We start from the raw sequence: 72,089 nt of genomic DNA, 5'->3' as shown, positions 1-72,089 counted from the left end.
GTAGTTCCAGCTCCCTATATGTTTTGGATATTAGCCTCTTATCTGATATACGATTTGCAAATATATTTTCTCAAACTCTTGGTTGTCTCTTTACTCTCTTGTTTTCTTTGCTGTGTAGAAGATTTCAGTTTGATGTAGTCCCATTTGTCTATTTCTCCTTTGGTTGCCTGTTTATTTGGGATCTTCTCCAAGAAATCACTGTCCAGACCAATGTCATAGAGCTTTTCAGCAGGGTAAGACTCTTGACAGGACCAAGCATATATCCAACATTATCTTTTTTCTTGGCAATAGAGGTTTGGAAGCAAAGGCAGGAGCTATCTTATAGACATAAAGACAGAACTCAAGCTCTAACTGCTTCTTGCTTCCAGAGCTTGAGAGCTCAGGAGCTCCTGTTCACCCCACCTATGAAGGTGAGGATGTGTGAGAGCTGGAAAAGGGTTGTCTTGGAGCACTTGAAGCTCATCAATATTCAACATCTCATATCTGCTCTTTTGCTTGTATTTTCTGTTAACAGTGGCTCCATTTTCCGTTTTGACCAGGTTGGAAGATTAGAGTTACAGACATTGCCAACTCTTGATTCAATGCCTCTAGTAACTCATGCCCTTCTCATTATTGTGTTATGATGAGTGCCAGGTGTATACCCTAATGGAAAAAATTCTTTCAGCTACAAATAGTCAGTTTTGAACATTAGTGCTACCATTTACTAGCTCTGAAAACTTGAGCAAATTATTTGATTCCTCTGTGTCTCAGTTTTTAAAAAATAATATCATTCTCACACATTTCTACAGAGCATCATTAAATAACAAATATAAATCCTAACACATGTGGCCAGTTTATGCCATTGTGGTAATGTTTATAATGATAAAAGATAAGCAGCAATCTAAATGCTTATCATTAGGGAATTAAGCTAAAATTGTGATATACCCATGCAATTGGAAATTATGCAAATGTTCAAAAACTGCTACAGTTCTTTAATGTACTGATTTAGAACAACCTCCAAGAAATATTATTAAGTGAAAAAAACAAATTGCATAAAATGTATATATGTGTTTATATGTACATGTGTATATTTGAAGATATATACATTTGTGCTTTATACTCATAGATATTTTTCAGTGTGATATGATACAGTGAAGCCAGACTACTTTGGTTTAAATCTCAGCCCACCACTCCCTAGCTGTGATACATAGGAAAAGTCATCTAGCCTCTCCGTAGCTTAGTTTCCTCAGTTGTGAAAGAGTAAAAATAATATTAATTATTATTATTAATTATTCATGATAATAATATTATGGATGTTGTGAGCATTAAATGAGATTAAAATTTTAAAACACTTAAGAATCTTGACAAGCATTAGTAAGGGATTTATAAATGTTAGCTATTGTTATTTCCATTACACAAGAAATGAGTAATAGTAGTTGCCCCTGAGGAAAAAATTTGGAGATGAAGAGAGAAATAAGAAGGAGACTTATTTTGCATTGAATATTGTCTATTGCCTTCTAAGTTTTGTATTTTATAGAACAATTACCTATTTGTTACCAATTAACTTAGTACATTCTTAAAAAGTATCTTACATATAATAGGTCCTTCATAAATGTTAATTACCTCCCTTTTAAATTCATTTTCCTGTAAATAACTGAATTTTTTACTTAAAAAACACTTGTTAATCTTGACTTACATTTAGGTATTTATCTTTTAAGGTATATTTAGCAGTCATGGAGCATTGGTGATATAAAGTGAAAGTATTATATTTATTTGTAATTTAAGAGGAAGAAGTCTGTATATTATGAAGAAATGGCACGATGCCTTGTAATCTGAAGTTTCTTAGTAAATGTAACTTAAGTAGACAGTGATGATGATGACCCACAAATGGTCACATTCTTCCACCTCCTAAGTCACTCCCTGTTTGTTAGTAAGTAGATTAGTGTGGGGAAAATTTCATTATACTGATATTATTTCCTTTCAATATCATGCAATTCAAAGAAACGTTGGTCCTCAAGCCAGTTAAACACCTCATTGTCTTTCATAAAATTACATATCAGTACAAATCTATCAAATTCAAGGTTCTTTTTTGTCTCTTTTGTTTCCATTTTAAAAGGTTTTGATGAACTAAATAATGTTCCAGTTTTTAAAGATTTTGATAAACTAAATAAAATCCAGTTATTTGGATGCCATCTTTGGGCAGCTAAGGTGGTGGTATACTCTAGCTAAGTGACTTGAAGTCTCCACAGTCTGTGAAGACTTGCTTAAAATGGCATAATTTTTAGGAACCACAGAATCTCATAATGCTAGCACTGGAATTCTATGTCCAACTTCACTCAATTAAAAGATGTGGATATTGATGGTGAAAGACACTGAGTTACAAAAATAAGTAGTGCCTTGAGAAAGTTCAGTCTTCCAAATCTTATCTCATAGAATCTACATTTACAGTTAAAAAGTATTCTAGAGATCATGAAGGCCCACCTCTTATTAGAAAGATGACAATGCCAAGAGGGAATAGGAACTTTAATATGATCAAAAAGTTGATTAAAGGCAACTGACACTAGAACTTTGAGGGCTTCATCTCTGGTCAAATGTTCTTTGTCTAAAACCATAAAATTATGATTTTAGAAGGTTCCAGTTTTAACAATGAAAGTGATGAAGATATTTTGAATGTTTCAAAACATTTAAGGAAGGACATTGGTGTTGAAGTTGACATGGTTATCAAGAACAGTAACTACCATGGCTTCCAGTGTTTTGACAAAACCTCAGATGTATGGCCTTCTGGCCAAGGATCTGTGATTTCATATTGTTAGAACATTCATTATATCCCCAAGGGTTGCAGCTCTCTGTAAGTTTGCTGTGGCTGAACCAAGAAAGAAGGCATGTACAGATTTCTACAGAAATTACGGTTCCATGAAAGATTTTGAGGAGGTGGAGGTTGGTACCTTTCAGAGTGCAAAGTGATTTCAGAATATAAAGAATCTATTCAGGTTGAAATATCTAGAAGTTTGTCACTGACCTGTGTTCCTGAATTATGAAACATGTAGACCAAGAAATAGTTTCTCTTGATAAACAATTAACAATGTTTAAAAGTTTATGTAGTATAAAGAATGAGTTTATCTCTCAACTGATAATATTATATATTTAGTATTTATTAAATGCTTACTATCTTCCAGTACTATGCTAAATTTCTGTATATATTTTTCTTTGTCACAACACATGAAAGTAGGCGTACAGTTATCCTTCTATTAAAGGTAAGGAAAACAAGTCATGAACCCAGACTTTTTTCACCTTCCTAAACTTGTTCAATTCTCTCTGATTTTTGCAGACCTGCTCGGAATTAAATCCTCACCATGTAGATGTATTGTTTGATCTTTTGTTTCTTACCTCTTAGACGTCCTCTGCACTAAATAAATCTGCATGATACTTATGGTCCCCTTTCCTAATCACCCATGTCCATTGGTTCCTTCTGTGCTCCTATACTTTCCTGCTTGATTGGCAGTGTCTGGTGGACTCCTGCATAGCCAGAGATCTGATTGTGATCCTTTTGGAAGGCCAAGCCGAGGCCTATAGATGCATTTTAAAATGCTTACAGGAAATAGCCAATACGAACTCCTTGTTATTTGTTCAAAAACAATTAATTGTCTTTCTTGTACAATGAGTTATTCCTTTTCCTATTTCTGTTTCTCTCACCACCATTCTTTCAGAGCTATAAAAAGGAAAACCTTCAGAGTCACCTTTTCTTTCTCTCTTTCCATTCCTTTCTCCCCTCCCTCCTGCATTAAATCAGTTTCAAAGATATAGGCATGCTATCCTACATCCATCTCTTCCTCTCCATTCCAAACTCTATCACATATTCAGGCCTTCATTGTCCCCTGACTACACTTTTGTAAGAGAATACTAATTCATCTCCTTACCTCCTATTATTCTACATTTTTAAAGAGCCCTGTTAGTTCTGCTGTCAATTAACTATCCTAAAGCTCTGATCCAAACATGGCACCTCCTAATTCTAAAACCTTCAAATCTTTTATTGCAAATAAAAGTTTGTATAATATCTTCTCAGTCTTCCTTTCTAAGTATTCACATTTCTCCTATGCACCAGCAAAACTGAACTTTTTCCAGAACAGCTTTGATGCTTTCCTTCATATCTTTGCTTTCATAGTCCACACCACTTGGAACACTCACCTCTCTCAATCTCTCTGTTAAAATTTTATCCATTCACTGAGTCTATCTTAATTGTCACTTTCTCTTGATTTCTTAAACTGATTTGAAAACCCACTGAAGCTTCTCAAAAAGCACGATCTCTTTGCTACAATTATGGCGTTTCTTTTGTGCTTTACCTTATAGTTTGTGGTTGTTCATGAGCTGGCTTCAAATATTTGAAAGCCTGTCATGAGAAACAAGGATTAAACTTTTTCCATAAATCTCCAGAGCAGAACCAAGACTAATGACTAAACTATACAAAAGACAGTTTTTAGGTCAATGTAGCAAAGAATTTTCCGACATCCAAAATTGCCCAAATATCAGGCTGCCTCTGAAGGGACTACATTCTTGTCATTGTAATGTTCAAGTATAGGCTCAAAACACTACTTTTAGGGGATGTGGTAGAAAAGATAGATAAAGTGGACCAGATGGTCAATGATAGTACCTTCAAGCCAGGGATTGTTTTGAAGTTTACATTCCTAAAGGCACTTTAGAAACCCAACTAAATATAACCTTGTCATTGATTAGTATGTGAATCTGCTAAGAAAATCAAGCCTGAGTTTTAAAATCTACTAACTCTCAACTCCCCAACATCAGAATAAAAATAATTTATCCAGAAAACAAAATTACAAAAGTTTGGACTGCAACTATGAAGGGAGAGATAGGTTTTAATTTTAGAAAAGGTTGAGTGTATTCTGTTGCATAAGTGGTATCTTATCCCTTAAATATGTATAACACAAATATATATAAGAGCAAATTTTTGAATATCCATGTCAAAAAATAAATTCTTAAATGGTTTATAAAATCTGTGAATCATGTTTTCTCCTATTATATTATTGTTTATTGTAACATGTAAATAGGGTGCTGAGGACTCCAATAACAAATATAAAGTAGTTTTGTCTTACTTGGCTTTTAATATATTGCATACTGAGGACCTTTAAATACAGTGCCTGTGCATACTTTGACATGTAAAGGAATTCTGTAGCATTTCTTTTTATATAACAGTTGATTTGACAACATTTACAGAAGATTATGATAGTCTTGGAACTTAATGGTGAATTCCCTCCCAGAAATGTGAGTTTCTTTTTAAAACAGAAACATAAAAATAACTTATACCACTGTAGAAAATATTTCTTAAAGAGTGACTATTTTAAGATCTTAATAGATAAATGAACAAAGGCTAAACACAGTCAATTCACACAATAAAAACCTGACACGTAAACAAACACAGAAAAATGTTCAACTATGCTAATAATCAACTAAATGCAAGCTAAAACAATGAGATACCATTTCACACCTATTAAATTGGCAAACAATATTTTTAACAAACAATACTTAGTACTGGTATGGCTACAGTGAATCTGATGCACAGTGTTGGTAGTACTGTAAATTAGCATAGTATTTTTAGGATGCTTTTTGGCAGTACATATTAAGATTCATTACATGCTCTTATTCTTTGACCTAGGAATTCTAAATTTCCGAATGTAGCCTAATGAAGAAAGAAAAGGCTATTTGCATTTATGTTCATTGTAGTATAAGTAACAACTAAAATTTCCAATTGTAGCCAAATGCTTTTACATAACATTTTTATCCAATTAAATATTCCATAGCCTTTAAAATTATACTTTAAAAGATTATATAACAATACAGAGAAAAATGATTGGCATGTGATTGAGAGTAAAAAGCAGGATTTAGAGCTATACCTATATTATTGCTACAACTCTGTAAAACCTGCCATATGGACAAGAACTAGAAAGAAAATTTGACATCTTGCAGGAATGGTATTAAAAGAAACTATGCGCCTTGTGTTTGCTGCATTACCATGCTATTTCTGCATTAAAATAAGAGCAAGGTAATGCTTGGTTTCACTATGTGGAAGGAAGCAGTACAGAGTAGGTGCTTCAGCTAGGCATATCAAACTCTTTGGTGTCAGGTTTTTTGGTGTGCATTATAAAGTTTTGAAGACAGGTTCCATCCAAGTTCTTTCTAACTTTATTGCTCTATGATTCCAAATGATCTAAAGGAAAGATTACATTCAGAAGCATCTGAATTAGTTAAGGAAACTCAGTTTTTCCTAATGTTCAATTGGTCTCCGAGGATAATTGTAAGATCTCAAAAGCACAGTAAAGTGGCAGGTAAACTTTATTTGGGTTCACAAAAATACTTACCATATATTGGGTGCTTTCAATTTACCAAACACTGAACTTGTAACTTGGACCTTTGTTATGGCTTGTATATATATGTATATGCAACCTCCTAAGAGTTTATTTCTTGTCGTTTTCCAAACGTGTAAGTTGATGGTCAAGACAGAATGAGAAATGTACTTAAAGTCACACAGATCTTATTGGCAGGTCCAAAATCAGAAGTCAGATCTACCTCCTCTCCTGTTCATATTTTTTGCATCATAATAGGCTGCCTCTCAGAATGGTATTGTTTTAGGGGAAATATTCCAACTTCAAAGGAAAGATTTTAAAATCACTCAGTGCATCAAGTAACCAAGTACAACACAACAAAGGTATCTGTAGTCACTGTAGCCTATTTGCTGAGCACTGTAATAACATGCTGTTAAGGTCAACATTTCCACAGTCTGGAAGTAATAGATCATGGTCTCCTGTCCTTTAGCATCTACAGAAGGAAACACTTCATAAATTTATAGTTTTTCTAGCTAGGCACAGATATAAAATTTGAGGAAGTTTTTTTTCTCTGCACCCAATCCATTCATTCTGTATGCTCCTCCCCGAGGAATCAAATTTAACAGTGGTCAAACAATAAAGTAGAAGGAATAAGTACTTAACAGTGAAATCTAAGATAGCAGTTAGTTAATTGGCAAAGTACTGGAGAGAAATAAACCTTGCTGGAATTCCTGAGCTCACATAATTTAGGTAGCTTCATACTCTTCCTTAGAGTAACATATGATATCAGGTCTTTCTTTCAAGAGTTGAGAAAATAACTAGAATGCTGTGATCCTGGAGAAAATATAAATTAAGATACAGATACTTTGTTTTATTTTTTAATGAGGGAGGACTTGAACAAAGTGAGAATAAGGTAATTTTGCAGAACACGAGAAAAGGGATTACCCCTGGGAACATTTTAAGGAGATAGTTTTAAGTCATGAAGCTATTATAGCAAGTGTAAGTATTTGAAACTTGTTACATATTGGGAGAAGTATAAAACATAAATAGGTTCAAGAAGATCTCTAATAAGATAGTAGTTAATTATATATCAGGTTGACGGAAAGTAAGAAAACTTTAAGGGAATTTTGAATCTCAGAAGTTGACAGACATATCTTCCCACAAAACATTATTTGATGTTATTGCCAGAAATGTAACTGGGAACAGGGCACTGACCCAATACAGCAGTTCTCAGGCTTATGCGTGCCTATGTGTACACAGATAATAATAGCCCATATGTATATATGAATTTATTTTTACATGCACAATTAAGTCCATATAGATATTGTTTGAAAAGCATGTATAACTGGATAACTAGGATGATTTGCTTATAACCTATAAACCTTTAAATTAACATGTTATGTTTCTTCCTGTATTGCTTGATTTAGCATTCATCATAATGTCTACTGTTCCTTTAAGCCATAACTTTCATCTCCTCTTTGGAAGCATACATACAGATCTAATTAATAAACTTTATATTTAAAGTAGTTTTAGGTTTACGTAAGATTGAACAGGAAGTGCACAGAGTTCCCACTATCCCCTCACACCTCAGCCCCTGGCCTGTAACACACACACAAAATTCCCCTGTTAATATCTTTAACTGGTGTGGTGTATTTGTTGCAATTGATAAACCAATATTGTTACATTATTATTAACTAAAATTCATAGTTTACATTAGATTCATTGTGTTATATATTTCATGAGTTTTGACAAATGTGTAATGACTTGTAGCCACCATTACAGTATCATACAGAATAGTTTCACTGCCCTAAATATTCCTGAAGCCTAAGTATTTTAATAGAGCAGTCTGTCTGTTAGCTGGATATTGGCTTATCATGACTGGTGATGTTGCTTCCAAGCAGATAACATGTTGAACTTTTACAAAGTAATGGAGAAAAGTCCGTAGAGCTCCATATATTGGAAAGGTCAATACCTAGGACCAACTCTTGCTGGGTCAACTGCTGAGCACATATTAATATCATCTTTGGCCTATTCAAGAAGGAAAATATGATGACTGCGTTTAAGATTTCTGGGTATCTAACTGTTTGAATCAGACAGAGGTTCTGCCTACTATAGTTAAGCACGACACCAAGAACTGAACAGATAATCATTTGATAGATTCCAAAGTTTTAAAACCTGGCTAGCAGCACCCAATGCATAATATCATGTTGTCCAAGTTACCTTTATTGTTCAATATCAGTCTTATGAAGGACAAATAATTTTTAATGACATATTGCAACATTATAGCAATATATATAGAAAAGGCCATCAGGGAAGACAATAGTAATATAAAAAGTGAATAGGCAATGTCCCCTCTACCTAGGCAGCCACTAACACTTAGAGATTCATTAGTGAATTTATTTTGATAAAAATATTTATATTAAGAAATTCTTGGCTGGTTGTGGTGGTTCACACCTGTAATCCCAGCATTTTGGGAGGCCGAGGTGGGTGGATTATCTGAGGTCAGGATTTCGAGACCAGCCTGGCCAACATGGTGAAACCCCTCTCTACTGAAAAAAAAAACAAAAATTACCTGGGTGTAGTAGCATGCACCTGTAATCCCAGCTACTAGGGAGGCTGAGAGAGGAGAATCCCTTGAACCAGGGAGGCAGAGGTTGCATTGAGCCAATATTGTGCCACTGCACTCCAGCTTGGGTGACTGAGCAAGACTCCATCTGAAAGAAAGAAAGAAAGAAAGAAAGAAAGAAAGAAAGAAAGAAAGAAAGAAAGAAAGAAAGAAAGAAAGAAAGAAAGAAAGAAAGAAGGAAGGAAGGAAGGAAGGAAGGAAGGAAGGAAGGAAGGAAGGAAGGAAGGAAGGAAGGAAGGAAGGAAGGAAAGAAAGAAAGAAAGAAAGAAAGAAAGAAAGAAAAGAAAGAAAGAAAGAAAGAAAGAAAGAAAGAAAGAAAGAAAGAAAGAAAGAAAGAAAGAAAGAGAGAAAGAGAGAAAGAAAGAGAGAGAAAGAAAGAGAGAAAGAAAGAAAGAATGAAAGAAAGAAAGAAAGAAAGAAAGAAAGAAAGAAAGAAAGAAAGAAAGAAAGAAAGAAAGAAAGAAAGAAAGAAAGAAAGAAAGAAAGAAAGAAAGAAAAGAAAGAAAGAAAGAAAGAAAGAAAGAAAGAAGAAAGAAAGAAAGAAAAAGAAAGAAAGAAAGAAAGAAAGAAAGAAAGAAAGAAAGAAAGAAAGAAAGAAAGAAAGAAAGAAAGAAAGAAAGAAAGAAAGAAAGAAAGAAAGAAAGAAAAGAATATTGCATAAAAGGATTACGTGATCAGGTGGTTGTACCTCATCATGGTTTGTACCCGTTCAAAAAAGAATGCTGCTGAGTTGGTATGTGACAAACTCAGGTGAGATTAAGGTAAAAAAGGAAAGCCCCTTTTCTTGGAGGAAAGTTGTTCTAACCTGAGAGATTGATACTCTAATGGACAAGGCTTTCAATTTTATCATTTTCTCTTTCTGCCCCAACCTGCTTAATGCTACTAGAGAAAGCCACAGAACCATGCTATTGGACCTACTACAAATTATTAACAGACTAACATCAACCAAACTTTCCACACTGCACAGGAATTATTTTAATTGTTATTTGCCTCCCTATTTCATATTACATTCCAGCTGCATTAAACCCTTTTCAATCATCTCAAGCCTCCAACCACAACTACCACACTGGGCTGGTGACATTTTCACTTTACTAAAAAGATGAATACTCTCCAATTAAAGGTTCTCTACATGCTCATCATCCACTACACCAAAGCCCCCATACCAGGGAAACATGGTAATTCTTCACCCCAATACCCTCTATCCTTATCTGTCTATCCTTCCTTGAGACTTGTTTCATTTGCCATCACCCCTTTATTGTATTTTCATGCTCTCCAATGCTATGTATTTTTTATGCTATACTTATACATTTAATCAAGTTTCTTTTGACCAAAAATTTATTTTTCATCTTTCAGCTTTCATTGTAGAGTCATCTGTACTGAATCTTTTAGAGTCCACAAGTAGATGGTCAGGCTAACTATATACTGTAAATTATATATTATATATTGTGCATTATATATTAACTTAGCTTAGAAGTTGCCTCAAAATAGGCTGAAAATTCTCTTACCAAACAGAGGAGGAGATGGATAAAGGTAGAGAACCCTGAGGATGGTCATGCTGCTAAGTATGAGGAGTCAACTAAATTGAAATGAGATTTTCAATTATTTCTCAAGATATCCTAGAGAATACGCATAACTCCCAAAAAAATTCTCCAGTGCCTTAGAACTAAAAATCCCACATCCAGTTTTGACCTTACCCCTCTTAGTGATAGTCTTTAAAATCTGTTTCAGGTCTCTAGAACCAATGAGTGAGGCTAATCAAGGATAATGCCTTTTACCTACTCTAGTAAAATTAATACACACAGAAATTGGTCATAGTATAAGTAAGGTCTCCCACTCCAAATGTACCTAAGCATCTTTCCAAGACAAGTATACTAGCCTACCAGATCTTAGAGGAGAGACAGGGAGCTGAGATTATTGCCCACAGACTGATATTTAAAAAACAACAAATTGCACAAATACTCTATTTCCTTCAATCCCACTTTGAATTCTTCTGCCACGTTTATTACTCACAGAGAGTAACTCATTGGCTGTAAGCCCCACAAAGCAAAAAGCTGTAAAATCAGAGTAATTCTCATCAGCACCACGCAATAAGGTTTCATCCCAGAGAAGATGAAATCTATAGATACAATTTCCCTTAATACTTATGCTGGATGCTAGCAGCTAGTTTCATTGTCTTTGGAAAACTGAACTAAAAGCAACAACAATGTGTTACACACCAGGTTCTTTACATGTATTATCTCATTTAATCCTCACAACAACCCTACAACATGAATATTTTTATCCCCATTTTATACATGAAAATATGAAGGCCACTGGGTAGTTTTACTTGCACAAGACAATAAGTGGCAGCATGAGGATTCAAATGCAGCCACCTCATGTCATATTTGGGCATGCTAAAGTCCAAATATTTTCAGAAACATTGTTCTCAGACTTTATAAAAATGATAATGATTAATGATTATTGAGGACTTATTCCATAATAGACACTGCTAAATTTCATTTAATTTTCACTGGGACCCAGTGGGCAGTTACTATTTTCATTTCCAGTTATAATTAAGTAACTGGCTCAAAGTCTGTATTAGAAGCAAAGCTGTCTGATTCCAGAACCCACATACATAACTACTGTTAAAAGATTTTAAAGGTATTACACTTCCCAAGTTAAGATAATGTTTGACATGGTTTCCTGAGTATCTAATGCAAACACAGAAAAACAAAAAATCCATCATGGCAAAAAGTTTTTCCCTCCCAAAATCCATGTGTTCCCATAGAAGACTAGACATAGCTTGGAACAGGTCTCATAATATGGACATCTTCCCTGTCTTGCTCCTGAATGAGCTCCACCTTAACTACTATTTTCTACTTCATTAAAAAAAAAAAAAAAAAAAAAAAAAAAAGCTAATTTGGTAAAAAGAGGTCCCAAATCATATGTGAATCTATTAATGCCTTTGCCCCTATGTCTTAGACTTCTTATTTTCCCTCACTACAGCTAAATTCTGCCTTTGATTTATCCAAAACCCAATTGAAGTCACAGTTTCATGTGTGTGTCAACCCAAAACCCAGGATCCTCCTCTATGCTATTGACACTTTGTTGCAAGGTCCCGAACACTTCACAGCTAAACCTGGTAGTATCATTCACCAAATATTAATGAATGGATTTAATGGATTTTTAAAATGCATTTACAGTGTTCAATTGCTATCTTTTCCCAGTGTTTCTAATCAATTTAAATAATATTTGAGATATTTCCAATCACCATTCAACATGATTCTGCAACTTATCTTGTTATCCCAAACCTACAGATTTCTATGGAAGGTTTTTCTCTGCTCCTCTTGGGTCTCCTGACATATCTTCATTTAAATGTATGGTTCCATAGTAGTGCTAAGGCTTATATACTCTAGAAAAACTTCAGTATTGGCCGGGCACAGTGGCTTATGCCTGTAATCCCAGCACTTTAGGGGGCTGAGGCGGGTGGATCACGGGGTCAAGAGTTTGAGACCAGTCTAACCAACATGATGGAACTACGTCTCTACTGAAAGTATAAAAACTAGCTGGGCTTGCTGGCACACATGTGTAATCTCAGCTACTCAGGAGGCTGAGGCAGGAGAATCGCTTGAACCCATGAGGCAGAGGTTACAGTGAGCTGAGATTGGACGACTGTACTCCAGCCTGGGTGACAGAGTGAGACTCTGTCTTGAAAAAAAGAAGAAAGAAAGAGAGAAAGAGAGAAAGAAAGAAAGCGAGAAAGAGAGAAAGATTTCAGTATGAAAGATGTTGGGAATGGAAGGAATGTCTATAATCCTGATGGTGCCAATTGCACTTGACTTCTGCTCTTGCCCATGCTGCAGTGGAAACCAGTGGGCAGGAAGCTGTTTTTGTAACTCACATTATAGGCAAATTTCTTGCCAAAGTCCTCTGTAAGTAACCATTCTGCAATGTCATCACATAATATACCGTGGCTACTTTACTATTGAGAATACTCCAAAATTATGATATCAAAATATAATCTAAGGCAATAGCCATAGGTTGCAGTTAAGGAAATACTAAGAAGATATAAGAACTACAACCACAATTTATCATGATATGGTGGCTGGCAGATATTAAAGGGTTTAGTTCATGTAGTAAATTTTTGAAGAACATAAGGATACTCCATAAATAATACAGTTGCTTATGATGAATAAAAACAGTCCTATGAGCTTCTTGTTTCTTCTTGCCAATGGAATAGAACACCACAGTATAAAAACAAATAGTTCAAGTTAGTGTAGGCAGCCACACTTTGAGGTGTGTAAATAGTCCTGAAAATCAGTTGAAAATATGCATTATGTCCTTTGCAACTCTTTCAATTCAGAAGGCTACTGGAGGGTTTATTTATTTGTTTATTAAGCAAACACTCAAAGTATGTTTACTATGTGCCATACAGGTTTTAAATGTTTACAAAGATTAACTTATTTAATCCTTATGACAACCATGTGAGGCATGTACTGTCATTAATATTATTTCCAATTAACAGATGCAGAAACTGAGGCACAGAGAAGTTAAATAACTTGCTCAAGGTCATACAGCTGGCAAATATTGGCAGGAATTCAAATACAGGCTTGGAGGCTCACAGTCCATGCTCCTTCGCACTGTACCATGTCCTTCCCTATTCTGCAGGCTTCTTGTGGTTTAAAATGATGAATGCTTGCGGTCTCTTACTTCAAGTGCTTTTCTGTGTGGTTTTTTTTTCCAACACAGAAGAAGAATAAACATCATTTTTGCCTGTCATCAAATATTTATTCCATGACTGCAATATGAAAGGCACTGTACTAGACATTGGGGATACCATGGAAGATAAGATAAATAAGGTCTTTCCCTTTAAGAATCTCATATTCTAGTGGGAAATATAAGCCAACTGAGATACATAAAAAGTGTCATGAGAGGGGTAGAAGAGTATGCTGGGGTCTACAAAAGGGCACCCAGATTAAAGGCAGTGTGGGAGGCTTTCTGTAAGCAGTCCAATCTAAGTGGAAAGACCAAAAATTGAGTAAGCAAAGGTGGTAAGAAAAGGAGGAGTCAGCCTATTCTAAGGAATGGAGGTAACTTGTTAAGTGGAAAAGTTCAACCTGGCTGGACTGTATAATGTGCAGTGGTGCATGAAGGGAAATAAGACCGGCTAGGCATGGAGGAACCAAATAAAGCAAGATTTCTTAGGTCTTGTGGAGAAACAGCAATTTTTTTTTATCCTGAGAGCAATGGAGTGACTTTAAAATGTTTAAAGCCAGAGAGCAAACATAACCAGATTTGCAGTTAGAAAAATCCTTTGGATGCAGTGAACAAATAAAAATTACATCTGGCCAGGTGCTGTGCCTCATGTCTGTAATCTCATCGTTTTGGGAGGTGAAGGTGGGAGGATCACTTGAGGCCAGGAGTTCAAAACCAGCCTGGCCAACATAGCAGGACCCTATCTCTAACAAAAATTTCAAAAGTTAGCTGCTCATGGTGGAGCATGCCTGTAGTCTCAGCTACTTGAGAGGCTAAGGTGGGAGGATCACTTGAGCCCAAGAGTTCAAGGTTGCAGCGAGCTATAATCACACCACTGCACTCCAGCCTGGGTGACAGAGTAAGACCCTGTCTTTATTAACAAAAAAAAAGTTACAGCAACCCTGAAAACTAGGACCAATGGTCTGGCCATTAATACAGCAACAAATAAAACAATATTAAGAAGCCCATGTGCTCACCAAACCACCCTGGACCACTATGAAAGAGCATAGGAGGATGACTTCCTCACAACCCACGACCTGCTTCTGCTCACAAAGCGGGACAATGGTGCAAGCAATCTCTGTTGCATAGCTGCCAGCTTTTGCAGCAGCCAGAGTAGTATCTGCCTCATTCCCTGATCATCATCAGCACTTTTCCACTTATACCCATGAAGGGAGTACATCAGGAAGCAAATGACAAGAAGTAAAGGAGGGACTAAGATTTAGAACCTTCACTACTAAAGAACTAAAGTGCTGAAACAAGGGAATCAATAAAAAATGGTTTTTAGGCTCCTTAGATATTCAGCAAGTCAGAAAATTCAGTAGTGGACATAAGACAAAAACTCCTCTTAGTCCAGCTAAGCTATCCTTTTTCATATTACAACCATAGATTGAAATGCTATGCAGATATTTAAAAGTGGGATACACGCCACACACACAGACACATTTCCTTACACATACGGATGTGTAAAGAAATATAATTCAAGATGTATGATTGGAGTACAGTGCTTTGAGCACAATCTCTTAGGACAGAAATGTTAATGAGAACAGGAAAAAGTTTCTAAAACAGAATTAAACCAACCGACAAAACAAACAAAAAAGGCATTACATAAAAATAAAGAGATAATCTGTACTCAAAAAGTGCTTATTTATGAAACAAATATGATATGAGTATCCACTCTGTGCCAGACACCATTCTAGGTGCTACGAATGTAACAGTGAACAAAACAGACAAATTGCATAAGAATTTTAACTTCTAGTGGCTCACATTCCATTGGGAGAAGGCAAACAAGAAACAGAACAAATAAATTACATAGTATGTTAGAATATGATAAATGCTATAAATAAAAATAAGGCAGGCCGGGCGCAGTGGCTCACACCTGTAATCCCAGCACTTTGGGAGGCCAAGGCAGGTGGATCACAAGGTCAGGAGTTTGAGACCAGCCTGACCAACATGGTGAAATCCGTCTCTACAAAAAATACAAAAATTAGCCAGGCATGCTGGCATGCACCTGTAATCCCAGCTACTCAGGAGGCTGAGGCAGAAGAAATGCTTGAACCTGGGAGGCGGAGGTTGCAGTGAGCCAAGATCGTGCCACTGCACTCCAGATCTGTAAGGAGATCTGGGTGACAGAATGAGACTTTGTCTCAAAAGAACACACACACACACACACACACACACACACACACACACACACACGGTATGGAGGAACTGAATTTGGGGGTTGTGATTACAAATGGGTGGTTAGGGTAGGTCTTATTGAGAAGTTAACAATTGAGGAGGCCAGTAGATCTAACTCCTCCACCCCACACTTCAATGAGAAGCTTAAACGGTGGTTATTTCTTAAAAAAAAGAAATAGGTAATTTATAGGTGATTCTTAAGGTTTCAATCCCTTTTTTTATTTTCCACAAAGAAGAGATGTTACATTTACTTTACAAATGTAAAGAAACAAAACAAAACAAAACAAAATACTATGATCTATACGATTGACTGTGAAATTTGAAGCTCTGCTCCAGGTCCCAGTTATTGCATAGGCAAGTTTTGCCAACATTTCAGAGAAAAAAAAATTTATCCCAACTGTATACACACTTCCAGAAAATGGAGGGGAAAAGGGAATGCTTTCCAAATCATTCTTCAAAGCAAGTAAATCTTGATTCTAGCATTAGAAAAGAGCTTCCAAAATTATAGGCTCATTTATTCATAAATACAGATGTAAAAATCCCAGCTAAAATATAAGCAAACCAAAACTATACGTAAAAAGGTAATATACCTTGACCATGAGTAGATCCCAGGAACCTAAACATGATTAGATCTTTTAAAATCTGTAAATGTAGCTCATCACATTAACAGATTAAAGGGAAAAATACGATAATTATAATAAATGCAGAATAATTGGAGTGGAAGGTGGAAGGCATATAATGCCTGAAATGGGAGGGGAGCAATGAAGGGGATGATCTGGCTCTGGCGTGCAGGAGTAGGTTGAGTGCCAGGAGCAGATCTCCATGCCTTTCTCCTACCCTCCTCTGCCCTCCAGTCATCTGTCTAGTCCAGGGGGATTCCGCTATCTACTGGAAACAAATAGAAGAATCAAAAAAAAAATCTATATTAATATCCCTTTCTAAATCTAGCACTTAACACCTGTCAGTTTTAAAACCCCAAATTATCTCTAGCACAATGAAATATTTTACTGCATATGCTAAAATGTAGTCTTCTTCATTTTATGTTTCTTCAACTAATAAATTAGTCAGATACATAGATTATTCATAAATGTACTAATATAATATAAATGTTGTTGTAGCATTGACATTATACATTAGGCTCAACAATGTGTTTTATTTATAAACTGTAGACTGGTTTATTTCTTCCCCAAACTCAAATACAGAAATACAAGTGAACTCCAATTCTGTGAAGAAACTCATTGGTAGCTTGATGGGGATGGCATTGAATCTGTAAATAACCTTGGGCAGTATGGCCATTTTCACGATATTGATTCTTCCTATCCATGAGCATGGTATGTTCTTCCATTTGTTTGTGTCCTCTTTTATTTCACTGAGCAGTGGTTTGTAGTTCTCCTTGAAGAGGTCCTTTACATCCCTTGTAAGTTGGATTCCTAGATATTTTATTCTCTTTGAAGTGATTGTGAATGGAAGTTCATTCATGATTTGGCTCTCTGTTTGTCTGTTACTGGTGTATAAGAATGCTTGTGATTTTTGCACATTAATTTTGTATCCTGAGACTTTGCTGAAGTTGCTTATCAGCTTAAGGAGATTGTGGGCTGAGACAATGGGGTTTTCTAAATATACAATCATGTCATCTGCAAAGAGGGACAATATGACTTCTTCTTTTCCTAACTGAATACCCTTGATTTCTTTCTCTTGGCTGATTGCCCTAGCCAGAACTTCCAACACTATGTTGAATAGGAGTGGTCAATGCCATCCCCATCAAGCTACCAATGAGTTTCTTCACAGAATTGGAAAAAACTGCTTTAAAGTTCATATGGAACCAAAAAAGAGCCCGCATCTCCAAGACAATCCTAAGTCAAAAGAACAAAGCTGGAGGCATCACGCTACCTGACTTCAAACTATACTACAAGGCTACAGTAACCAAAACAGCATGGTACTGGTACCAAAACAGAGATATAGACCAATGGAACAGAACAGAGTCCTCAGAAATAATACCACACATCTACAGCCATCTGATCTTTGACAAACCTGAGAAAAACAAGAAGTGGGGAAAGGATTCCCTATTTAATAAATGGTGCTGGGAAACTTGGCTAGCCATAAGTAGAAAGCTGAAACTGGATCCTTTCCTTACACCTTATACGAAAATTAATTCAAGATGGATTAGAGACTTAAATGTTAGACCTAATACCATAAAAATCCTAGAAGAAAACCTAGGTAGTACCATTCAGGACATAGGCATGGGCAAAGACTTCATGTCTAAAACACCAAAAGCAACGGCAGCAAAAGCCAAAATTGACAAATGGGATCTAATTAAACTAAAGAGCTTCTGCACAGCAAAAGAAACTACCATCAGAGTGAACAGGCAACCTACAGAATGGGAGAAAATTTTTGCAATCTACTCATCTGACAAAGGGCTAATATCCAGAACCTACAAAGAACTCAAACAAATTTACAAGAAAAAAACAAACAACCCCATCCAAAAGTGGGCAAAGGATATGAACAGACATTTCTCAAAAGAAGACATTCATACAGCCAACAGACACATGAAAAAATGCTCATCATCACTGGCCATCAGAGAAATGCAAATCAAAACCACAATGAGATACCATCTCACACCAGTTAGAATGGCGATCATTAAAAAGTCAGGAAACAACAGGTGCTGGAGAGGATGTGGAGAAATAGGAACACTTTTACACTGTTGGTGGGATTGTAAACTAGTTCAACCATTATGGAAAACAGTATGGCGGTTCCTCAAAGATCTAGAACTAGATGTACCATATGACCCAGCCATCCCATTACTGGGTATATACCCAAAGGATTATAAATCATGCTGCTCTAAAGACACATGCACACATATGTTTATTGCGGCACTATTCACAATAGCAAAGACTTGGAATCAACCCAAATGTCCATCAGTGACAGACTGGATTAAGAAAATGTGGCACATATACACCATGGAATACTATGCAGCCATAAAAAAGGATGAGTTTGTGTCCTTTGTAGGGACATGGATGCAGCTGGAAACCATCATTCTTAGCAAACTATCACAAGAACAGAAAACCAAACACTGCATGTTCTCACTCATAGGTGGGAACTGAACAATGAGATCACTTGGACTCGGGAAGGGGGACATGACACACCAGGGCCTATCATGGGGGGGGGGGAGGGATTGCATTGGGAGTTATACCTGATGTAAATGACGAGTTGATGGGTGCTGACGAGTTGATGGGTGCAGCACAGCAACATGGCACAAATATACATATGTAACAAACCTGCACGTTATGCACATGTACCCTAGAACTTAAAGTATAATAATAATAATAAAGAAAGAAAGAAAAAAAAACAAGTAAACTCCAGATATTGGATCTACTTAAATGATGAGACCGTTATGTTTGAAAAATCTTTTCTTGGCCGGGTGCGGTGGCTCATACCTGTAATCCCAGCACTTTGGGAGGCAGAGGCAGGCAAATCACAAAGTCAGGAGTTCGAGACCAGCCTGACCAATGTGGTGAAACCCCGTTTCTACTAAAAATACAAAAATTAGCCTGCCATGGTGGGACACGCCTGTAGTCCCAGCTACTTGGGAGGCTAAGGCAGAAGAATCACTTGAACGCCGGAGGCAGAGTTTGCAGTGAACTGAGATTGCAATACCACACTTCAGGCTTGGCAACGGAGTGAGACTCAGAAAGAAAGAGAAAGAAGGAAAGAAAGAAAGAAAGAGAGAGAGAGGAAGGAAGGAAGGAAGGAAGGAAGGAAGGAAGGAAGGAAGGAAGGAAGGAAGGAAGGAAGGAAGGAAGGAAGGAAGGAAGGAAGGAAGGAAAATCTTTTCTTGAAAGAAAAAAGAATTTAGAGATGGGGAAAGAATAATGTTTAGCTAATAAAATCAGAAATATACTACTCTAAGCAGAAGTGTCTCGAATTATTCCAACAAGTGAGTGGATATGTCATGTCCATGTAGCAGGAAAAAATTGTGATCTCAGGTGAACAGAAAAAGGAATAAAGGAAATTTTCCTCTCAGTGTCATATTTTTAAAAAGATCTAGCCTTTGGGGAAGGTTGATAAAATGCTTAACCTGACATCTCAATAGTAATAACAGTAACAACAAGTAATATCCTAACATTAAAAGGTGACAATGGGGGTGGGAAAATCAACCCACCACCTAAATTAACTCCTCCAGGGACTGGTAGGCATCTTGTATGGTTGGCTTCATAGTGGATGCCACTTTGGAGAAGAGGCTGGAAAGGCATGTTAGGGCCCTGAGGTTTGCCATGCTAAGGAGATTTTACTGTATCCTCACCCAAACCTGTGTCAGTTTACAGGAAGGCAAGCAATTTCCTGTTGCTGTTTATAAACAACCAGTGCTTTGGAAAAAGTTTGACACATGTGTCTCTCCACAGATGTTAAAAGTCAACATCTCACACCTGAAGATAGTTTCAAGCATAGCGGATTCTCTTAAATCAACTCATTCAGGAGACCATGCATAAATATGAACAGATATGTCTTTACATTTTGAATTCACAACTTCTTAGCACTTTATTGGTTTTTGAACTTGCTTATTTTTTTCCTCTTAGCCTTTTATGTTCTCTTTTCTCTAATCATTCAAAATCAAAAGAACATTTTAAAAGGAGTGAGATCCTGTTGACCACCTCAATGAAAAAGAACTAGTTTTCCATGGGTCACTGGCTGCTTATCTGTGTGCATAGCTGAACAAAAGTGGTCTCAGGTTAACTTTCAAATTATCTGACCCACTGCAGCTTCCTTATCCCAATGCTTGGGTTCATTACCGATAACACCGTAAGAAGTTAGCACACAGCTGAACAAAAGTGGGCTCAGGTTAGCTTTCAAATTATCTGAACCCACTGCAGCTTCATTTTTCCAAATGTTTTCTTTAATTACCAATAACACTTTAAGAAGTTAGTGTGGAGGAGAAAAATAAGTCGGGAATCAGTTTAAGCCCCACCTTTATCTTTAACTAGATAGGTGATATTGGGAAACTTACTTGTCTAATTTGAAGCATCTATAAAATAGGGATAAAGATAATATTTGACTTATGGACCTCGTGGGGTTTTACATGAAGATCAGAGCAAACAATGTGGTATATAAAAGCACACTGTAACATCCATGCTGTTATTATAATTATTAGATATTATAAATGAATTAGCTGTCATCTATGATGAGGATCCTGAAGAAAAACATACACTTTGAGATCTTTTTCTGGTGGCAGTGTTTTGCTTTGTTTGTTTGTTAAATAATTTCAACTTTTATTTCAGATTCAGTTGCAGGTTTGTTACATGGGTTGATTATGTGATGCTAAGATTTGGGGCACGAATGATCTCATCACCAGGTAATGAGCTTAGTACGTAGTTTTTCAGTCGTGTCTCTCTCTCCCTTCACTAGTTAGTAATCTCCAGTGTCTACTGTTGCCATCTTTATGTCCATGAGTATCTGGTAGCAGTGCTGTTTTCATCAGGGTCGCTTACGTTGTCTAGACTCCCTTATGGCTGGCCACGGTTAGAAGTGTGATCCACAGTGTGGACCAGTCTCCCTGGGAAGCCATGTAGCCCAGAGGGAGATCTACATAGTAGTAGCTTCAGCAAGATGATCCCCAGCTATTGACAGCTGGAGGACATTCCGGTACTGAAAAGCACAGTGCTTCAGGCTATCCCAATCTAACAGGAGATGCCAATGGTGTTGTTACCCCTGGCTAAGTCAGGGGTGGTAAGACGATAAACTTCACCGTCACAAATGTCCATCAATGATAGACTGGATTAAGAAAATGTGGCATATATACACCATGGAATACTATGCAGCCATAAAAAACAATGAGTTCGTGGCCTTTATAGGGACATGGATGAAGCTGGAAACCATCATTCGGAGCAAGCTACCACAAGGACAGAAAACTAAACACCACATGTTCTCACTCATAGGTGGGAACTGAACAATGAGAACACTTGGACACAGGGAGGGGAGCATCACACACTGGGGCCTGTCGTGGGGTGGGGGAGAGGGGGGAGGGATAGCATTAGGAGATATACCTCATGTAAATGACAAGTTAATGGGTGCAGAACACCAATATGGCACATGTATACATATGTAACAAACCTGCACATTGTGCACATGCATCCTAGAACTTAAAGTAAAATTTTTAAAAAAAGATGATAAACTTCACATGAATGTAGCACAGACCAGTTTCCAGCAACTTTAACATCTCATTTGGATCTAAAACAATTCTGTGAAGAAATCAGCCTATTAGTATTGTTCCCACTTTATACATTTAAATTAGATATGTGACTTGCCCGAATTTGTACAGCTTGTTAAGTAGGAGAGCTAATAACCATACCCAGATTTAGATCCCAGGTCCCTATTTCTATATTTTAGGAATTTCCACAACTCTGTAAGAAAAAGGGAAGATGTAAAAAAAAAAACATAGGAGTTTTGGATAAATACTATTTGGCAAAACCATAGATTAGAGTGAATATATTAAGTTTATAACAATCACATGTTATAAAAAGTTATTGGAGGGTGTCTTTATCTCAGGATATAAGAAAATTATGAAAACTAGGAAGAAATGCCTTATTTCTTCCACATGAAACAATAACAATATGCATTTGAAAAGCAATAGGGGCCTTGTTAGCATATTACAATGCCAAAGCTTCACAACTTGCCTTGCAATCTGGAATCCAGGGTCTCTGAAAGTAACTGGAAAATGACTCCCTGGTTATAACCACTCTCAACTCTGCAGGAGTGTCTTCAATAGATTGGTCTTACTGGAAAAAAATAAAATTAGTTCTTATTAAGCATGGCTCATTGCCACACATCTTATTTATGTGATACTCACAATAAGAAAATGTAAGTGCACAGAGATAAATAATTTGCCCAGAGTCACGCTTCTGGTAAGAGGCATACCCAGAATTCAAAACCAAGCCTTTCAGACTCCAGATTCCTTGATCTTTCTACTATAGCTTTCTCCCAAACTTATGAAGCAACAGTTTGGACATTAACTCTGGGAGCTTTCTTCAGATCTTTCTCAATTATAGATTCATTATGAACCTGGTGATTAGGTATATGAGTCATAAAAATGAGTGTTCTTTATTGATTATCAAATAGTTGTATGTATGGTTTCTAACCCCTTCAACAATTCTCTATATTAGACATTACTATCAATCCATTTTTTGTGTGTGGAAAAACCAGGGGTCAGAAGTCGTATATTTCAACATACCACAACTCTGCATGCCCACAGCTTTAACCATAATCCTCCACAATCTATTTGAATGTCTCTTTCTTTCTGCCCACTTGCTTGTTTTTCATATCAAAAACAAACAAAAACGAATAATTTTATAGTATTAAAATATGGTATTCTTAATAGATTCCATTTTTGGTTCAGCTAATACTTTCAGTGTTTAGCTAATAGAATGTTTTACTTTTGCACTGTGCTTCTAGGCAATTTTGTAGAAAAAAAAATGCTTTTATAAAATGAAAGTAAGTTAATACATATTTAAGATCATGTTTTTGACAAAATAAAAATCTAAGGGTTGACCCTAACCCTTATGAGAAGAAGAGTAACAGCTGAGCTCATCAATAGTTCAGTCAATAAAAGATTGGACTTCCCAAAGGAAAAAAATATATAATTAGGTACACTTTTTTTTTTGTATGGGTTCCTGCTTAAACAAATCACCCTTTTACAAAAACCTAAACAATTAAATAAATTTATTAGTTTCTCATTGATCTATTTAGATTTGTAAATTATGTTCAGGTTGACTTTCTTTTGCTTTGTTTTATTGGGGTGGAGGGAGGTGGTTTATTTTAAGCAAACTGTAAATCCTGAATGAAGAAGACCTGAAGAGATAGATACTTAGATTATGCCCAAATCTCATACAAGACCAAACTTTTTAGTAATTTGAGTGCTTTACAAATGAAAGAGACTTCACAAGTACACTCCATCCCCCAGAGATATCTAGATAGAGGTTAGATGGTCACTTGGATATCCTAATGGATAATCAAGCATCTGATAGAGGAGTGAGGTCCCATTCCAATCTGACAGTCCATAAAATTCTACGAAATAAGTATAATTTCAACTGGTAAAAATATGCCTCCCCAAATTTTACTAACGTTATTAAATAAATTGTCTATCTTTAGATAAACTCTTTGATTTTAAATAACTATACTGAGGACCTCGCAGCTGTGGCCACATATGGTACCAGCACAGGATGTGGAGTAGCTGTGAATTATAGGCTTATTATATTTTGAGAGGATCAATTTGATCCTAGCCTGCATACACGTACAGCTATCCTACAAAGCATCATATTTATGAACACTGAACCTTTTTGGGTCCATGCCTCAAAGTAGCTCCTTTTGCTTTATTTTTCCCCCTTACTTGTCAACACATTCACTGCTGCCAGCGTTGAAGACAATTTAGCAGCAGGTTCAAGACGGCAGCATTTGTGACAGTAAATGTTGGTCAATATCAGAAAAGAGACAAGAAAAGGTGATGGAATTTTCTCATCTAGAGAGGTCATCTACGAAGAGTATGATGTGGCCTAAACTTACAGAAGTGGCCTGAATGTCCTCCCCCAACCATCCTCTCTCCTAGGTCTCCGTGATATTCTCTGTTTTTAACAAGCAAAAGCAGCTAATCCTAGACAAAACTGTACACGGGCATTACTCATTCTTTTCAAAAAAGGCAATGCATTCCATGTGAAAGAAAAAAAAAGGCAGAAAGAAGAGAGAAAAGTAGGCGGAAAGGAGTGAAAAAGTGAAGAGAAAAGAGAAAGGGTGGAAAGACAGAAATATAGGTGTATCACCTAATGGGCAAAAATTATTGATTCTGACTACCAGAGCAGTACCAGAGACCTGCATTACCCCGATTTCATTTAATTTTTGCCTGAGTACACTTATGTGAGCCCTGTTGAGATGTCAGGGTCTGCTACTCAGCATACGTGACACACTAAAAGATATTTGGCATGAAGACGATGAATTTTCAAACTAGTTCAAGAGTAATTGAAAACGGAATTCTGCGAAAAGCTAACGTGTATCCTTATCTCCACGTAAACACATCAATACTCATTTTAAGCCTGCCAGCTATCTATCTGCTAGGAAACACTCAATACTGCTCCTTGTACACTGAACAGATCATTGAGTTTTCTCTCAAAACTAATACTACAATCATTTGCAACAAGAAATTCTTCTTTGTCTGATGAAATAGTACCAGCCCTGACCTGCTCCCTTATAGTTCAGGAGATATGGGAGTTCAGTCTATGAATTTCATACTATAAGAAGAGCTCAGACTCAGGGCCAGAAAATCACAGATTCCTGAAGCTGCAAAAGAGATCATCCTGTCAAACCCCATTATTTTGTAGGTCAAACAGATGAGCTCTTAAAAGTCATGTTAATACTCAAGTTGCCAGTTACTTTTATTTTCAAAATTTGCTGCTCTCATCTTTCTTAACAAGTGAGGTTCCACAGTTGTCTAGGGGAAAAATCCCCCTGGGATGGCAGCAATCTTCTGTTCTACCCTGATTGTTTTAGTCATAAATATGTTTACACCTTTTGTAGTTAGAATATGATGCTTGGGGCGATTCTGGTCCCAGGTAGGGCAAAGGTTAATGATTTGGGACGAAAAATACAATTCTGCTTCAAAATGCTAAGACCTGTCACCACAAATAAGCAGTCAGAAAGATACATGAGAATCCACTATCTCATTTGATCCTTCAAAAATCAAATGAGATGATAATATTTTCCTGTTTTACAGATGAGAAAACAGAGCCTCAAAGTTCAAAGACCTACTCAAAAATCACACAGCAAACAAGTGATAGGTCTGGGAACTTAAACTCACAAGAAACAAACAGATCCCTGAAGGAATCAGGTGGCCATAAGATCAATCACAAGCTGCTGGAATTAATCATGGAAAAAAGGGATAGCAGTGAAGAAGATAATGGGTGGAAGTACAAGAGATATTCTGAATTGAAGAGAAAGAAGTTGACAGGATTATTGCCACAGATGTTCTCAGTAAATCAGGAAAGCTTATCTGTTAAGTGTAAAAGAAGTAAGAACAAGGCAGAGGACAGAAGGAGTAGGGAAATGAATTGGAACTGCTGCATCCAAATGTGATGTAAAGTCACAGAGAACAGGAAAGGTCTAGCTAAGGACAGATTGCATATATTTCTATAGGACTCAATTAGTATGCTTTTATGACCTCCTACGACTGGCAAGACAAGAGCTGGGAACTCGGACAATCAGGCTTCATTAGATGCCAGGACTGGCACACCAAATCCACTGCAAAATCAAGAAGATGCAAGATTATTGCACTCTCAAAATGTCAGAGTTTAATCACGGGACCCAGAGGAGACAGGAATTCAAAAGAATTCAAAGGTAAATAGATAGTGCTAGGGAGAAGAGAGTTTTAAAAACAAAACTAGAATACCAGTTTATTTGGTGTGAGAGAATGCTAATGGTTCAACTTATAAAAATGGATGAGGAAAAAAGCACTGAAAATACTACTACTGATGATGATAATGGTGGTGGTGGTGGTGGCGGTATTATTATTATTACATCTTAAGATATAGAAGACAAACCATTCTAGATAAGGATGAGATTCCACAGGAATAACTATATATTGGCAAAGTGAAGGTGAAGACATGGGGATGTTAAGAAAAAAAATCAAGTATCTAAAAATCAAGTCAAAATTTTTATGTATGTTTGTAGGTGTTAAAGAAGAAAGGCAAACTACAAGCTAAGTGCTGAAACTATCAAGATGGACAAAAGTATGTCATAGAACTGGGTCAATGAATAATGCAGGACAGAAAGAAGATGGTGAAAAGGATAAGAAGGTGTTCAAAATATAGGAAAAGGTGATTTATATATAAATCATATGACAAGGCAAGTCTCATGGCAGAACCTTTTTCAAATCCAACATGTATGCAAGTAAAACAGACACAGCCTCTTTTAGAAAGAGAACTTGATGGTGTCAGGAAAAAAACAGATCGTGATTAAGCCTGAAGAGAGGGACAGTGGCACTCAAGCACAGGGTATTCCACAACTGTCCAGATCCACAAGATAGATATGCCAGGCTCTCAGGGCACAATAGAGGCAGCTTCTAAAAGCCTTTCATATTATTTTACTCCTTCATTAATTGAACACATATGCCAGGAATATATGGGAAGAAACCAAGGACTGTATACAGATATGTGGTTCTCAGTAAAGTCTTCTTTGGAAATCTGTAAAAATCTAGATAATCTTCATAACATCACATTTAAGGATAAACTAATCAGTCTCTCATTTAAAAATTAGGAAACTAAGATACAACCAATTAGTCTCAGAGCCACAGCTAGAGGCCCGGTTTCTGGGTTACTAGCCCAGCACTTTTAGACTAAATTATGCCGTATCACTCTAGCACCACACCAGGTTTAAAGGGCATGCCAAAACAAACAAACAACAAACAAATACTGTGTGTATTGTTTTCTCAATTCTAAGACACCTTCTTTACAATCATTGCTTTACTCTCTCCTGCCAGCTCTGCTTTTCCCCATAAGCCATTTCACTTGGAAAAGGCAAAGAGTGAACTGATTTGAGATTTACCTATTATTTCCTTCAATTACTATCCTGTAATGAGGAATCACCACTCAATGGGTGGTAAAAATAGAAGCTAGAAAGAGCAAGTTAAGAACCTGACAAATTCCAGACATCCTTTTCATTCCTTTATGGTATGTAATATAGTGGTTTTTTGAAGAGTAGGTAACTAATAAGAATTGACTTTTTTAAGTTATAAGTGTCTCTTTAGTAAGAATCTGTAAGTTAAAAATTAAATGCCTAAAATTTAGTCCATAAAATATTTTAGTAATATATATTTAACTTTTAGATTAAAGAGTTGTTTTCATGACTTTTAGCTTTCAAAAATCTTTAAGGCCCATATGGCATATATGTAATATGTGTTTCTGAATCACTACTATTGGAATTAATATATCAGCATACCACATGCTGACATTTCTATAGTTTCGGGTACTTACTGTGCCTGGCTTTTTCACCATAGGGCAACTGTTAAAAATGGTATACTACCTAGAAATGTTCTGTATTATCTCTTAGATCTCTTAGATCTATCTCTTAGATCACAGAAGATAATTTGAAGGCCAAAGATTTATCTCTGGAAGCAACTGTCTCATTTGTGTGTGTGTGCATATATACATTTAATTATATATATAATTTAATATATATTAATTATATATAATAATATATTATATATAATAATGTATATATTATATACATTGTATTATATAACTATATAATATATAATATATAAGTACCATATATAATATATAATTATATGTCAATTATATTATATAATATATAATGTTATAGTGTGTTATTATACAATATATTAATTATATATTAATATGTGTTATATATAATTATATATTAATTGCATATATATATATACCCCAGAATATCTTCCCATACAATGTTCTCTTTTCTCAGTGAGGTGGATCTGGCAAAGGCCAGATCCCTGCAAAGGCCATCTGCTGAAAGCCAGGACAGCACAGTCTTCCTACAGAGATCTGAACAGAAACTGACAAAAGAAGTCCAAAGGCAAGTAGAAGGAGTCACAGCCTCTTCCCAGGATCCTGGAATTGCTCCATGTCTACCTCCTATACCTCTCCCTATGCAGACACACACATTCACACACACCACATTTGACCCTCTCATCTACCAGAGACATACAGAATTCTCTCCAACAATCACTGCAAAAGTTAGAGCTCCAAGAGTTTACCTCTATGCTTTGTCTGTAGACATAGATATTCACAACAAAATGCACTTCTACAACCAAGAAACTCATCGCTAAAAACTTAAGTGTCACAGGAGCTGGGCAATTGCTTACATCAGATCATTTTTATGATAACTGAAGGAGATGGTTGAGTGTACAGTTTGAGTGCTTCTTCCTGGTTGGACAGATTACAGTTCTATTCCTAGAACTTTTCTGCAAAAGAACAAAGGTACAGAATTCTCATTCTTGTTCCTGGTATTTAATAATACTATTCTCTGCTTTAAACAAAGCTCATCCTTCAAGGTCTCTCAAATATTCCATCTTCAATGCAGTTTTCCTTAAAGCCATCAAAAGAATTAATTATTCCCTGCTAATGTTACATAGCACATTACTTGTTATACCAAAACACAGTTTCGTATATGGGTTTGGTGTGTTTCTATTCAAAGTTAGTCAAGACTCCTATTTTACTTCCAAAGTGCCTCCTATGTATATGTATGTATTATATATAATTCACTATACTATCTGTAATTTATCTGCTTACACATCTGTCTCTTTCCCTACCCTCCCTATCTCCCTTCTCAACGTGATCTTTTTGAGAAAAGGACAGGGACTGTAGCCAATTTGTCTTGGAGTCTGCTATTTGGCCAGCAAGGCTTCCTGGAGATTAAATGTTGTCACTGCCAGTAGGTTGAAAAACATGTCAATAGCACCTGACTTCCGCTAACTAGTCTTAGATCAAGCTTCAGTATTTATTGCCATTTCTCTGCTAGGGTCTTTGAAGAAAAATGCTTTATGGAGCAGGATATATAACCACTTTATAAGTATCATCCTTCATATCTCCTTAAGAATCTTGATTGGCATATGTTCTCTGACTTGAGTTACACTCTACCAATCAAAACAACCTGTGTATTTTGTTGCCTCTCTGTCTTGTTTCCTTGTTCCCTTGACTGCTCCACCAGGGTCAGTTTCCAAGCTTGGTTTTAGGATCTGCCCCCTATAATATGTTCTGTTTTGTTTACTGTCTTCTCTTATTTTCTTAATCAACAATAGGACTCAAGGAATCTTCAGTATACCCTCATTTCTTTCCTTTCAACTTCTATCTTTATTATTCTTACAAGCTTTTTCAGCTTTAAGAGTCAATAAAATTTTCACAATTTTATCCCATCTTATCCTCTCACTGGAGCACCTTCCCTCACCTCCAAGCAAACTTTCTATCTTCATTATAGCCTCACGCATACATTTGTAATGTAAATTTGCATATTAGAGAAAAAATATCTTACTGCTATTTTAAAACATTTTAAAACACTTTAGATTCTACATTGACATTTCCACCATTCTACCTAAGGCCTTCTTGTGGTAGGAGCAGGGACTTCGGAGTCAAAGAAATTCAGCTGGAACACCAGTTTTATGATTTGGGTTATTCAACATGGCTGCATCTTAATTACTCCTCAGTAAAGTGGGAGCAAACACATCCAACTATTGAGTTGTCCTATAGTCTCAAGATTATATGATTATAAGCACTCAATACATGATAGCTATTTTTGGTAAAAAGAAAGAAAGAAAGAAAGAGAAAGAGAGAGAAAGAGAGAAAGAGAGAAAGAGAGAAAGAGAGAAAGAAAGAAAGAAAGAAAGAAAGAAAGAAAGAAAGAAAGAAAGAAAGAAAGAAAGAAAGAAAGAAGAAGAAGAAAGAAAGAAAGAAAAAGAAAAAAAAGAAAGCAAATCTCTACCTCTTGGATAGGCTCATTTAGTATGTAGTAGCCATAGCAAATCCAACTGAAGAGACAATGACAGTCATTTTCATCATTATGGCTTCTAAATCCAACACCTTATATATTATTAGATGAAATGTGATCTACTTTCTTATTCACTTTTATAAAAACCATTCACATATAAAGAGATGAGTAGGAACATTTTACAAAATATTAGGAAGTCTAGAATGAACTATTTCCTGGAACTCTCTGCATTTCCCATCCCTGCACATTGCTGTGTCTCTGCAGATAGTGGTCTTGCCATCACTTCTGCCTAGAGCAAAGATTTAACTACTCTATAAAGATGGCAGAGCCAAATAAAAGCAATTTCATTAATTCAGATAATAGATTATTTTCAGCACATCTCCACCATCCTGATGAGAGACTTGAGCTTGAAAAGATATCTACAAATCTACTGCAAGCTCAAAGTACTTGCTCCCCAACTATGGACACAGAGAAAACACCATTGATTGTATAAATCAATAAAATGAACACTGTGAATCAATAAAATTAGAACAATGAAAAAGGTTACATTCTGGGTTCTCTAACTTTTTGTTTGATTCTACTATGTTCAAGAACTCAAACTCAATAGTTCCCATGAGTAGCACTAAAGGGAAGATGACTGAAGAGATCCGCTACTGAAAGAAGGGCTTTGACAGTCTTAAGTCTTACTGGGTATACTCCAAGACAAAGGATTTCCATAATATTACCCCTTAAAGAGCACCTATTTGGTGTGATATAGATAGATAGATAGATAGATAGATAGATAGATAGATAGATAGATATGAGACAGTCTCGCACCATTACCCAGGCTGGAGTACAGTGGTGCAGTCTCAGTTCACTGCATCCTCCACCTCCCAGGTTCAAGCAATTCTCCTGCCTCAGCCTCCCAAGAAGTTAAGACTACAGGCACGCACCACCACACCCAGCTAATTTTTGTATTTGTAGTAGAGACAGCTTTTTGCCATGTTGGCCAGGTTGGTCTCAAACTCCTGACCTCAGGTGATCTGCCCGCCTCAGCTTCCCAAAGTGCTGGGATTACAGGCATGAGCCACCACGCCTGGCCCAGAGTTTTTTATATTTTAGACCTACTACCTGCACACCTCTCATACTACATTTATGATAGAACATAAACCTTGAACAGAGACTTTCAAAAACCCTCCCCCAGCAAGAAGTCTCATCCATTCATTTATTCACTCACTCATCAACATTTATTAAGCAGTTTCTCTGGGCCAGATACTAAACTAATTATGTGGATATAGTTAAGAATAAGAAAGACACTGTCCCTGCTCTTCAATAGGGGCAACAACATCACTTTGCACTAGAGGACTCACCTTGCAGTATGAGGTTAGAGGGCTCATAGATGAAAATATCTGAGAAGACCTCCTAATGTTTCCACTGAGGACATGAAGAATGAACAGAAGGTAATCATGCGAACAGGGAGTGTTAAGAGATTAAGCAAGAGATAAGCAGAAACCAGGATTTTTCCAACTCATGTTAAGATGTTTAAACTTTACAATAGCTGGAAGATTTAGTGCGGGGTGGGGGATTTGATGAGAATATTGTTCTACTTTCCAATTGTCTATATTTTCTGATTTTATGGTCATAAACATGCATATTGATTTTACAATAAAAAGACAATAAGGTTTACATTTTAGTTTTTAATTAAGAAAAGTAGGAGAGAGAAAGTAACAGCAGAAAAGGAAAGCTGAGCCAGAAGTAATAATGGTAATTTTTAAAAATATACATTATTATAAGCTTACTAGAGATAGACCATAAATTTAGCTCTAAACTTATTAGAAACCAATTTGAAAAGGGAAAAATTTCAATAGTTTCATAATATACAAAATCCTTGAACAAGAAAGCCAGAGTGGCTGAAGTGGGTAAGAGAAAGAAGGAAAGCAACTGAAGGGGTAGGTTGTAGGTAGATCATGGAAGACTTCCAGTGTCATTGCAAGGACTCTGGATTTCATTCTGAGTGTGACAGAAACCTTAGTACATTTTTGAGCAGTGGAGTGATTTGATTTGATTTACATTTTAATAGCTCACTCTGTCAGCTCTGTAGAAGAGGAGCAGGAGAGTCAAGAGTAGAAATAAGGAGACCAATTTAAAGACTGTTGCAATAGATCAAGGAGAAATGGTGGTGGTTCCATCCAAGATAATAGTGGTGAAAATAGAAAAAGGTGATCAGATTTAGGAAATAATTTGAAGGTAAATCTGATAGGGTTTGCTGAAGGATGAATAGAGGGTGACAGAGAAAAAGGAATCAAGTGCATCTTTTGATGTTTTCAGGCTAAGCCATTATTTTGCAGATCTGAGAAGGTTCTGCAGGACCTCCCAGGAGGTTCCTTCTCTTCCCACTCCTCCACTTCTCTTCTCTTGGGTCATTCTAAGAATGTTTTCTCTACCTTACTTACTGCAGCCTTCTTGTACCACCTTAGGATCAGCCTTGGAAACATTCTTTCCGGAGTAGGGGGTTAGCAGTGAATCTCAGGGTAACCTTGGTCCTAAGACTTTAGTTCCTCCTATCAGAAAGATCAGACCTTTGAGAAGTAGTACTGAAACAGTTATCTCTGAGCCCTAGCCTGCTGTCACCTAGCCAAGTAAGTTGCCTATCAGAAATTCTAAGACAATAAATCAAGCCCTTTTCATAGATTATAATTATAGGGTTGGGGTTTATGAGAATTAAATAAGAAAATGGATTAGAAAAACAATTTTAATGAACTATGATGCTCTTCATTGCAGCAGGGCATTAAATGCTACTAATAATGATAATAATGATGGTAATAGCTACTATTATGAGAGTACTTAATGCCAGGCACTACATGAGGTGCTTTACATGTCATAATACTGAATGCTCAGAACAGCTCTATAACCTGGGAATTATCCCCATTGTATACAAAAGAAAATTAAGGTTACACTGGTTAAGATGTTCACTCAAACTCACACAAGTAGTAGATAATGGAATCATCATGAGAAACTAGATTTTCTTGACTCTACTCTCTATGCTTTGAAATTTTAAATCTGTTTTTATCAACCTGGTTAGTTATATCCTGCTCTCAATATAGCAGCTAGAGAAAGGTATGCACTGGCTTACAAGTTAACAAAGGCACAATGCTTTGAGATGCCATTAGGTTGGTGCAAAAGTAATTGCAGTTTTTGCCATTAAAAGTAATGCCATTACCCAGAATTCCACTACTGCAATTACTTTTACAACAACCTAATAGAATTCTGGGTAAGACCAAGCTACAAAACTTATTTAACAATATAGGATTGGTCCTTCTTCACAGAGAAATATTATCAGGGCAGAAGAAATGAAATGTTGGAAATAAAAATTCTATCTAGCCTTTTGTTGTTGGCCAAGATGGCTGTCACAGAAAGAAAAAGGAGTCTTTATGTTTCCTCTCCTGAAACCAGGAAATAGCTCAGGCTCCCCAAATTCTTTATTCCTTCAGCAATCCTTAACAATGTGGCCTCACTGATATGATTCAAAGATGTTTTATTATGCAAAACTCACAAACCAATAGAAGCAACATGCATAAAATACATTTGCTAACAGACATGTATATCAAAGTGCACACATGCCTACAGAATGGAGCAGCTCCCTCTGTGTGGGAACTGGGTGGCAAAGAGGCAATGCTCCATGTAGGATGTCAAGAGGACCTGTTGAGGAATTTTAAACACAGTCAGCTTGAGTGTTAGGAAATTCACTCTGGCAGCAAGAAAAAAGAAAATATTAGAAAAGGATAAAAAGAAAGACCACTGAGGAGGCTATTACAGCATTCCACAAGAGAGATAATTAATGTCTGAACTAAGACAATTATGCCAGGGACAGGGAGGACAAGATGCATTACTGAGGTATTTGCATGGCAGAATTACAAAAAGAAAGAAAAGAAAAACTACTTCATGCCCATTTAAATATTCAGATAAGGGGAGGAACCATGGATGATGAGGAAGGAGATTCTCCCACGAACATGATCTTGCCTATAGCTTTTCAAGATACAATTTGTACATTCAGTGCATTAGCTTGAGGTGTGGGTGGATAGTTAGCCCTGTTTTCTTCCAATGCAAACCTATTTGCATTTATTGAGTTTCTTCAAGTTACATCATAAGGGAGGCTCCAAACAAGGCCAGCAGAAAAGACTTCCTGAGAAGAATGGCCAGTAATACCACAATGTCAAAGCTCTCCAGGAGGATTTAGATGTGTTTCCCAGATGGTTGCTTAAATAAGATATCTTATGTAAACTGCAAATAGAGTGCCTGTCACATTAGAGGTACTCAATAAATTTTAACTATTTTACTATTAAGGTTCAGTCATCCACATTGATCACAGGCTTTCTGTAGATGGCTAATTAATCATGAAGCATTTCAAGCAACATTTATTGAATATGTGCATGGCTCTCTGCAGGCAATACTCCCTGGCATGTAGTTTGCCCAGAGCTGACTTGTGCAGAAGCACTCAAAAATGGTAGGGTAAAACAATAGGGAGAGAAGGAGCCTGGAAATTTAGAGATTTGGGTTATAGTACTAGGGACACAAAATGTTAATCCAGTGCACTCTTCTTACAGTTGAGGAAACTGTCACTTTTCATTGCCTCATTCAATTTGTCAGAGGTGAAGTCAAGCCTAGAAACAGGGGCTCCTGACTCCTGGCCCTGCACCTTTTCCATGATAGCACATACATGTGAGGCCCATCTGCTCTGGAAGGTCATACATGATCTAACTTACATTCCTGTGCAGATGACACTATCATGACAAATTAATTCCCAAAAACCTGAAACAATTCCTTAAATTTAGGTTAAGCAGATCATGCCGTTAATGCCTAGGCGGATGTTACCATGCCTTGAGGCACTGCATACAAACTAGAAACTGGAGACAAGCACTAGTTTGGATTCATGGTGATTAAGAGGTTTATTTTGCTAAATATATTTCTCTACACTTCTACCTAAAATGCAAAAGAGACCGTGTATATAAGCATGTTCTCACACACACACACACACACACACACACACACACACACATCTTAAGCCTCAGAGATGAAACCAGTAGAATTCAGTGTTTTCTATCAAAAGTTACATTCAGAGCTGAGTAGTTTGAAACCACTATGAAGCTCTCCAGGAAATGTATCTGTGACTCATCTGAGTCTGCTAGGTATGCATTTGAACAACCCAAACATTGGGATACATTATGTATTAACATACAGCTTCCATATTGTAAGCATGTCTGTGTTTGTAGCCTTAAAACATGAATTAAGAAAATGGAATATATCAGCAGTGCTCAGACCCATTAATTAATTAGTATTCACTATCCTTTTGCAAGTAAGCAATTTTATCTCCATTTTGGGATTAAGAAATTAAGTCAAAGTCAAAGAGCTATAATGGCTCACCAGAGGTTTGGCTTTTAATAAATCTCAGATTATTGGTCTCATATTTTGGTCACTAATATTATAGTACTTTTCTGAAAGATTTAAAATGAGTATATGCCCTTATTGTTTCTTTTGTTCTCCACAGTAACACTATATCACACTGCTCCAAATCAGCCTTCAATGCCTGATTTGGAACAGTACTACAAGCAATAACTTATATCCAAAAACATAAGTTCCGAGGTTATCTGTATTTTTGAAATAAATACTTAGTGTGCTCTCCAATGTTAATTCCCATCCAAAAACTGCTATATTAAATTTTAATATTCTCTTTCATTATTTACTAAATTATTTTAATCACCAAAATACTGTACTTTTAAGCTACAATTTTTTAACCTTAGATTACCTCTGAGTTTTTAGCTCAATAGAAGGAATACTTAGATTCCCTACGGTAAGGTGATTCATTTTTCAGAAATAGACATATATAAGTAATATTCATTTAAAGATTTGAGTGTAAGAATCTTACATAAATATTTCAATGGAAACCATAAGAAGAAAAATAGAAAAATTCATTTAATATTCGGAACGAAATAGTAAATATAATTTTGATTTTAAATGTTTTCTAATCTAGTATTTATATTTTGATTTTTCTACTTTATATTATTTATCATTCTCAAGGTGTTCTGCCAGTATTAATAAACTTTCATAATTTTCCTTAAAGTGAGGATTACTATTCTCATAAGAAAACTAAAACATAATCATATTCAATATACTAGATGTATACCCATATTTAGAAAACTTCATAGAATATGTTAGATGTTATTAACATACTCTCATTTTTCCTTTCTTTGAGAATTAACACTAAGTATTAGGCATTCGATAAGTAGAATAGTGAGTTAAGAGTTTTAAAGAGTTAATTATGCTACTAAATGATGCTTAACCTCAGTAAAGAACTAGCTCAAGGCCTCGAAGTTTCAGACTCATGATTTAATTGGCTAAATTATGTGTTAGGAAGTGAAATAGGGTAGCAAAAAAGCTTTCTTAAAATAAATATTGAAAAACTGGAAAAAGAAGAAAAAAGAATCATTACATCCCAAAATTAAATCTCTGAAAAGTAAAATTGCTACTGCCTTTGCCCAATTTCTCTGTTTCACAGTTTAATGCAACATAAAATTCCAATTCATGTATGTGTGTGTGTGTGTGTGTGTGTGTGTGTGTGTGTGTGTTGTGTGTGTGTATGTTTGGCTTCAAGCCCATGAGCTCATACACCCATGTGAATAAAAGGCAACCCAAGTTAATGTCCTGGTGAAGGCATTGCAGGAAAACTGAACGGTTTGAGCCAAAGAACAGAGAGAGCTTTTGGATAGGAATGTTTGAAAAAGCATAAGGCATCTGCCCAATGACAGAAGTAGAAAATAACTGCCGAGAGGAGAGTATAGAGAAAAATGAGTCTGGGAAGATACGTGGTGATTAAATACCTACTTCTGTCATGAGTGATTATGAGAAAAATAAATCATGTGAGATATTTGTGTTGAAGAAAAATACAGATTTTAGAGAAAAACTTATTTAAATTCTAGTCTTAATTCAAAAATTTGTTAGCTGTGTGACCCTAGCCAGGTTATATAACCCTCCAAAGCTTCAGCATTCTCATTTGTAAAATAAAGAAAAATTAATACCTATCTTATAGGGCTGAGGTGAGAATATATGAAATAATGTGTCTGTGATAGAGCCTGGTAGAGCATTTTCACATAGAGTATACCCAACGAAATGCCAGTTCTTTTTTCTTCCCATCATCCCTTGGTCTTATTTAAAGATCAGTGAACACACCAGACAATTTTCCTTGCAACCCAGCGATTCTACTATCTCCCAGGCAATTCAGACTTTTTAGTTCCCCCTAATTCCTTGATCCATCTATAGAAGTAAATTTTCAAACAATAGGCATTGTAAAACTCCATGATTATTCGTCCTACTCGGTTTGACTTGTTTTAATGTTCTGAAAAGTCCTTGATAACAATTTTTAGAGTTATGTTTGCATCCCAACTCTAAATTAGAGCCATTCTGTTATCTCAACAACTATATTTACCATTATCTGTTCTCTCTCTCTCTCTCCACACACACTTATACACACACAAATGCAAACTCGCACAGACACACACACACATGCCACACACTAGAAGGGGATGAGGACACAATTAACATAGAATTATCCAGAAAGAGCAATCCCATTCTCTGTCTTCCAGATCCAGAACTTCTAAAATCAGGAGAATTCTTCCTCAATCTTTGAGACTGTTGTTCCTGAGCAGTCCCAGAGATAGGTCTCAGATCACTAACCCTTAGGTTACTCTAAGCCCACCCTAGAAGAAAATCACACTTACAATGTAGTCTTCTCCATGCCTCTGGCCAGATCACCAAACTCCACAAAGTGAGTCTCGTACTCAATAAGTACATTAGTCAAAAAACAAACAAACAAACAAACAAAACAGAACTTCAAGCCCCTCACCTGTCTAGTTTTAAAGCATAATTTACAGAGAAAGCAAATCAACAGCATAGTGCTTCTGCCCATTGGGCTGATTCAATGCCACTGCAGTCTGAGAAGAGAAGGAAGAGAAGAGAAGGAAAAAGAAGAGAAATAAAAAAGAGAAGAAAGAAGAAGAGAGAAAGATGAGGAGGTACAGGAGGGAATGGGAAAGCTTGATCATGAAGCTTATATTCTTCACAACTGGAATTATTAGGATTGATGCTAGCAAACCCAGGATTGCACCAAAGCATGAAATTGGCATTACTCTACCACTTTGGAGAAACTGTGGCTCTGCTTTCAGTTTCACAAGGCTTTCACAAAGGCCCCAGGAACCTGTCATGTCAAGCTTAGCAGCCTTTCCGATCAGGCCTCACAGCCCCACTCTCAACTCTTCCCAGGTGGCGCTGGAATGACTTGCCCTGGCTGGGCTCTGTGGTGATGCACATGCACAAACAAACCTGTTTATCTTTAGGTCTCAGAAGACCAATAAGTCACCCTGGGATAAAAAGTAGTTGAGATAGAATGGGGTCTCAGATGGCTGGTTTTACAAAAGCTGCCTTTCATAAGAAACTGCAGTATCCAGAAAATCTCTTAGGATATTCATAAACTTAAGTTATAAATAGTTATGAATAAGTTACTTAAACTTCAGTTAACTGTGGTCTTCAGAAAACTGGAGTTTGATTAAAGCTAGTTGCAATGCAATTTAATTATATATTTTCATGGATAAGTATTTTTTTTCTTTCCCCATAGCTAAGACCTTTTCCCCTCTAATGTCTTTTTCTTACAAAATATGTTCAAGTGAATGTTCCTGTTTTTAGGGTTTTAATTTTAAATATGGTCTTCATGCATCTGCAATGCACATGTAACTACTGGGTAATAAAACATCGTGCACATCCATAAAACATAACATTATGTTGCTGCAGACTAGCATGAACTCCAAAGTGCCAGTCCTGATGTGAAACCGGAGTCATTCTCCTGCCTCTTAATACCTTTCTCATCAGGTACAGAACAAATGATTTTTACCAGAGCTTAATTTTCATAGGATCTCTTGGGCACCTTGAGTGGAGAGACAGAAGAACTATCGAGAAAGAAAAGGTTGGTAAATGAATCCTTTCCTGGCACAAGGAGACTGGTTCAATATTATTAGCATTACCACCCAAACTCTACTTGATCCATAGACTCTATTGCCTAACTCCCTCCTCTCCAACACCCCTGCTCCCATTAGTATTTCCCAAAAAGCAATAAAACACATAAGGGGCACTAAAAGAGTTCAAGCACATTGAGCTACATTTTAATCCATAAAAACACAAGAAAAAAAAATAAACAAAAATACCTTAATTCTTTGCCATAATCTCAACACAGCTAGTTTCTTACAGTATTTCTAAACAGCTTCCTTAAGTGAAAGAGAAGCTCGTGTCACCCTAAAACACTCAATCACTGATTACCAAGATTAAAAATCCAAATAGAGATGTGTTTTATTGTGTATATTTTATGTTTTAGGCGTTTCTAAAACTTAACCTTCATTTTAAAAAAAAGCTACCATATTGGCAGTACCGAATACTTCCTTTTCAACTTATAACCAACATCCAGAAACCTCTGGGATTTAAATAGTTTAACACACACACACACACACACACACACACACACACATATCTTTGGAGCTTTTGTGAAATTGCCTAGAATACTCTGCTTTGTCACAAGTGGTTATATAAGCAGATAGGCTTTCTGGGTGAAAAACTGATGTCTAAGCCAAAATGGATTTCACAACATATGTACCAAAATGCAATTAGTTAAAGGAAATATTGAACTAAGAAGAACTATAGGAAATAATTTTGAGGGAAAAGTTTCATTCAGAAGTTTGATTTTCTTTTGTTTCCAAAAACTGAGACTTTTTATTATGGTAGATACAGAAATACATTAGGGGAGTTTAAATGCAATGTTTGTTAAACCTAATGAAAATTTTTCATTAAATATTACTTTTAGTATACTCATGAAGTATTTAAATGGAAGAATCAAATAAATGTATACCATGTGAGGTTCTAGTTTTCTAAATATAACTTTGAGTCTCTAGTGAGCTGAAAGTTTATAAATAAATAAGTGCCAGGCTGAGTCGCTCCACAGAAGTCTTAGATCTATACAACTAACCAGAATTCTCTGGCAATAGGCAGATCACAGGGGGCAAGTCAAATTTCTATCAGTTTCTTTTTACCTTCATTCCATCATGAAAAACACTAGTTTACTTTTAGACAAGACAGAAAGTAGTATGTATTAAGGCAACATTCAGCAGAGTTTACATTTATACTTCATAATAACCTATTGCTACTGTATTTTGTCAGATCATGTTCATATAAATTCAAACTGAATTTGACAAATTCTGTCAAGAGGGAAAAAAGGTCTGAATTATATGTATCTGCCAGGAAGAAACATAAATGCAAAAACTGAAATGTTTCCAGATAAATTCCCCAGACTATATATACTTTTCATTTTGTAATCATATGTTTTCTAATCTAAACTTCATTTGGATAAAGATGCACAAGTTTTAGCAAGATATTTGTTTCCTTTTGTAGTGGAGATTTATTAAAATGTGTCTTTAAAAAAAAAAAAAAAGAATAAATCTGTCCAGGTGGCTTTTTTAAGGTAAAAAAATAAAAAGAAATCCAGAATATACATGACTTGCATACTTATTAAGTAATCTTTGTGATGTGCTAAATCTGTCGTAAAATTTTTAGGTTTTTGTTAGGGATGTAAGTATTTTCTTTAAAAATACAAGTATGTATGTATTGTCCCAGAAAAAAAGTACTTGGGAATAACAATGATTTCATAAAGATATACTAAATTTAACAAATATTGCTTCCATGGTAAATAATATCAACAAATAACATTTCTCTATTTTAAACATTTGCTGAATATGATGTTTATGTATTATTCTTTCTCCTTTGACAATGTGGAAGGTATTCCAATTTCCATACAAATTTACTGGAATATTCAAGGAAATGTTACAATGTTATTTACTTAGTTTCTTAGCAAAAGAAAGAGAGAGAGAGAGAGAGAGAGAGAGAAGCAGCAGAAGAGGAGGAGAAGGAAGAAAAAGAAAGTATTTAGAGTCTTTAAATGTGTTGAAATGGTGTGCTATGCAATGATATATGTACACATTCAATGCATTATATATTATTTTTAAAACTTTTCTATGTGTATTTGATAAAACTTACTCATAGATAATCTGTGAAAGACAAGTCCCATTTAGTAGGTACCTTTAGTTTACAAATAAACATGCATATACAAATGAAATATTGCCTCCTTTAAGCAAATTAGGAAGTCAACCAAAACAGCAAAAGGAAAAACATGACGTAAAATTGTCATGTCCCCCAAATGAATTTGTTGAATGAATACATTGTGTGTATCCACACCCTAAATTCTTTTCTGAAACAGTAGAGCTTTCCATAGCAAATATGTTTTTTAAAGCATAATCTTGTGAAACAGTGCATTTTAGGTGACACACAGGTATGTATTAAACAGATAACAACTTGTTTTCCGATTAATCTTACTTGTTCATTTGGGAAACAATTCATAGAAGAAATATTCATTGTTCTTATGCATAAACTTTAAAAATAATTTACCACAATTGGCCAAATTATTTTCAAAGTATAAACAGAAAGATAAGAATACCAAACTTTCCCCTGCTCACATTTGAGAGTTTGTCAGTAGTCAACTCCAAGGTCTTTAATCCCAGGCTTTAAATAATTCAGATAACACTTGATTACTCCATTGCAAGAACCCGTGAGCTCTGCAAAATCTGAGTAACACAATATTTTCCACATTTAAAAAAAGGCCAATCTTAAATAGTAGGCATCAGACCAAAGTATGCAACTCGTTTTTGCATTGACTACATAAACTCTGGTAAATATCAGTGTAGTTTGCTACCAAGTAATTCTGCATTCTTGCTTTCATTACCAAGCCCTCTAGTTCTACAGCTTAATTTGCTCAACTCAGAATCCCCCATCCATACATTTTCTGGGTTTAAAAGCTTCTTTGAATCATAACAAGTGAAATGGTTAGTTATGTAACTCAAAAATCCAAAAGTGTACACAAACGAAATTTTAAACTTAAAAGAATACTGTTTTGACATTCATTCCTATTTCTTTAGGAAAATCATTGTTTTATATCTTTTGACAACCAAGATTCAATATTTGCTGCCTCTGTTACTTGTAAACATCAGCCATTACAAAAGAGCTTTGCTCACTTGGCTAAATTACAACCTGAGTAATGTGAAACAGACAGAATAACCAAGAAATATTGGCTTCCAACCCCAAATCAAAAAGCGACAAAATTTTGCCATCAAAAATGTCTAGCTGAGTTCTAAATGGATTAAACTCATCCATAAAACTGACGTATGTAGCACTTCACTTTGATGTATAGTAGGGTCCTTATATGTCTGAGCTTGTGTTCATAATTATCATGTAACCAGATAAATAAAAGACACAAAATTAAGTTACAAACATCAAATAAGCTCTGTAAAAATTACCAAAGTTGAGCAAAGAACCCACTGACTTTAGTGGTATGGAACATTTTTAATCATTTTCTTCTCTCTAACTAAACTCTAACTAAACTCTCTCTAAATGAGTTTAGTTAGAGAGAACAAGGAGCATATTCCTATGCTCCTTGTCTGAGCATAGGAATAATCAGTTCCTCTTCACTCTAGCAAGCAAGTTTAGTCTTTTCATATATCTGGCCTGAAACAACATGAAGCAGAAAATCTACAGATTGCATTCAGTATCACCAATAAGTACCGCATTTGACTACTGCTCATACCATTTGGAAACCAGTCCTCACATGACGACTGGCCTGACACCTCATCCATCAGCAGGGTGCCCAGAGCAGAGTTGGACAGTCTTCCTTGCTCCATCTCCAGAGGGCAGGCCCAGTTGGGAAACAGGATTCTCTTCCAATAGCAATTAGATCTTTAAGATCAGGCCTCAGCAATATGACCTAAAGCCATCCTTTCTTGCAACAAAGTCTCCAGCATCTTCAGAGGAAGAGACCGGGAGTGAGGCAAATGAGGAGAAATCCAGGTCTCCGTGGCCTGATTAGAAACTTTGTTGTGTCAAATAAACTTTGGCCACTGGAGGAAAGTACCCCATGGTTGCTCTGGCTTTAGAAAGATCTGTCCAGGGCTTCTCAATCTTCTTTTCACCCCTCTCTCTCTCACTCTCTCTCTCTCTCTCTCCCCTCTTCTCTTGTTTCAAAAGGGGCCTCTGGTCAGCGCTGATTAATAAGTGTTTTTTGTTGTGAAGTGTTGAATAATAGAGGATGGCCGGTGACCCAGTAAGGACTAAACCTTGCGCTGGTTTATTGTGGCAAGCTGAGAAAGGGGCTTTAGGCCCGGGACCCCAGGCACTGACCCGCACACATCCCGCGGATCGCCTATTCATTCGCACAGCCCTCCAGTCGCCCAGGCTCCCATTGTTTGCTGAGCAACAATGGAGATTTCGCAGGGAAAGTAAAGCTCTTTTCAGATTCCTCTCTGATGTTTTGCATTTAGGGAAACACCGACGTCCACTTTTTCCCCCGACATTTTCCCTCCCGGCATTTAAAGCTGTTCGTTTTCGGGGAAACTTGTGTGAGTTTGGCGCTTGATCGACCAACACCAGTGTTAGGAGGAAGCGAGACGGGTAGAAAAAGGATAACCCCAGAGATTTCCTTTTTTCTTCTTCTTCTTCTTCTTCTTTTTTTTTTTTAAATTCATTTAGAGGACGGGAGCTGCCTCTAGGGAGAAAGGGGAAGGGGGGAGGGGAGAAGAAAAAGGAAGGAGCGCGTTTCTTCGCCAGCGTTGCCGGGGTGGCGCGGGCTTCGCGGCCAAGGGACAGTCGGCCCGGCCCGCAGCTACTCGCGGCCGGCTGGGAAGTGGCGGGTCCGGCTAGTCCACAGGCGGGCAGAGCGCGCCGTCGCTGCCAGTGTCCCCCTTTCACCTTCCTCCCCCGAGCCTTTCCCTGCTCCTCCGCTCCCCGAGCCCTGGGCGGCCCCGCAGACACCAGCGCCTCTACCCTGCGCTCCCGGGCGGACGCAGCCGGGCAAGATCGCGGCGGGAATGGTCGCCGAGGCCCTGCCCGCCAGGGCCGCATCTCAGTCCCGAGACTTACTTATGCTTTGCTTTCCTGCACCTGGCCCGGGGCAAGCTTTCTAATTTGTGCCTCGGCCCGAGGAGCCGACTTCAGCAGGACTGGCTTGGGGCAGGGGGTGCCGGTGGGGGCAGCAGGGCGAGGCGGGGTCGCGGGGAGACAACCAGGCCTGCTTGGGCCTGGGCCGCTCCAGCCGCTTCGCCTTGGCAGGTACCTTGCTCCAGGACCACCCGAACCGACCTACAGCTCCCGAGGAAACAGTTGCCTCGGGCTTAAGGGTCTTTACTTCCCCCCAACGCATGCAAGCGTGGGTCGCCAGCCCAGCAGGTCTGGCGTGGAGGCCGGAGAAGGGTGGGGAGCTGGCTGTGCCCTTGGGCAGACCACCGCAAATCGGTTAGTGTTTTGCGCACCTGGGGGAGGCGAAGGGCGCCGGCTTGCGGGGCCCGGGCCGCAAGTATTGAGAGGGGGCGCCTCGTGGGACAGTGCGAGGCCGCCCTCCCAGGCAGGCCTTGTCCACGCCCTGTGGCCGCCCAGACCCGCTGCGCTTTGGCTCGGCGTCCCTACGCGCCTCCACCTTCTCCAGGTGCACGCCTGGGCGCGGAGCTAGGCTGAGCCCCCAGCTAGGGGCGTGGAGCGAGGGGCGAGGGCGTGGACGTGGGCGCCGCGCAGGCCGCGGAGACTGGTGGGCGGCGGGAAGCGTGCACTGCGCCTGCCCGTTCGGTCCCAGCCCGCCGCCCAGAGCTCTCCGACCAAGCCTTGACAGCTCTCAGAGCAGCGAGAGGAAGAAGAAGAGGAGGAAGGACACAAAGAGGAGGAGGCGGCGGCAGGCGGCGAACTGAAGGCAGCTCAGGGGGAGGAGGCTCATTGTCCGGTCCCCCCAGTCCAATTGATATGCTAATCCCTTTTCTGATGCCATAACAAAGAACACCTTTGCACTTTTAAAAGACTTTTGTGCCCTGGCTACAGAAGTTTATTATCCACTAATTAGCAACAACTTCTGGCAATGAGTTGGGTTACATTTTCATAAGTTCCAGGCCTGAGCGACGAGGTGCGCAGGGCAGGAGGAGGTTTGAGAGCAGGGCAAACCCGAAACTTGGCGCTAGAAAGGAATCACCCGCTCACTTTCCTAGGCATAGGGCGCCAGGCGGGGATCGAAAGCGAAAAGTGTCCGGAAAAAGGTTCTTAAGGCTGGGGGTGGGGTGAGGTGGGGTGGAGTTGAGCGATTTGGGCCCAGGGTGGCCGGTGACCTTATTGGACCCGAGTCTGTGATCCCCATCCCGAGAGCTGCGCGGAGGCGGCGGCTGTGGCTGCCGTGCAGGTGTTACGGCCCAGCCATCTGTTTGAGGTGGGGGGAGTGAAAGTCTTGGACTAATGTTGGGGTGCTCGCCTGTGATCTCTCTCAAGTTTTCCTTTGAGGCCTCGACTGAGAATAAGCCGCTGGCGAGGGAGAGGCCCATTCGTGGGAAGCGCGCCCACCGCTTGAGTTCTTTCCTAAGGCCTCCCCACCAACAAGGTTGAAATTCCAAGGCCCTTGAAGAGGAGGCAAAACTAGCATTGTCAGAATCGGGGGAGAGGGGAGGATGCTGGGTAAAGTGCCCACCCGGGGTGGTCTGAAGTCGTCACCCCACAGAGCAGATTCTGCTGCTAACCAGAGCAGAGAGCCGCACCTTCCCAGAGGCTGGACCCAGTGCGCGCGGCGGGACCCAGTGCGCACCGCGTGACTTTGCCTCCCCTAGGCTCAGCAAGTCGTTGACGATCTTTAGCAGTCCCGCATCCCAGGTCAATAAACTGGAAACGGATAGAATGAGAATCATGGATGGGAGATAAAGGGCAGCGGGGTGATGCGCATTTCTTGTAGTGCCTCCTAAAAACCGTGGTCTCTTGCCGCTAATAAAACACCCTTGCGGTGAGGCCTTTGGTCTGGGCTCAACCGCAGAGATGTTTTGTCTTAGGTAATTGGAGCCCCCAACCCCAACACCTTGGGATTATATTATACACACACTTATATTATTTCTGTATTTTTTAAAATTCTTCTTTCATTTTTGGTTTTCTGCTTTTTGCAAACGACCCCGTTGGAAATATTGTTGGATATTTCAAGCAGATGTCAGGTGGGTGTTGGCGGCCTGTGCGTCCTCCTGCAGTAGCAGCAACAGCCAAGTACGGTTTGATAAATGCTCAAGGTGAAATGTGGCCTTACTCAAAACCCCAGGGCGATTTAGGGTAGAAGAGCGAATATTCAGAGGCGGGAAGTGGTGAGTTATATTGTTACATTCCCTTTCGATGAAACTAAATGCGGTTATCTGCGGTCCTAACCTCTCTCGCATCCGAGTGCAATGTTTCTGAACAAGCGCTGTGAGAACTGGAAAATGGGAGGGGGTGAGGGAGCCCACTGACGACTTAACGGAATGTTACTGAAGAAAATACAAAGATAACCGAGATATTCATGATATTACATCTCATGATCTTCCAGACAAGCGTCTCTCCTGAAACAGGAAATATTCCCAAATTTCTCCCCAGCAGTGGCCTTGAGTGGAGTGAGGGAGGAGGTGGATGGTGAGTGTAGAGAAGAGAAGGTCTCTCTCTGTTGTCACCCTCGGCCCCCTTCATTGAGGAGGAACAATGGCCAGGCCTGGAGTTCTTCCTGAAAGAGAAACTGCAGGAAGGCAGAGTTGCTCTTTGTACCCCAGCCCCTTTAGAGGAGGGGGAGTCATACACAGGATCCCCCTGACCATTGGGCGGTGTCCGGGAGATCAGAACCCCTCAGATACTCTGGGAGCTAAAAAGGCGCCGGCCTTGTCCTCCCAGAAGGCCTACGCAGCCGCTGAAAGAAACCCAAGCAAAACCCAGCGACCTCAAAATTCGCCAGGGGATAAGGGGGAGAGGAAAACCACTCACTCTCACATGCCCTGTCAGTCCCCCCACGCCACCATCCCAATGTCTGATCAGGCTTGATTCTGCTGACGTGTGTATTTCAGATTAAGGATGTATTTATTTATTTATTTATTAATCCTTCAGATCTTCCCACCCCATAAAAGAGACTTAATTCCTTTCCAGGGCGACGGGTTGATAAAAAGACTCCATTTTAAAGCAATGGGGGATCATATGACTGTGACCTTGACGTGCGAAAGGGGGGAGGGGCAGGTAGTTTGGGGCCCAGACCTTAGGCTTCTGCAATTCTGGGGCGTTCTAGGCCCTTGATAAGAACATCAACAAGAGGGATTTATTTTCAAAGGTTACCATTAGCAGTTCATTCACTAAAGTTGAGAATTCGGTATTTTTATATTACGTGAAATACATGATTTAATTATACTCCAAAAACAAATTAAGGACAGGCCTTCTACACAAATTGGAGGCAGCTAAATGCTCTTTTGTGCCTGCAGCCCTCGGGTTGTTAAAGAGGCTGCTGATGCATGAGAAGTAAGTGACTGATTTAACTCATTGGGATGCAGGAAGCGACCTGCCCTCTTTTGAAAAAAAGCGAGAGAGAGAGAGAAAGAGAGAGAGTTCGAGCTTGAGAAGAGAGAGGGAGGGGAGAGGAGAGGAGGGAGAAGGAAATGACAGAGGGGGGGCAGAGACAGAGAGAGAGAGAGAGAGAGAAAGGAGAGAGAGAACGCAGAGGGAGGGAGGCAGGGAGGGAGACCAAACCCCCGCTTTACTGCGTTGAAAGCTTCTGAATTTCAAGCAGAAAGTAGAAGGAGCTCCAAAGGCAGTGAGCATCTTTCCTTGGGCTGCGTGTGCCGAGCGTAGACAATGAAAATCTCCATCCCCCTCCCCCATTCCCACTAGGCTACAAGATTCTTGTTTTCGTTCCTTCTCACCGGTGGAAAATGTGTAAAATCAAAGATGTAGAGGTGTGTAGTGATTTTTTCAAAAGCCAACTAACCCACCGCACGGGCTGCGACGCGGATTACCCGAGCGCACGCCGGCTGTAAGTACCATCCTTTCCTGCTGTAGCCGGGGTCTGCGTCCCGGGCTGGGCTGGGAGTGTTCGCTTTGTGAGTCGGGTTGTTGCTTGTGTTTTGGTTCACAGGGGCTTCTTCGAAGCTTGCACTTTTCGCATGTGAGCGGGAGAAGCATTTCGCCGGTTGTGGGCGTGCAGAACACGATCCTGGTTGACTTTGATGCGGTGACTTGGGGTGGCGGGCGGGGGGCGGCGGGAGGCGCTGAGTGGAGGAGTTGCCGCGTCGCAAGCATCCTTGAGAGCCGCCGGCTCAGCTCGGGGCTGTAAGGTTGGTTCCTGGCAATGGATGGAAATCAGGTCACAGAGATCCCTAAGCTCGCCGGGCTCCCAGACGCACTTGGGGGACAGAATGGAATTGGAAGGAGGGATCTGAAGAGGAGGAAGGGTACCCGTGTTCCCCCATCCCGGGCCTAGAATGGAGCCCCGGCCAGCCGCGGGTCGGGCCCCTCGGTTTTCAGGACTTATTCTTGCCGAGGTTGGCTCGCACGCCAGCATCGCGCCTTCGGTGCGTCTTTTATCTCCATCTCAAATAAGGGATCTTCTTGGGACCAGGACTGAATGAAGGTGGGAGAGAGGGTGTGTCTCACGGCGCCCAGGAGGGAGAAATTGTGGTTCTGAGAAGGTATTTTTTGGCCTCTTGAAAATGTGCAAGAATTCCGCGGGCCCAGGCTTTCTTTGTGTGGCGGGCAGCGCCAAGCGCTTTGTGCTTCACAAGGAGAAAATGGCGAGTCCTATTGTGTTTAGGCCATTTTCTTCCGGTACCAGAATTTTCCCAAGTTCGAAATACTTCTTCAGAAAGTAGCCTTCTCACGCCCAGGAAAGTGTGAATCGCTGAGGCTCGGCCCCATGGCCTGGCGTGGGTGCCGACCTCAGTTTAAAACCAAGGGCCTGTTTTCTTACCGTTGGGATACTTGTATCAAAGCACAGATATGACCGGTTTGTGCTGATCGGTGTCCTCCAAAGATCAACAGCGGCTCTTGGGGTTTGGGAAAATAAGTGTCTATTTAAATATGCATATATACATACATATATAAAACATATTTTTCCTGATAATGTGAAGGAGAAAATAAAAAACGAAAGACAATTACATTTTTGAAAGAGGCAATATTTCTTTCCCTTTCTCCTTTCTCCCCCTCAAGGAAACCCCAAGAGATGTTAAATGTTACTCTGCCGGGTCAGTCTTTTGTTTTTTAAACTGAAGATGAAATGCTATTTTGGATGGAAGAATTATTCCTCATCTTAGCTACTGGAACATATGCTTTGCTAGAAAAAAAAAATGTAAGGCGTTAGAGATGGATTTAGTTTAATGCTCTTAGCCTGTGTGTGTGTGTGTGTGTGTGTGTGCTATCTATATGCCTCTATATAGCGATGTAAATATGGAGAGAGAAATGATTGAAAAGGTTGTTTGGCTTTTGCCCCTGAATTTGTCATTTTTGTAATTTTCCCGCACTTGTTAAACCATATGTAAAAGTGGAAAAAGATGCCTATACAAGAATGTCTATGTCTCTTTTGAAAACCGCCAAAAGAATATTGCAGGTTGAAAGATATTATTTCCTATTTACTACAATTATTTGGATCTTTCAATGGAGTGGTGGTTTTGTCAACTCAAAAATAATGAAATGCAAACTTTCCCTATCTGCTTCCTGTACCTTCAATTTGGTGGCAAATATAGAAAAATGAAAACAACTGGGATGGGGAAGAGAACTTAAAGCCTATAGCGTTTCCCCCTTTTGATATCATTTTAAAATGCTAGGGAGTCTAATTTGTGCAGAAGCGTTGTGACTTTCATTTTTCAAAAGGTAACACTAGCATATCCTTTCATGTGGATCAAGACCATGGACAGCGAACTAATATTAAATCACTGAGCAAAAAGGACTCTAATAAAATGTTGAGACCTGAGTGGAAGTTTACATTCAAAACATGTTAGAAGTCAAACATAATCTTTTTGGTCTTTAAAAGGAATTTTAGACTGGTAAAATGTGGCATTTCAAACTTATTCTACCAAGTTTCAAAGAAACAATGATTATGTGTTCAGTTTTTATCCTGCCTTGAATAGTATATATTATTTATCCAATTAAAATAAGATAAAGCCCACCTTTTGGTACTGGTACATATAAAATTTAAATCTATCATTTTTAGATGTAGAATGTTTTTCATAAGGCCTTGAAACAGAATGGGGATAGAGAAATTTTACTATTTCAGACTGGCATTGGCTGAATGACACTACAGAAAATTAAATTGATTTTTATCAGTGACTGAATTTCTAAATGCATAAAATTGGGAAAATTAAATGCCACTTTGATAGACAGGAATAATATGAATGGAGATATAATCCAGCTATTCCTTTTACCCCTGTGTAGGCATTGTACTCTATAACTGACAGTGCAATGTTGTGAGCAAGCATTTATTTTTTTTCCAAGAAAGTCACAGATTTTTTCATATATACTGCTTAGATTTGGGGCACAGGATTGGTTCAGTGTGGCTCTGTGCTGGAGATCAGCTTATTTTGTTTTATACATTGTTTGAATAGTCTTTACTCCTTTACAGAATTAAAATTCATTTAAAACAATTTCATTTGTGGATTACATAACTTATTCAAAATTGCTCATTTAAATTTCCAGTTTGATGTGTCTTTTGGCTTATTTCATAACCTGACTTTAGTGTGACCTGTAAAGGCCTGGAAAATCATATAAAGCAAAAACAGAATGCAGGTTAGAAAAATTAAAATAGTTTATAATTAAGTTAAAATTACGTCAATTTAAAAGGACCTTGGAGTTTATAAATAAAGTAATTTTTGATCTTTATTCATCAGCTTTGGCTATAAAATGAAACTGCAGTTCTTTGAATGTGCAGGTTGCTAGAATTAGATGCTACATATATTTTGAACACACACACTTATTTTAATATTTTATTTTTAGACAACGTATTCAAAGTACTTGAGAAGAATATGCAATGACATTTTTTCCGTGTCCTAATCAGGACCATGGTGAGGTCCCCGTGGTTTACCTAGTGGTGGTCCAGGGCTCTGGTTGGGACGCTGAGTTATGTTGGCAAAGAGTCATTGTTTTGAAAGGCACATTCGTCCGGCATGGCATTCGTGATAAGATTAAGCATAAACCTAAACCTTGGCCTGGGGGGAAGGAAGGCTGCGGGGTTGAGAAGAGGAGATGCAGATTAGCTCTGCTTTTGCTGCTTGCGCACGTAATTAAGAGGCGGTCCCTCAGCTGGAGCGTGGGCTCTGTCCGGCCTAAGGTGCTTATTTTCCTGTTACTTGGCCAACCAAGTGTGAGTGAACAGGAGCCCGAGAGCTTAAATGCGGGATCTAGATAAGGTGTCGACGGGTTATGGGCGCTTGTCTCCATGTTAGGTAGAGGCAACTGAGAACGGTGACTTTGGCTTGTTTTGAGAGAGCTTGGGTTTTGACAGCAGGACGGCGAAGGGAGCGCTTGGAGAGGCTGGAAGCTCGACGTCTTAGGGAGCTGCCTACGGGCACTGGGTTGACGCCAAGGGGTTGTCGGCAAGGGCAGGGCTCTTGCCCTCTGCTGTACCCAGGCTCTGCAATTGGGGGCTGCAAGCCTTCTGCGGCTCTTTGGTTTCAAGGACACAGCGAGCTGCTCAGGACTTTGGGAGCCAACATCTGTCTGACTGGTGACGTCAGCAGCCCGTGTAATCCTCTTGTGCTGAAGGCAGATGCCTTATTTGTTTGGCTGGAGCGAGCCATTAATCCCTAATTCTGGATCAGCAAGCGAGGGGGAAAGACCGGACTGCTCCGACCCACCCCCTCCCTACCCCCACCTCCCACCTTAAAGCACCTTATACCACGGAAGCCTCTCAGCCTCTTCTTTCCTCTGCGAACGCGCTGAGCAGCGATTGAAAACGTTTTGGTCCTCTCCAGGTTTGAGCAGGGCTAGCAGGTCTCACTCTGGATTTCTAGGGCTATGGGTGCATGTAATTCTTTCTCTCATCGATCCTTTCGATTTTCTTGCCGTTCTTGCAGTTTGCAGGGTCCTAAACCAAGAGGGGTGGAGACTGGAGAGTGCGGGTCTGGCGTGTGGTCTAAGGGAGGGGGTGAGGCTGGGGAAAGGGGGTGCAGAATGCGGGAACGGCTGGAACTGCACAGAAGGACCATCTGCGGGCGCGTTTTCACGGCTCCAGCTCCCGAAATCGTTTCTCTGGACTCGGAGGTGTCCGCAGCGCGTGCACCCTCTTTGGGACTTCCGCAGACCGGACCTACGCTCACAGCCACCGCACCACTCCCCTCCCCCCGGCCTGCGGGCCCCGCACTCCGTGGGCTCAGGATCCCCTCCGCGTCCCCCTGAAGCCTGGGGACGGAGGTCGCGACCGGCCGACTGGGGTCCTGTCCTCTCGTCACCTTGTGTCCCTCGCGTGCTCCCTCCCGCCTCGTGTCCCTGCTCCCCACCCTCCCCCTCCTCTCTCCCACCTCCCTAACACTGCGCTTTGATTCTGTTTTTCAGGGGCGCATTCTGGGGTCTCTGCGCAAGACCAGCTCTCAGCTCTCTCTCCTTTCCTCGGACTCTGGAGCGGGAGCGGGCCTTTCCCTCGGGCCGACCACGCCGTAGGGGACGCCATGAAAAGAGCCGTCGCGCCCGCTGCCTCCTGCCCGCTGCGCAGAGGGCTCCGCCCGTAGAGGTCAACTTCCCTCACCCTTTCCTCTCTCCTGCTCGCCCTCCCTCCGCTCGGCCCAGGCGCTTCCAGCCGCAGACTCTGGCCACAGGCTGAGGAGTGCGAGTCGGCTGCGCTGCCCTGAGCCGAATCGCCCTTCCGGGCCCAGACCCGAGTTCCGCGCTCCCGGGCAGTGGGAAAGCTTTAGTGAGCAGCCTTTTCTCTCCGCAGCAAACTCGTGGCCAGACCAGATGGGCCGCCCAGCTCTCTCGGGACTAGGCAGGTGCGGTTGAGTTAATTTTTCCGCATTACAAAGAAAGATGACCCAGCCCGCCCTCGGACTCCCTTTTCCCAAAATCTCCCAACCAAACCCGCGGTAACGTTATCAGAGGACACAGAGACCAGGCATATCTGTGTGTTTATCTTACAGGCACACAGGCATGTTTGTTTTCTCTTTTATGTGCTAGATTTCATCCCTGACAGCAGAAAATGATTGGCAACGATTCTGACGGAGAACATGCAATGGCGTGGTCCTTAAAAACCTGCCATTCCTTACAAGCGCCTTAGAAAGGATTCAGGGCGGACCAACTGGGTTAATTGCATTCAGTAAAATAACACTATTACAAAATTAGATCTGTACCAGAGGGGTAATTAACTTGGATCCACGCCGTCATTTGAAAACTAGATTTATAGGCGTATGTATGTTTTTAGGCGTGTGCTGTAAATGGCATGGAGATATATGCATATGCATACGCAGACACACGCACTCGTCTACACTTCCACGGAACAGACTAATTAACAGTGGCTCTGGCAGATGTGTCAGAGATGAGCAGAGACAGGAGCTGGGCTTATGAGTTATGACTCTGGGAGTAGAGACTCAGAGCCGGGGGCGGGGGGGCGGGGGGATGGGCAGGGAGAGAAGAGTGGTAGTCGCAGTGGGTCTGATACTTTCCGGATCAAGATCAGAGGCTCTGCCCTCCGTGTTCACAGCGGACCTTGATTTAATGTCATACAATTAAGGCACGCGGTGAATGCCAAGAGCGGAGCCTACGGCTGCACTTGAAAGACACCAAAGCATCTCAGGGTCAGAAAGGGGAAAAGGCAATTGCAAGGAATTTAGGGGGTGGTAGGATGAACCCATCACTTGCCGCATAAATGTCCCCCTACCCCCACCCCGGACTGATTCTCGAAGCAAACTAGTGTTCGAAAGGGAAAGGCTCTTACTTTTCCATTAGAGCCGCGGAAATCCGCAGGCAAATCTCCAAGGAGAATTTTAGGGAAGCTTCATTGACAGCTGTCAGGAGAGCAGTAGTTCCCGTCCGTGCAAATATTCCAGAGAGTTAAAGCATTTAGAAAGCACTGGTTCTTTTAAGAACGGAGTGTGATTGTCTGCAGTCCTGGGCCAAGCTGGGAAAACAAAACGGAAGAGAGAGGTGTAACATTTAACAGGGTCCTGACCACACTGCGCAAGAAACCGCAAATGAAAGGTCCAAACTTTGGAAAGATCTGAAGAACACCTGCCGCCCGCATTTCCCCTTGACTTCTCCCTTTCTCTTCCCAATCTCGAGGCGTCCATGCTTGGCTTTAAAAGGCCAAGATAACTCTCTTGTTTTGGCATTGTCGTAATGTCCAAATCGGCCAAAGGAGTGGGATAAGGGGAAAGGATCAGGTCAGAAACTTTAGAAGGACTAGGTAAATTAATTTATTTGGAAGCCAGTGAGGTGGACTATGTTTAGGTAGTAGTTCCACACCACGACTTTGGAGCCAAAGAAAAGCCCAGGCCGAAAAAGCAAGCCTTGATGTCTTTGTTCTGCCTTGGCCTGCAGGGGCTGGGAACAAAGGACAGGGGCTAAGAGGATGCACCAAAGTAGCCGCGCCCTCCTTGCCTGGCGCTGTCCGCGGTGCTGACCGTGACCCTTTTCTCTCTCCGTAATCAAACTGGAAAAGCAATAGGACCGTCCGGTCCCTACTCAAAAGAAGAGTAAGATATTAGGTAATTTGAAAAATAACATTTAAAAAGAGAGAAAGGCCACATACAGCAAAACAATATTTTGCTGAAATCGTTCCCTCAAGCTGTTGCTACCCTTGCCTGATACTTTTTGGTCTTCACGTAGGAATGCACACATACATTCAGTATACGTATATGGGGAAACAATTTCCACTTTAGGCTGAAACGTAAATCCTTCAGTGAGCAGGATTGCAAGAAGGAAATTGAGGAGAATGAAGGCTTTATTATTATCCTTTTCTTTCTTAAGTCATCTTCCTTAAAACAGAAACATAAGGTTGTCAGCCGCGGATTTTAGTGCTGACTTGGTCACCAAAGGGACGTGCAATGGACTCAAGTGTGGGCCTCGAGGCTTAACTAGAAAGGGGTGGGTCGGGGACCCACCAGGTGAAACAGGGCAGGAACCCACGCAGGCTGCCACTTTCGTTCAGGTTTGGTAACTGGGCAGCCTTAGTAGACGGGTACAGATGGCTGAGCTCTGCAGACCGCTCCGGTGCGCAGGAGCCTGCTCGACTCATCCTTGCCGGCGGGAGGCACTGGAGGGCCAGGAGGCCTGAAACCCGCACTGCGGAAAAACCGACCACAGCCGCATCCTCATAGCTCCCGCGACAGAAAGAGGCAGGGCAGTTTACTAAATCCTATGCAATGAAAATTCGCCTTAGGACTCGAAGGTTGGATGGGTCAGTATTGATATATTTTTTAAAAATCTAAATTTCTTAGCATATTTCATCGTTCTTAGATATTGAAAATATTAATACCAACAATACAAATTTAAATTCCCTAAGTAATGAATCAAAATGGCAAGGGAGAGAGAGAGACGGAAAATCTACTAATTCGTAGCCAGCCTGGCTGGCTATTTCTTAAAAGAAATTTCTATACATTTGCTTAAGTTTGTCTATAAATTCACAAATATAAAAGCTGTTAAAATTAGTAACAGACAAAATAATTCAGGTTGGACAATAGCGGCAGCAACACCGATTTTGATCCAGGTATAACAATGGGCCATGCATTGACAATGATCTAAAAGATATGTGTTCATTCAGTTTTTTTTTTTTTTTTTACACGGGACATAAATATATCTTAAAATTCATGAAATAAAGTGGCCAGGTGCAGTATCCTCAGAGAGCTGCCTTCTCACCCCGTGCCTCAGGACGGATTTTATTTGTCCTCAAATTTTAGAACTCTGCAAGTCAGGTCTTTCACATTCATCGATTACTTTGGTTTATATTTAATTTTATCCAATTTGGGAGTGGGTAGGTAAAGCACACTGGAAAATAGGGGCTGCTTGAATTACAAAATTAAAGGGTTGGGAATATTCCTCTTGTGCCAATTAAAAGCAGTCGTTGGAAGCGGAAATGAATTTAAAGCATTACACGTTATCATGGCGGCCTTGCTTTCCTTCCAGTATTCATCCAATTGCGCTGATATCCTGCATCCACATCTTGCGTAATCCGCAAAGCTGGTCCAGGGCTGCAAAATCGTCCTGCCTGATTCCGTTAGAGTTCATACTACCTCACAGGAGCAAACCTAATCCCCTCAGCCTAATTCTACCTGTTTAGGAAAATCTAAACTCGTCCTTCAGAAGGCTTGATCAGTTTAAAATTACTTTCTAAATAGAAATGAAATACGTGATATGAGAGAGGTTAAAATACTGCTTAAAAAGGGAAACAATGTAGTAATTCGGTTGCCTAGATGAAACCGAATGGCTATTGATCTGTGATGTTTCTAGATTTTTAAAACTATGTACTTTCTATTTCTTTGGAAAATAATCATCCAGTTTGATGCCCATTACAAATTTTCCTGCTATGAAAGAAATTCTATGTGCGGCAGTTTTGCAATAAAACAACCCAGGCTTCGCAATTGGAGAACTTCGGTGCGGCGTGCCGTGGGAGTCCTTTGACAATCTCAACTTTCATCTAGGTATGAAATTAAAGCTTCTCGGAATAATTTAGGAACAGCTTGACCCGTTGAGATACTCAAGGACAACCCTCCAGGGAAATAGTATATTTCCTTCCTGGGAACAAGATGCTAGCGCGGTGCACCGGGAGGTATCCGGTGTCAACAATGCCAGAACGCCCTCTGCTGCCTCAAAGAGGTAGGACATCAGTTACAAAAGCCAGATGGCACAGTGGCAATAAGCGGAGGAAACATTAAGCTCTTAGAAACGTTTATCTGTGAAATGTAAAAGCGCTCATCACATTCTACTTTTGAAAGGGCCACCTGATTTTGATTTTGAGCACTCCTTGGATGATATCTTCTATTCTGGAGGATAATGAAAAATCCGTGTTTTGAAATTTTCAGATTATTTCTGTAGTTATATTTCTCCACCCTTTCTCGAATTTTATATGGAAATACGAAGTTGCAAGTCGAAGTGAAAAACCTTTGTGTAAACAGGTGAGTGGAGAAGACGACCTGACTTCTCTAGATAACTAAGATCTAATAAAGAGAGAAATCTTAATTAAAATAAAGATACCGAGCACATGTTGTTGCATTAGTTTAAAAAGATAATAATAAAAAGAAATTAAGTCTCGATGTAAATAATTGTTTTGTTGTTTTGTTTCAGTGATTAATCCAAATTTTGACCAGGCTTTAAGTTTTGAAATAAGAAAGTGAATTATTTTAAAGAAGAAGAAAAATTTGCTTCATTTTAATGTGTACACTATTTTTGCCCTTAAAACCTTTACAATATACTTATACACACACACTCAGCTTGCAAACCCTCCTTTAGAAAATAACCCACTCTGAGTAGAAGTAATCAGATATGGTAGCAGCATGGGCAAAGTCAGAAGAAACGTTATTTGCATTAAAAATGAGTTTTTCAGTATGGAAAATCAATTACCAAATGAAACAGAGATTTTTGTTAAAGGTTCAAACCTTTTTAAATTTTTATGTTATAGGGTTTATATTGATTAAAATAAATGTACGTTTGTAGTTATTCAACATTATGAATTTCAAGATTGCTGCCTATTTTGAAACACACACCTTTGCCATGAAGTCTGTTGTTGCATATATCAATGCTGATGTAATAAAATGCTTCTATTAACTGGTTGTTAAATAAATCTTGTAAAAATAAAGTTCTGTTTATTTTATGGTGTCAGAACAAAATAGCTATTTTTTTTATTTTATGCTGTCAGAACAAAATAGCTATTTTAAATCACTTATTTTAATCTTAGCTTTTAAATGAAAATGCCTATGAGAATATTAAGCTCTAAGATTGTTGAGGATACTAAGATAAAATTAAAAATTGTATGATTTTATAATTTGCTATAATTAAAAAATCTTGCATTGATTAAATGTTAAATCAGGTTAAATATTTGACCAATGTGTCAAGTTCCATATAAATATGGGTACATTTGTCTTCTGAAAGCTATTTCTCCAAAGAATGCACTTACAAATTTATGGCATAATAAGTGAAAAAATGCTAGAACTTTTATGTTTTTATTTTAAGCATCCTTTTAAAAATTAAAAATATTATTTTTTTCTTTTACTGAATTTTAATTTCTTCCTAAATAAATGCACATTTTATCCAGGAGAAAATAAATAGTGACATAAATTTGCTATACTTCTTATAGTTATTATAATCAGTTTAAAAACAGCTTCTAGGTAAATAAAATATATAATAAAATGTAAATTTAAAATGTAAATAAAATGCAGCAAATTCGTGGGTGGAAGACATGAACATGACTTTTTTCTATTTTAAAAACTATTTGATGTATTCTAAAAATATGAAAAAGAAAAAGAAAAGAAAAACAGAAGAGAACCAACTAAAAGAGCTTCCCATATGTCCAATAGATGCTGCCCAAAGTAAAACCATGCTCTAATATTTGTTATTCAAATTTGCATGTAAAGGTTTTTAACCTCCCTTTGTTTTATATTTCTACAGGGTAACATATTGTAACGGAAACACTCCTCCTAGTTTATTCTGGCTATGAAAAAACCTATAGAAACATTCATTTCCATAGGAGTAATATTTATCTAAACAGTATATTTAGAAAAAGCACTAATAGAACACAAGCAACTAATTACTGATGCTTTTAAGGAGTAACTGCAACAATAATTGTGCACTGTCTCAGATGAAATCAATATAGAATTTAATATTTGTAGACCACAAAAAAGCCCTAATGGTGAACCTCAGATTAGAAAGAACAGGCTTTAGCATACTGTGTATCTTTGTAGTATTCAGACTCAGCTGTCATTACAATTTCCATCAGCTGCTGTTAAGTAACTAACATACTATAGAAATATGAGTAGGAATTGAAAATAAAATGCTTTAAGAAGGAATAAAATTGGGATGTCAAGAAATCAAAAGTGATTGTCTTTAAGATAGAAAGTTAGTAGTTACAAACTGCAGGGAAAATATTTATATTGATGAGCAAATCTCCAGGAAAGTAAAAAAGTTCAGATGTTGGATACTACTAAGGCAAAATAGAGTGAAATGGGAAGAAACTAAGTCTTTGAGACACATGTAGAAAGAATGAAGAAGACTCTTGACTTCAATTTTGTTTTTAATTTTCCAGTAGAAGATATTTATGCAGAGAAACCTTAAGGAATTTTTCGTTGTCATATGTCACAATTTTGATCTTGTTGAATTAAGAAAGACAGGGAAAAGTTGAAAAACAAATAAGCAAAATATGAATTTACTATTGAACTCTTATGGGTTTGCAACACAGAATTGTGTTTTTCCTTTCCTACTTGTTGGACAAGTACTTTTTAATCATTAAAAAAAGGAAAATATTGAAAATATAATTGTATACATGGTATGGTTGTCTCCCCTTAGCTTTGGCTCGCTTTCTGTGGTTTTAGTTACCCGCAGTCAACTGTGGTCTGAAAATATTAAATGGAAAATTCCAGAAATAGACTATTCTAAGTTTTAAATTTCGTGCTGTTTTGAGCAGCATAATAAAATCTCGCACCACCCTACTTCATCCCACCCAGGATGTGAATCACCCTTTGTCCAGCATCTCCATGCTATATGTAGCTACCCCTTAGTCACTTAGTAGCCATCTTTATGATCACATCTACTGTTGCAGTAATATCACACAGCATCACTTACGTTCAAGCAAAACTTGTTTTGCTTAAAATGACTGCAAAGCTCAAAAGTAGTGATGCTGGGAATTCAGATACGCCAAAGAGAAGCCATAGGTACATCCTTTAAGATAAAAGGTGAAAGTTCTCAAATTAATAGGGAAAGAAAAAATATTGCATACTGAGGTTGCTAAGATCTAATGTAAGAATGGATCATCTATTCCTAAATTTGTAAAGAATGAAAGGTAAATTTATGCTAGTTTTGTTGTCTCACTTCAAACCGTAAATGTTACAGCCACAGTACATAAGTGCTACTTAAAATGCAAAAGGCACTAAATTTGCTGTTGGAAGACATGAGCAGAAATGTGTTCCGATTGATGACAATCAGATTCAGTGCTATCCGCAATTTCAGGCATCCACTAGGGGTCATGGAATGCATCCTCTGCAGAGAAGTGGGGACTACTGTCTAAATAATAGAATGAATATAACATAGCATATTCTGGGTGAAATATCTTTCTTCTGATAATTTGTTTGAACAGAAAACAGTGACAAGTGAAAAAGAAACTTGGTTCAGGAGAGTGTTTCTTACTGATTTGAATGTTCTAAGTAGTAGTGACAATGTACTTACATTGGCAGGATTCTTAACTTGAAGTCAGTCACAGTGCTTCTCAGGAATTCCCTATACTCAGTGTTAACTGTGAAGAGTGGGAGTTCCAGGCTAAGATGATAAGGACTATGTACCTCAGGCAAGGTCAATTTAAAGGTTACAAAGTTTGGATTGCTATGAAAACATTAAATACAGAAAGGTGTTCCCTTGCCCAGAGCTATGTAGTGCCAGTTTTCCAAATCAGAGGAACTTCTCTCTTCCCTGGACATTCTTGACCTGACTCTACTCTCTCGATTCCCAGAATTCAGGTATAATAGTTATGTTTTTTCATTGTCCTGATGATGTCAGATAAATAGAGATTGGTTACAAGTACTCCAAGGATGCATTCTTCAATATGTGATTTTTGCAACCTGGTATATTTAAAGAAAGGGGCTTTGATTCTATGACAGGGTTATTTTTGTCTAGCTCTTCAACTCAGAAAGCACAGATACTTAAAAATGGCCACTAAGCATCAGGAAGTTGTGTTAGTTGGATGAGGGAAGGAGGGGTGTGGTGTGTGTGTATATAAATACATGTATGTGGAAAGGAATATCTATATTATAGTTAACATTTAAAACATGGTTGTGACAAAAAATAAAACCAACTGTAGCTATGGCTTGGACCTATCTCTTTTGCAGTTATCTTCCTATTAGTAGATAATCTACTTGGTGAAATTGCATGGTACAAGAGGATTATTAATAAAGAATCATTTAAAAAATGTCTAGTTCATTCAGAGTATTTTCCATACTCCTGCTGTTGTTATTGCAATAACTTTCCAAAGTAATTTTCTAAATCCATGAATGCTCTTTCAATGAATATAATTTTTCTACATTATCTTCCTACCTCTCTTTCTCTCTGCTTTTATTATCTTAATTGATAATGAAACCCAGTAAGGTAAGTGATTATTTAGACCAATAACATGGAACATACCAATCACTCTTAAATATAGGACTCAAACTTATACCACAGAATTGTGTGTGTGTGTGTGTGTGTGTGTGTGTGTGTGTATGGACTTGAATTGATTTTTATTTTAAATTCCACTTCTTTGCATGGTAGACAACTTCTCTTAGATTTCCAAAGATAAAAACATAGATTCATTCATTCATTTATTCACTGTTTGAGTGCTTAGTAAGTGCCAGGCTCTGTTCTTTGTGTTAAATATTCAATGGTGAATGAAATTCATGTGATTTCTATTCTTATGGAGCTTACTCTTTCTCAGTGTTAAATTTTCTACTCTCCTGAACTTACTTTCTATAATTCATGTCTTTTTATCTTTAAGTGCTTCCATGTCACTAATAAGAGTTTTCCTCATGAGAAGAACAGATTTGTATTTTGCTATTCTGGGATAAACAAGACCAATATCTTTACATTTTTCTTGCAGATCCACATCCTTATCTCTTTGGAAACAATGAATGCTTTTTGCTATTCTCTTTCAAATTTAAAGTTCAATTGAGTAAAATATTAATATATGCTGATGTAATGTTGACTATAAAGTATTAACTCCTGTCTCGATTGTGGTTTATTAGTCATGCTTGAATTTTGTGTTTATTGATTATAAACATTTACTTTAATTTTCTCATAGATTTTGATTTCAAATGTAATTTTTGCCACATAAATGCCCATTCAAACTCTGTAATTTGGTCCTTATCCTTAATGTACACATTCTAATAAGCTGTAGCTTTGTCCTTGTTATATTTTTAATGTTTGTTTACTTTCTTTTATTTTAATGAGTGATTTTTTCCAATTATCAAGATTCTTTTCAATTTACCATCATATTTTTCTATAGGACCTGAAATTTAACTAACTTAGATCAATGAAATCATCAATTGGTTTTATTGGATTGATTAGTTGTACACAACAAATCTAATTTAGTTCTTAAACCGGTCCTAATAACTAGACTCACTTCTTCATAACCTCATTATTTCAAATGGTTAAAATAAACATTAAATCAACTGAACACTCAAAAGCCTATCCCAAAATATGCCCACAGATGTAATTTCAAGTTCTTTTTTAATTCATTTCATTAGCTGTGAAGGTTTTAGAGATTTATGTTTTTACAAAAACAGTTTTAAATATCTCCCTCATTTATTGCTCATGACTGTTGGTCACCATCTTAGCCAAGTCTTTGAAAGTGGCTAGATGACTCTGTCAGACTTCATTAGGCAATGACAGGTGTCATGTGTGCCAAAGAAGTTAAATATCTTTCCTGTAAGTTTTGATTACTTAACTTATCAAAAGCTCTGAGGGTGAGGACTTCTCTAGCTTTGCAATGTAATTGGTGTAATATACAAATAATGTACTAACATTAGAGGCTGGAGATGTATAGACCAAATTTGACTTTAATTTACTGAGTAATTTGGATTACTTTATTCCTTTCACTAGATTTTAATTCTATGTGAATTCAATTAGTGACTTTCCATAATGTGCATTAAGAATCACCTGGGGGAGCCAGTTTATAAATTTAGGTTTTCAGGTCCTATTCAGCAGGTCTCAACACATTTAAACAAGCATCCCAGCTGGTTTGGATGCAATTGATATACATTTGGAGAAACTTGGACCAGCTCTCTAAGCATTTTCTAGCTCTAAACATTTTGGCTTTAAAGTAAAGAAAATTAGTAATTCAAAGATAGTGAATCAGCGATAGGCAGCCCCATAAAGAATTGGTATTTTGGAGAAGTCTTAGTTACAACATACAGAATGTGTAACTCCATATTCTCAAAGAGGTCAATGTCAAGATAGGGTTAAGCATACATTCAGTTTATTAGGAAAAATGCCTATGTGAGAAAAAACGGGATGAAGCAGAATAATCTAGGAGAGTAGTCAGACTGCAATGCAGAGTCTGATCTCTAATGAAAGAGACAGGCAGGGAAGGTGTGGTCTGAGGGTCTTAGGCTAACATGCAGTCTCAGGAAGATTTGTCAAGGTCATCAGGAAGTTCTTGAGCCTGAGTTGGCTGTCAGAGGAGTACTGGGTCTTCCAAGAACATGCCTGCTCTAGTATCTCTAACATAGGTAGTCACAGGTTAGAAGTAGTTCATAAGAAACATTTCCTTGGAACAAATATAAGGTTGGATTTTTAGAGCGTAGGGGTTAAGGCCCTTGGTTAATTACATGCCTCCTATATACAGATCTATGAGGTGTGTTCTCACAGTTACCACAGAGAGGCAAATCATTTTTAATATCAGCATCAGTTGCTGGGAAATTTAACAGCTATTTAGACACTATCACATAAAAAAATCCAGATTTTATCCGAACAAGATCAACAATCAATAAAAGATGAGAGTGATTCAAGAAGTATAAAATAATTACCTTGCTCTCAAAATGTATTAGTTGTAATAGGCTGTTATCCTATGACATGAACAACTGATATGATAGGATAACAGCTATTATCCTATGATATCCTATGAACAGCCCCCAAATTTCACTGGTTTAAAACAACAAAAGCCAGTATCTTGATCATACTACATCCTCTGTACAGACTGGAAGGGAGGTTCTGTTTTGGTGTTTCAAGAAGTCCAGTTGAGTGAGGCTTCACCTATTTATAGAGGCCATAATTATATAATCTCCAGTAATATGTTAGAGAAAGAGAAGACTAAAGATTCAAGTATAAATTTTTGACACAGAAGTTATAGATACAGCTTCCATTCACATTTTATTTTCTAGAATTAGTTACATGCTTATGCAGAAAATTGGAATCTTCACGTATCTAGAAGTTAAAGAGAATAGACACTGGTGAATAGTGATGTTTACCAAAATATGGCTCCTTGCAAACACTGTCACTGGTATATAGTGGCTGATTACATCATCCCTAAGAGTCCTGGAACTCAGAAATCAAATATGGCTAAAATAAAACCTTGGTTCAATGCTTTTTGTATTGTTTTGAAAGCAGTGAAGCATGGAGGACAAGGCTTAAACAAAAAAAGTCAAGAAATCTTTTAGAATAAAAATAGACTCTTTCTCTGAATTGCTGTGTGATTTTAGAATTTATCTTATATTTCTGAGCCTTACTTTTCTCATTTGAATAATGAAAGGATGGAATTGACTATCCAAAAATATATTCCAGAATTCAGTTACTTCTGATAATAAAAGTAACATTAATAGCAATAGAAATGCAACATCATCTAGCATATGTAGAGTAAACTGCTGAGGAAAGCTCTTCATTTCCACTCCACAGGGAGAGTATTGTTCTAACACTGAATTCTGGGGATCGTCAATTTCTCTCAAGGTATTCATGATATTTTGTGAATAAAGGACTCTTTGGGATGCGGAGGGGAGCATGCCCAGCATGCCTAAGACACATGCACATGATCCTCGTCCTTTGAATTAATAGTACTGAGACACATTCTGCCCAGCTTCTCACAGAGTTCCAACAGGATCAAGCTTAAAACATCACCAATTCACAAAGCACCCTTGGATTTTCTCTACCCATCCCTGCCCTCACTCCAGTTTCCCTAGAACCACTCCCAAAATTAATTGCCTGCCTTCAAAAGTCCTTGCCTTGGTCGGTCATCCAAAGGGGAAACCTAGGCTAAGACAGCAGAGTAATCTCAGTCGATTTAGAGAATAGAGCATCAAAGATGGCAAGGGTCTTAAATGTTTTTAGGTACAACCATTTTCCAGTGTATGGTTCCTCTCTCAAGTCAGTTTCTACTTCTTGAAAGAACTCTTTATGGGGTTATCTGATCCTTTCATAGCAACTGCGTATGTTGAACTAAGAAGCTGGTTTCATGAGAATATGGAGCGTTAAGCATAGTCAGGGAGTCACCGCTTAAGAACTGAGAAACTCCAGAGTTTTGATCTGATCCAGTTTTCTCTAGCTGTGGTGAAGGGATGTTGAAAAAAAGCACTAAAAGGGATCCAAATTACTGCAATTCTGCAATGCAGTTCTGTACTCTTCATGTGCTAATTTGATAACTAAGAATGTACATCAATTAGAAAAAGAACAATGTGCATCAGAAAAATAGTAAGAATAAAAAGAATAAGATACTCCTAAAATACAGATGCCTTTACATTTAGTCAACAGAGAAATGTATACTAAATATATGCTACATGTATTTGGTAAATAGATAAACAAATAATAGCTCTAAAGTATAGCATAGATGTACTTCGTAGTGCTTCCTGAATAAGCAGGGGTACTGTCAAACACAGAAGCTCTGACTTTCTTCTTCCCTGTTCTCTCTGACCAATTGCCCTGAGACATACTGGTTATCAGCTGCTGATGGACCAATACTTCAGGACAGCGTAACTGTGCTACCTTGAATGCATCCAAGCTACACTGAAGAACAGTAAGAAAAGCTGATGAACATTCAGATGGGTCACAAAGAGACACATCACTTGCAAAAGTCGAGAAAGTGTAGGAAATCCTGCCCTGACTCCAAGTGCATTAGCCTCTATTTAGATAGATGTGCATGAAATTTAATAAATGATTTGTGATCTATCTGGGGAGACATTCTTTAACAATACATTTATTTCATGAAGTGTGAATGTGCTCTTAATAAATCAGACTATAATCGACAGATTTAAAATTAATTGGATCTTGTTAGATGGTATATATCCTTCTTTAGCATCTGATTATAAGGCAAGGTATAAATGCTATATAATTTAATGCATAGTAAAATATTTGTATGAAACAAAGTTTAAAAATATGGTTCTAGCTTCAGGAAAAGATTTTATTAGCCTTTGTTATAGAGAGCTAGTATACAATGACTTCTTATTGCAATAGGTGTTATTTCATTTAAAATATTCAGCAATTTTTCAGAGTTAGTTAAAACAACATGCAATATCTGGACCCAAAAGAAGCTGTGGATTCCTCCAAATAAAATTAAAGTTGTTTAAGACTTATCATGTGTGAATGTGTCATGATACTGTCACATATAATAGCAACAATAATAACCCATACCCAAATAATATTTTATTTTTTAAAATGATCTTTCCTGCTATTTACCTTCCTACTTTCATTAAGATATGAGAATACTGAAGGGGAATGTGATTCAAATTAATTTACATTTTTAACTCAATGCTAATTAATTCAATAACTAGGAAGCCAGCTTCCATGTGGCTGATAAATGCATATTTTTATGCATTTCTGCCTGACAACTCACACTGGTGCTTTTATGACCTGTTATCTTGCAGTAGTCCCCACATCTAAACAATGTAGATGTGAGCATGATATTAATTCTTAGACTGAAAGTAATTCATACTAACAACTAAAATATACTTCACAGTCAATTAATAATGATATAATTATCCATACACAGTGTCCTCTAACAAGCACAGTTTTAAAACTCTGTAAGGTAGTAAAATCCATGAACAGTTTCAACCCTGCTGTTTTTGATATTCAGCCCTCAGCAATTTGTCCATCAGAGAGAGGTGAAAGGTGCCAGAAATTCTACAGATGCAGGATAGCCTTAAGTGTTAATTTAGGCACAGTTCACTTGAGTCCCTTTTAATCACAATAGCATTAAACTTCGAGTGTCTAGTACTTTATAGTTTTACTTCATACTCTATAGTTTTCACAGCATTTCCACACATGAGAGTTGTAAGCCCCGCAACTGTGCTGTGAAGTATTACTCTCTCATTATGCAAAATAAGAAACAGTGGCTCAGAGAAGTGGTCAGAATCTCTGGGACAGAACAGTGGCAGAGTCAGAACTGGGGCTCATGGCTTCCGATGCAAAATTCACTGCTTTTTCCTCTTCCTGTCCCATGCCAACTTGGAGCTTCTCACTGGCTTGAGTTCAAGCTTCACAACAACCTCTTCTTGCCAAGAGACAAACCATGTAGCATATTCATAACTGTCCTTGCATCTTGGCTTTTGTGTTTGTGAGGCAAGGTATCACCCTTACTTCTGATCAGGTACTGAATGCTATGTTTCTTATGAAAAGTAACCTCCATAAGAACTCAAAAATATAATTGAGTTCCCTTGGAGCATAATTATATTGTAGAAGCTTCTCTGAATATTTATCCCAAAGGAATATTAATGAGTAGCATAAGAATGTCTTTTAGCCATAGACATAGTTTTCCATTGCTCCTTTGTGGATCAGTTTAGTGCTGAAGAGAACTGAAATGGAGTGAAAGGGAGGTTCACAGACATGCAGGGAGTAAGTACTTGGACTTTTCATTTAATTTCATTGTGGAGTCATCAGAAAGTAGCAAAATAAACACCTCCATCATTACTTTCCAATAATCACATTCTTTGGTTTATAACTGATAATCTAGAGATCAGTCTTGCTTGCAAGAAACTCACAGCTTGACCGATGACTAACTATCCTTTGCTTCAAATAAGTATATTTTTCATAAGCAGCAAATTTTAAAATTGCATCTGCTAGATTCACCATCACAAAGTCATACACACTCAGAGAATAAATAGTGAAAGTTGCCATGTCTGGGAGTTGGTACATTTTTAAACATAAGTTATGACACATAGCCATCATTCCCATGTAATTCCAAGCTAGCCTCTTCAAAGCGTAAACTAGGTCTGCACCACTGACTTTGTGTTTTTGTTTTTTTTTTCCACTGTCTCCCTGGAATGCCTTTCTTCTCACCTCTCTGCCTATCTATAGCCTACCATTCTATCAACACCCTGATTAAATTTTATTTCTTCAATGCTACACTTCCAAGACAACATATTTAACCTTATTTTCAAAATTACATAATTTAAGGCTACTGAAATGCATTCTGGCACCTATGGATATTGTAAGCTTGTGTACTTACAACGGTGCCTAGCACTCTTCTATGCATATCGTAGGTACTCAATGAACACTCAGTGAATTCTTTCAGACTCAATGAATTAATGAGCACGTATAATTCTCAGTGTCTCTTTTGCTTGTTGTTCAATCTGAAGTAATAATAACTATTTGTTATTATTGATTTACCATGAGAAAACAAATACTTTGGCACCCAAGAGTTTTATAAAATATTTCTGCCAACAACTGGGAAACAATATCACAGAGTATCTATGTGTGAGTTAGTTACCTTCCCCACCTCGAAAATATCCATTTACTTTGCAAAGAGACCTCCCTAAGTCTTTGCTAAGGGAGTCTTCAAGCCACCACTCAGTCCCTCTCCATCTCACATAGTACACACCCATGGACTCTTCCTCTTTGTAGAACATAAAAGAATAGGGTGTTTTAACTGAAAACCTGGGGTTACTTCCTAATCCCATCACCTGCTAGCTACATGAGCTTGAACGGTTACTGGATATCTGATTCTCGATTACATCACCTGTTAACTAGGGATAATGGAACCTCCTCTAATAGTCTTTGAGAATGAAATGACATTGTATATATAAAGCATGTGGCCCATTATCAGGCATAGAGCAAATTTTAAAAGAATGTTGATGTCTTGCTTCACTCTCACTTCTTCTCCCTTTTACTCTCACTCCTTCTTTCCTGACCTTACTCTTCCTATTTTACAATTTAGATTATTCTTGCTTTTCCTTCTGTCATGCAATGTCCCACTTGGGTATGGTATGTCCAGGAAGCAGAGAGGACAGGAAAGGTTAGAGAAAGCTCGCAGAGGAGCACTGCCAGTGGCTGTTTTGCTCACATGACAGCCTGGTCCAGGTTTCATAAAAGCACAAAGAATGCTTTGCAAAAACCTACTGCTGGCAACTGCCACAAGGTTGAGGCTCTCAAGACTACTACATGAAAAAGAAATATTCTATATTTATCTCCTCCATCCCCCTAATAGTGGCATTCAAAAGCAAAGAAGCCGTTGTGAAGATATTAAGTTTTTAGAACAGTTAGACACAAAGCTTCAACAATGATATCTAAAGGAAAAGAGAGAAAATACCTTTCCCAGAGGCAGAACGAGATATAAAAGACTCAGAAAGTAGAGCAGAGATTAAAGCATCTATGATGCACAGTGGACAAATGTTCTGACATTCTATAAAAGGAACAAAATTAGAAGTTTAATGTGGCTTGAGATCTGATTCAGATATGCAGCTGAAGTCAAAATCTTAAATAGACACAGAAATCCAAGAAGTCTAAAAGTGACTGAAACCCGTGATTTTGTATGTAATCATTTGTTTCTAGATTATTTGGGGGATATTAAGAAATACAGAAATAAATCATGAAATTGACATTAGGGATGAAACTTCACACTACTCCATTTAATGTTTCTGAGTGACCCTAGAGTAATTAATTTATATATTTTTAATATTCATGTGAATTATTTAAGCACTTTATATCTCTTAATAGATGTATTCACAACAATAGCCTTAAGAAGCATATACTCTTATCTTTTTCATATTTTATTGGTTAGGAAACTGAAGCTTAGAGACAGTATACTTAACTTTCCCAGGGTCACACATGTAGAAAATGGTGAGTCTGAAGTTTAAACTCAGACATGTAATTGGATACAAAATATTAGAACTCATAAACAAATTCAGCTTTTATTTTGTTCCTGACTTTTCTTCATCTTCTCTTTGAGCATGGGTTGAAATCCTGTTATGAATCAGTCAATATTTTGCTTTTCCATTTCTTTGTCTATCTGGGATTTTTAAAAAGATACATTATTTATCTCCTTTGTAAAGATCTGTGGCATTGTATTATTCATTTGTGTGTCTGTCTGTACCATGAGCTTGGGAACACCATTGGTAGCTTATATGTATTTTGCTCTAAAATGCTTATTGACTGAATGTATGATCACACTAACTAGATGATATTTCCACATGACTAATCCTATTTAAAATGAAAGCTATGCTCACATTCAAAGTTGCCATAGTTGCAGCAATTATTTTAAAAAACCCTATTTATATCTAGTCTCTGTCTTTCAAAGACAAGATCTAAGTTGAAGCCCTAGCACACGTCTGCATCTTTCATACTCTGCTAGGAATGGGCTGGTGATTTGCCTAGTGTGGGTGGAAAGAAGGCAATAGCAACACTTAGAGTGTCCCTGACACACATTGCCTGGGAGTCTGACATCATTGGCAGTGTTCTGGGGATACCATACACCCACCTCCTACCACTCCCTGAAAGGTTGAGGGTTAGGGACTTGAACATGGAGACAGACTTGAAAAGATTATAGAAATGTTATGTTGTGTAATTTGATTCCTCTAGGGACCAATCTTAAGTTGTGTCAAAGAAATATTGATAACACAAGGTTAGAGAATGTGCGTGGTGAATTACAAATACTCCAAAATTATCATCACTCGAAGATCCTCACACAACACAGTCCATGCTTCTGAAAATCACTATATGCACAGTGAGAAACTATTGCTTACCCATCAGATTGGTGAACTTTACAAAGACTTACATTAAAATGTTGTTAAGGGTGTTAATGGCGAAAGAACTTTCAATTCACAATTTAGGAATATAAATTGCTACCACTACTGTAGAGAATGCTTTGTCAATTTCTAATGCTCATTAACACGTACACACTGGTGGACAGATTTAGGTGTATACCCAGCTGCTTTTCCTGTGCTTAAGGAAACATGAACAAGAATGTTCACATGACATTGTGCTAGGAAAAAGTAGGAAACAAAATGTCTGTCAACAGGAATATGGGCAAATAAATTATGGAATATTCACACAATATTGAAAATAAATAAAATATAGGTACACATATCAATACTTATTAATCTCAAAAACATAATGCATTAAAAAGTAAGTTGCAAAAGACTACTGGCAGTATTTATATGAATGCTGAAGCCTTGTGAAATTATATTATACTGTTATGAATACATTCACATGGAAGGAAAGTTTAAATGAATGCATGGGTATGAAAGAAAGCAATTCTGGAGGGTGGTTGTCTTGGGGAGAGGAGAAAGGAGAGATAAACCAGAAAGAGCACAAATACATTGTATTAATTAAGCTTTTTATTTACGCCAAATGAAAGATACATTGTATCCTTTTGGACGCTTTAAATAAACTTTTTTTTTTTTTTTTTTTTTTTTAATGAGGTGGAGTCTTACTCTGTTGCCAGGCTGGAGTGCAGTGGCGCAATCTCTGCTCACTGCAACCTCTGCCTCCTGGGTTCAAACAATTCGCCTGCCTCAGTCTCCTGAGTAGCTGGGACTAGAGGCATGCGCCACCACACCCAGCTAATTTTTGTATTTTTAGTAGAGATGGGGTTTCACCATTTCGGCCAGGATGGTCTCAATCTCTTGACCTCATGATCCGCCCACCTCAGCCTTCCAAAGTGATGGGATTACAGGCATGAGCCACTGCACCCGGCTTTAAATAAACATTTCTAAAAGTAAAATACACAATTGCCAATAGAGTTGTCAGTATTGAGGCTAGAAACCAAAGCTACTGTCTTAGTTTTTAAAGCAAACATAATGGCATAGTATATCACGGGGGTGGGGGGGAACCTCAATAAAAGAATAAATATTGCAACAAACCCATTTCCCTTTACATTCAAATATTTTCAACCAGAAGCTAAATTTTACGTTTCAGTCCAGAAAATGTCCTTGACGGTATTGTGAGAAAATTGTAGGCCACATGCATGCAGTTGTTGAGATAGCCATTTCTTTGAC

General features: G+C 38.3%; 1 protein-coding gene across 3 annotated transcripts; it reads left to right on the top strand.

Annotated features, from left to right (window-relative positions):
* The first annotated feature begins 47,853 nt into the window (after positions 1–47,853).
* Positions 47,854–53,567, top strand: LOC126960587 (uncharacterized). Of its 3 annotated transcripts, XR_007728065.1 has the most exons (4): positions 52,217–52,497; positions 52,789–52,963; positions 53,168–53,219; positions 53,404–53,567. XR_007728065.1 is itself a non-coding variant. In XM_050800263.1 (3 exons), exons 1-3 carry the CDS (start codon positions 48,180–48,182, stop codon positions 53,213–53,215), a joined length of 324 nt encoding a protein of 107 aa, XP_050656220.1. In that variant the 5' UTR covers positions 47,854–48,179; the 3' UTR covers positions 53,216–53,567. The 3 variants fall into 3 exon arrangements, 2 of the variants coding, with proteins under 2 accessions (XP_050656220.1, XP_050656219.1); XM_050800263.1 differs by lacking the exon at positions 52,217–52,497 and adding an exon at positions 47,854–48,280 and having other exon boundaries at positions 53,168–53,567; XM_050800262.1 differs by lacking the exon at positions 52,217–52,497 and adding an exon at positions 47,854–48,280 and having other exon boundaries at positions 52,789–53,567.
* The last annotated feature ends 18,522 nt before the right edge of the window (positions 53,568–72,089 follow it).

The sequence above is a fragment of the Macaca thibetana genome, chromosome 8 (assembly GCF_024542745.1).
Source record: "Macaca thibetana thibetana isolate TM-01 chromosome 8, ASM2454274v1, whole genome shotgun sequence".
Lineage (NCBI taxonomy): Eukaryota > Metazoa > Chordata > Mammalia > Primates > Cercopithecidae > Macaca > Macaca thibetana.
Note: the sequence above shows the minus strand (reverse complement) of the source record. Positions and strands in the feature narration are given on the sequence as shown.

Coding starts and splice junctions, on each gene's coding strand:
- LOC126960587 (XM_050800262.1), top strand. CDS start 48,180: ATGTGTAAAATCAAAGATGTAGAGGTGTGTAGTGATTTTTTCAAAAGC. Junction 48,281..52,788: donor TACCCGAGCGCACGCCGGCT/GTAAGTACCATC, acceptor TCTGTTTTTCAG/GGGCGCATTCTGGGGTCTCT.